General features: G+C 43.7%; 5 protein-coding genes across 5 annotated transcripts in view; 1 reads left to right on the forward strand and 4 right to left on the reverse strand.

Annotated features, from left to right (window-relative positions):
* Positions 1–514: 514 nt before the first annotated feature.
* Positions 515–2,658, reverse strand: LOC118564194 (ral GTPase-activating protein subunit beta-like). The gene is made up of 5 exons (XM_036141461.1): positions 2,653–2,658; positions 2,410–2,538; positions 1,227–1,409; positions 988–1,136; positions 515–594 (listed from the first exon to the last, which is right to left on the reverse strand). Exons 1-5 carry the CDS (start codon positions 2,656–2,658, stop codon positions 531–533), a joined length of 531 nt encoding a protein of 176 aa, XP_035997354.1. The 3' UTR covers positions 515–530.
* Positions 2,524–17,727, reverse strand: LOC118557423 (ral GTPase-activating protein subunit beta-like). Its single transcript, XM_036127432.1, has 17 exons — positions 17,578–17,727; positions 16,475–16,699; positions 14,855–15,057; positions 14,542–14,708; positions 14,264–14,450; positions 13,995–14,126; positions 13,547–13,725; positions 11,622–11,690; positions 10,886–11,037; positions 8,823–9,060; positions 8,205–8,240; positions 7,114–7,315; positions 6,123–6,290; positions 5,874–5,988; positions 4,398–4,545; positions 4,233–4,297; positions 2,524–3,288 (listed from the first exon to the last, which is right to left on the reverse strand). Exons 2-17 carry the CDS (start codon positions 16,649–16,651, stop codon positions 3,049–3,051), a joined length of 2,478 nt encoding a protein of 825 aa, XP_035983325.1. The 5' UTR covers positions 16,652–16,699; positions 17,578–17,727; the 3' UTR covers positions 2,524–3,048.
* Positions 17,728–24,579: 6,852 nt separating this feature from the next.
* Positions 24,580–36,990, reverse strand: vwa1 (von Willebrand factor A domain containing 1). Its single transcript, XM_012861996.3, has 6 exons — positions 36,564–36,990; positions 33,026–33,583; positions 30,662–30,988; positions 30,230–30,505; positions 28,809–29,084; positions 24,580–25,577 (listed from the first exon to the last, which is right to left on the reverse strand). Exons 1-6 carry the CDS (start codon positions 36,655–36,657, stop codon positions 25,549–25,551), a joined length of 1,560 nt encoding a protein of 519 aa, XP_012717450.1. The 5' UTR covers positions 36,658–36,990; the 3' UTR covers positions 24,580–25,548.
* An 18,854-nt stretch (positions 36,991–55,844) lies between these two features.
* On the forward strand, positions 55,845–68,628 carry LOC118556241 (transmembrane and coiled-coil domain-containing protein 4-like). The gene is made up of 14 exons (XM_036127803.1): positions 55,845–55,979; positions 56,880–57,018; positions 57,107–57,281; positions 58,445–58,472; positions 58,563–58,692; positions 58,820–58,917; positions 59,019–59,162; positions 59,277–59,396; positions 60,857–61,021; positions 61,117–61,253; positions 62,966–63,050; positions 63,163–63,280; positions 63,407–63,524; positions 67,593–68,628. Exons 1-14 carry the CDS (start codon positions 55,937–55,939, stop codon positions 68,091–68,093), a joined length of 2,001 nt encoding a protein of 666 aa, XP_035983696.1. The 5' UTR covers positions 55,845–55,936; the 3' UTR covers positions 68,094–68,628.
* A 1,562-nt stretch (positions 68,629–70,190) lies between these two features.
* The window catches only part of htr6 (5-hydroxytryptamine (serotonin) receptor 6), a 7,181-nt gene continuing 6,949 nt past the window's right edge, over positions 70,191–70,422 (reverse strand). Inside the window, exon 3 of the mRNA XM_012861995.3 lies at positions 70,191–70,422. This exon is cut by the window's right edge and continues 167 nt beyond it. Within this exon, the coding sequence (XP_012717449.2) occupies positions 70,233–70,422 (190 nt within the window). The 3' untranslated portion in view covers positions 70,191–70,232.

Here is a 70,422-nt window from a genome sequence, read left to right on the forward strand (position 1 = left end):
CAGAATGCAGACCCTTACCTTTACTCTGGCATTTCTGAAATCCAGCATGTTTCATGACTGAAAGAGGCTGAAAGCTCAAAAGGCCACAACAGACCAGACTGTCCAGGCTTCCTGTTATCTGCTGAGAGTCTCGCTCTCTCTAAGCCTGAACGAATGAACCCCAGACATCTCTCAAAATCAATCAGAAACACATCTGAACGTACACAGACGGTGCATCCTGTTAGTCGGCATGTCTGGTGTGTTTACGCAACGAAAAACACCGGATTACTGAGATTCCGGCACGCTAGAAACCGAACAGGGTGGATCAAGCTGATAATCTGTGAGGCTGCAGCAAAACGTAAAAGTAAAAAACAGACCAAATCATTCTGACGACAACACTGCTACAAAGGGCTAGCGTTTGCACTGACTCTGCTCGTTGCCAAGAGGCTGCTCCAGCATCGCAAGAATCACGGAGTTGTCCAGTCGACAAGTAGCGGAAGTGCTGGCTCCCGTCGCGCTTAGTCTGGCGTAGCGGATCAGCTTGTCTTCGTTCAGCAGGCTGCAGTGGACGCGGGTCCGCTGGGAGAAGGGAAGGCTCCCAACACCTGCATGATGCTGGGGAACACCACAGGCACACATAGGGGAAAAACATGGAGGTCAGGTAAAGCAGCACACAACCACCTCATAGGAATCATAAAAATACTTCTGAAAAACGTCCAAGTTTGCTTTTAAGCTCTCATCAGCTGATCTATGGTCTACCTTCTTTATACAATGAATAAAATCTATTGGTGACCGTTTACCCTAGAAAGAGACGTCACTAATGGATTAACTGATCTCCTTATTTAATGAGGAAAAGAGTCTCTGTTCTGCAGTTTATCTACACCAATCACCTTTTTCTATTAGTTTATTTCTAGGGCAAGATTGAAGGCAAATTAAGGAGACAATGATAGTTTTGAATCACTTGACAGAGAACTGAAAACACAAGACGCGAAGACTGAGAAGGCTCACCAAGACAAAGTGGCCTCGGCGGCATCCTTCACCCTCATCGAAGCTGGATTGTGCTCCTTCTCCGCCTTGTGACGAACTTCCTGCTCATGGCGAGACTTGCTCCCGGAGATTCCCAGCTCCACTATCTCCAAAACCTCCATCAAACAGTCCTGGCAAACAAAACGCGGCTCATTCCAGTCCAGCCAAAGCCCTCAACTATCAGGGTCTGACGAAGCGCCGGAGCTGCTCTCTGAACGCACCTTCTCGTCCAGCATGTCGGGGTGCTCGGTGAGCCACACGCAGAGAAACTGGAAGGCGGCCACGATCATGGAGTGAAGGTCTCTGGACTGGAGAGGAGCCGGCCGGCTACACTGGTACACGATGTAGCTACAGATGGAGCTGACGGCCCGCTTACGGTCCGCGGAGTCGACTCCCACCTTCACCTGATGAAGACACGACGAGGCATGAAGCCACCTGCTCAGTCAGACACACTCTAAATCACTGTCTCTCATTTTAAAGTAATAAAGCCGATGAGGACAACGACGGAGAATTAGCATGTCCTGCACTGTTTAGTAAAACATGACTTTATTCTCAGAATTTCACGACTTAATTCTCGTAATATGACGTTATTCTCACAGAAATAAAAACCTCTGACATGTCACCAGGTTGGAGCATACAGAGAGAGGGATATTTGGCTATTCCCTTTCCCACAACCTCTACAGAATGACCACAGTCCTGAGTCCTCAGTATTTATGGTTCTACTTCAGGTGGTCGATGGGAGATTTAGGACAGCAGTGACGACGGAAGCAGTTTGATTTTGTGCCATTTTCAAATATCAATGCCCCAATATTTCTGAATTCATGAAGCCACTTACGCCAACAGGGTACCCATGCTCCTTTGGAAGAGAAACAAGTCTGGGGGAGGATCTGTGATGCTGTGGGCCTAACATTTGCATTAGTTACCTTCTCACATTCTCCTCCTTTGTTTCTCACCAGACCCATCAATGCATTTTTGCTTAAATCTTAGTATCCTCTGACCAAAGTACTGAATGAATGTTTACTCCACATGATTTTGATGCTAGGATAGAGAACTTCTTCAATTTGTAAGCCTTCCTAACAGGTTGGCAGGTTAAATACTGTCCAATGGTGGCCATTTCATTTATTTTTTTACCATAATGCGGTTGCTGGGCAACCATCTAACCTATTTGTGTCATGCCATTTTTAACTCAGAGATCAGAAAGTTGTGGATCTCTTTCTAAAAGTTCTTAGTTCTGCATACAACATAAAAAAAATCAGTTTTAGGTTTTTACACATTGTTACCAGAGGTGACTTTAGATAAGTCTGGCATGGCAAAACTTTAAAGTTCTCACTGAAAAGGCTGAGAAATGGACAGAAGCAGCTATTCAGCTAGAAGTAAAAACTTCTGCTCATCTGTGGTGCGTACCTTGGCGAGCCCCGCCAGCAGCTCCAGGGCAGCAAGCGAAATGCTCATATCTTGACTCCACTGAGAATTCAGCCTCTGTGTGACCAGGTGGATGCTGCGCACAGCAGGCTGCCGCCGTATCTGTAAGAGCTAGACCATATAACACCCCGAAATACCAAACACCGCGAAAAAGGACAATGCAGGGTTAAAGCCACACAGCTGGAGTGTTAGAAAGCACAAACAGTCTGGGTGCTCATTTAGTACCATCATGCACCCGCAACAACTGAAAACGGCACGGCATTCAGTACAGGCGTACACCGGTGAAGGGATGAAACAACGCACAGAGACACAGGACTGAGCAATGCGAGTAAATTTGTCATCAGTCCCTGTTAAATAAAGCAGTTAATGTCTAAAGTTTGTAATTACATCACGTTCATTTATCAGGTCAAATTTACCACTCAGCCCTGTGAGGGAAAAGAATACATCTCCAGAATCCTTTTAATCAGAGCAAATTACTTCAGACCCTCATTTAGTGGAAAAAAGAGACACTCAGAAATCAGCACCACAGCAAACAAAGGAATCACCTACAAAGACATTTTACCCAGCGCTTCTTAACTCTGCACACCACTTTAACCACGTTGGCTACAAACAACAGACGAGTTAGTTTGCGGCTGCGGGCCCGACGAGCATTGGCTGATGAAAGGGGCGTGTTAGTTCGCCGATCGGCGGGGGGGGCGGCTGGCTGCGTGTCTCACCATAGTCTCGGAGCAGCGCCTGGGCGGGGCGCTCGCAGTCTGGACTGGTGGCCTCCGTGCTGCCGCCGCTGTTGAAGCTGATGCCGCTGTTGGTGCGACTGTGACTCTGACTTCTCAGCGTGGCGTGGCTTCCATCTACGCTGCCCTGAAAACGGGACGACAAGCCGGCGTGACGGGCGGAACGGATGCTGAAGAGCAGGGGCGTCAAACTCATTTTGGTTTAGGGGCCGCATACAGCTTAATGTGATTGCGATGAGTTTACACAAGTAAACTCATTGCAAGATTAAATAGAACTAATAAAAGTGGACTTGTTGTTGATTTTTATATTAAATGAATTTCACTTTTACACAATATATTATGAATAACCTCAGCTTTTTAAAGAAAAGTATGTGGAATTTCAACAATACTTTTACTCAGTTAAACATTTACTTGTGCATTATGCATAAGAACTGATCACAGTGATTTTACAATGTTGAAAAACATTTATTCACATTTTTTGGAACTTAAAAACACTGTCCTTCATGACAAAATACATCAAACAGATAAAAATTAAGAAATGATTTCAAATCAATTTTCCACATCTGAAGCTCAGTGCTACCATCTGATGATTAAAACACAGCGCCCCTCGTGGACAATATAGGAACTGCAAATTTTCAATTAAACCAAGTACATGTTTTTTTTCAATAATTGTATCATTCTCTTCCTTTTATCTCCTCTTTCTTTCACCTTTTCTTTTTTCTTGTTCTTCCTTTCCTCTCCTACTTTCCCATTGTAGTGTCCATATCATTTGAGATATTCCTCGCATGAATCATAATAAAACTATTCACATTCATAAATCAAGCGGAGCACTGTGGCAAAAGCAGTACTGCTTCACTTGTGAAAGTCAAATCTGATGAACTCTTTTTGGCATTAAGACAACAATTCTTATTGCCACATTGCCAGACAGGACACTGCAAAAGATTATTTTTTTTGAATACTGACAATGCATTTAGCCACCGGGCCGAACTAAATTGTTCGGCGGGCCGTTTGTTTGACACCCCTGCTATAGACCGACTGCACAGGAGAAAACGACGGGGATCTGAGCCTTACGGTTTCGGTCTGCGCTCCTATGGCCTCCAACAGCGCCGAGTCTTGAACGATATTTAGCATTGCACCTGAGAGGGGGATGAAAAGAATGAGGAGAACAGAAATACCCGCTGAGGCTGATTGTTTTAGGTTAGCCGGTCACAGAGGGCCGGCAGAGGGAGCGGGTACCGAGGATTAGTTGGGTGTTGGTGGGATCCGTCTCGGTCTGCAGAGCTCCGATGAGGACATTAACGAGACGCAGCCTCAGAGACAAGAAGGACACGGGCTGGTCGTGGGGCCAGCCGTCTTCCTCGTTGAACTTGCCCTCCAACAGAACCTGGAGAACACGAAACCATTAAGACGGAGATTATTTAACACTTTCTGTGAGCTTGAGTCGACTTTAAGATGAAATGAAGACAAGTACTGCATGTTCATCACTAAATCTAACATTCATCCATTTTCTAGATGGAGATGCTTGTGCTTCTATTTAAAGTTGATTTGTTTATCTGTTTAAATGGCAGGATTAGACCATGAGTTCTAACTACTGTAGATAAAATGTGCATTAATTGCAAAGAGGGCTTTCCAGATCCCAAGCGTTGATCCTGATCAACTAATTTCCAAACGATCAGTATCGCGGTCTGAGGGATCTCAACTCCCACCAGCAGGATTTTGTCAGCAACATCCCTGCTGAGTGCTGCAGCTGCACGCTCTGCATCCAGTTTTTAAAAACAGGCCATTTCCACATCAACATCTTACAAAACTGTATTTTGGAAATTCAATTAATAAATAGCATTGTTTTTAGCCATTTTCAAATAGTTTTATTCACTTTGATGAAGCATTAGATTGGGAAATGACCTTAGAAAATACCAAGTCTAAAAGTCTCCTGGATCCCTAGTTGACCCAAGAGCCAACCTGGCGCACATTTTGGTTTTAAACCAAATGACCGAGGCAGGATCCTCCAACTTGGATCCTTCTTGTTAGACTGACAACAAAAAAAGCTAAATATTCTACAACCAATAACCACAAAGTTATAGACATCAAATTCAATGATTTAAGCCCAATGAATCGTCTGCATGAACAGAGAAAATAGTTTTCTCGCTGAGGGCTGCAAGAAGAAAAGGCCATCATGCTGTTCTCGCAGCCCTGGTCCACCTTGTAGTTTATGCACATTCTGAGCAGAACTTTTTTCCTGTACGGCGTCAGAGAAATATGAAGTGGGAAAGACCCATCAGGACATCCTGGGAGTTCTGCACTTTAGTTTTTGAAATATAAAAAAAAGTCCTTTCCAGCATGAACTTTGCTCTTGTTCTTACAGCCTTGAATAAAATAACTAACGTCTCTGTTCTTGCCGAGGATTACGGCAGATGGGCCCAAGTCCAGTCTCCTATCCTGCGTCTTCTAGATGCATTCCCTCTCCAACATACCTGATCAAATACCGGCTGGTTAAGAGGTCTCTGCAGCGCTGAATGACTGAACGCTGATGAGAGAACTCAGCCAGTGGACGCAAAAAACGCTTTAATCAGTCAATAAATGACACTAGTGCCACTGCCTTGCAGCAAGCTGGGTTAAAATCCTGGCCTGGGCCCTTTCTGAATGAAGTTTGCACATTCTCCCTGTGCGCGCGTGTCAAACGAGACAATAAGGTAGAATCTTTAGGCTCTTTACCTCAGATTTAATGTTGCCAAAGTGGTGCGGCAGAGGCAGCATGGCAAGAAGGATATTAATGGAAGCTCTCCTCAAGTCTGTAGAGTTCACGTACATCTTGTATTTGGACAGCTCCCTAACGAACAAAAAAAAAAAAAAAGGAATCAGAAAAAAAAGACAACCCATAACAGCACTGTGAATAACAGAAGGAAGGCATAAGCAGCGGATATTTACTGACATCAAATTTGATTTAGACGTAAACAGTCTCACCTGTCTGGCAAAATAGTCTCCAGAGCAGCAATGAAATAGGGCACAACGACATTGATGCCCTTCAGGTCGGTGCAGAAAAGAGACGAGGAGTTGAGAATGATAGAAGCCAAGACGGGTCTGCAGATGAAATCAGAGATCTGGAGACCCTGAATCAGAACCATGTAGAACCTGCAAAGAGACAAGGAACGGTGCAGAGTTAGCGATTCCTCAGGTTACAGGGCACATCATGTTTTTGGCATCTGGACTTAAATTGATTAGTTTCATATCTAAATCTACGACTTATGGAGCTGTATGGACTTTTAAACAAGGGCTGGACTACCTTAAACTAAATACAGATTTAACATGTTTGTGATCAAGAGGTCTGATGCACCGATACGATCGCCTATCAGCTCCGATATCAGCTGGATCGGATATCGGATGAATGATGCCGATCCAGCGTTCCGATCCAGTCATTTCTTTTTTTTTTATTATCATACACAGCATTAAAGCTACAGCGAGCTGATCACTTCAATCCTATGTTTGCAACGCCGGTTACGTCATCATGCAGAGCACCCTCAGCAGCTAGCAATGCGCAAACACAGAGCAACACGGAACCAGCGGTGGGCCGAGCCTCGTCTGCTATCTGGAAACATTTCAAACTTGATACGCCGACATGTCCAACTAAAACATGCAGCACCTGCAATGTTAAGATTGGGATTATAAAATATGTTCAAATATGCTCAGCCCAGGCATCGGATTGGAAATAAGTGGATCGGTGCATCTCTAAAAAGGAGTGAAGCAGACTTTTTGATTCAATAACCGTCACACTGATGGGTAAAAGGTTAAATTAAAGTATGATGAGGCTGCTTTTGTTAAGCATTAATAGACTTTTGTCCTTTAGGTATGAAAGATGGAAAGAAAAAAAACACTGGAAAACTAAAACTCTTTCCATGAAAATGACTTTTTTTTTCATGGAAATGGGATTGTGGGGGGGGGGGGGGAGGGGTCCTACCTGGACAGGTAAACAGGAAGAATATCCTCTCCGGTTTTTTTGCTACAAAAGATGCGACAGAGTGTGCCGCAGGCCTCGGCCCGTCCTGCCTCGTAGCTCTCGGGGAACTCGTTGATGTCGAAGAGAGGGTTGGGCACCATGGAGTCTGTGGACATCTGGGAGCCCTTCCTTCTGAGCTCCAAACCCATCTGGGTGGCTATCGCTGCAGAGGGCAGGGAGAGAGGGATTGAGAGGACCAGGGGGGGCGGGGGGGGAGGAGACCGGTCACTCTTACGCATGCAGCTACCGGAGACAAGCGAAACTTAAAACACGTCTATGACAGGTGAATATAAAAAGCCATCTACAGAAATCTAGAACGTCAAAAGCAACAAAAAGCAGATATCTATCAAGAGAAGAGAAGAAGAACAGACTAGACTGACTCCAACCAAACACACGCATCCTTTAAAAAGCATTCAGAAAAGGAAAATCTGACACAAAGAGTTTGCCTTACAAGCCCCCAGCCATGGATGTTACAAAACGGGGAGCGTGGCAGCGCTAAAGTGTCATTCGCTTGCATGATGGCGAAGCAAAGTCCCTGTGTCAGCTTCCGTAATGTTGCAGTTACATGGCCGTCGCCTCAAGTACAGATCATTCGCTTCATGCACCGAGGCATCAAACCATTAAAACAAAGAGAGAAATTAAAACTCAAGTAAACTGAGAACAACGACAACAACAAAATAAAAATCACACAAACCAAAAGATTAATGCAGAAGTTGAGGGGGAGGGTCTGAAACGTAATAATACAGATTAGCATGACTCAAACAGAGAGGAAAACAAACTGAAATGGGGAGGGGGGGGTGGCATTGTCAAAAAACTGGCGACATTATGGTTGAGACAAATGGTCAGTTGGTGAAATCCATTTCATCACCTTTGCAGGGGGGGGGGACCCGCTGAACGAACGCCGGTGGTCTTTTTTTTATATATGACAAGGTGTGGGGACATGAAACCATGGTGGTAATGGCAATGATCATGAGAAATTCAAACTGAAAAGCAGGAAGATTGGTCAAGAAACGCAAATCAAGTGAGGAAAAGAAGCTGCCGTTCCTACTTACAAGATTTATAAGAAAGGAGAATTTGGATAAAAGAGGCTGCAAGATAACAGAAATAGTGAAGAGAGACACAAATCAAAGCAGATCCGAGATTTGGGGATCAATTCATATCAGGCAGGAAGTGTATTTTTGACTTTTGACCCACTGAACGTATTCGACAGTAAATCAAGACATGGTAGACACGTGCAGGACATTACACCAAAAAGAAGATATACGGAGAACCAATGATCAGCCAGATTCTTTAGCCAAACTAGGTACTAGGTGCTGCCACTGAATCCTTCAGAGAGGATTTTACAGATATCGGCTCTATCCCAAACGCTCAGAGTCATGATGCGGCTTTGGCCGGGTTTAGACAGCTGTCAGAGGCAAATAGATTAGGATCAAATGGAAATCTCATCCATGGCCGCTTCTAACCAAGCCCTCCACACACAGAAAGGTAAAAGTTTTAGAGAGACGGTGAAAAAAAAGAAAAAAAAGGGTAAAATAAAACATATCCCAACAACTTACAATAAAAACAGAACAGCACCACACATAAAAAACACACACATACTAATGAACAGCGACATAACACCGACTGGTACCATGCATCGACTGAGCCGCCGCCGTCGTCCAGCCTCTTACCCGTCATGCTGGGGTCTCGGCTCAGGCCGCTGTGGAGCTTGCAGTGCACCAGAGCGGCGTCGAAGAGCCACTGGCCGAACAGGTTGAGGATGCTGTTGACCTTGGGCCGCGCCGGCGCCGGCAGGGGCCGCGCCTCCCAGCTGCTCTGGTTGGGGCTGGAAAGCAGCGTCGGGGAAGAAGACGGCTGCTGCTGCTGCTGCTGCTGCTGGGAAGCTTTGGCTGGTTGACTGCTGCCGCTCTGCAAGGCGAGGAGAGGAGATATCTAAGTAGTCAGAGAACAAACCCCAAACTGACTTTATTTTGCTAATAACCTGGATACACGCATGTCTTGCAGTGCCGTTTATTATTTTGACAACTAACTGCACATTTCTTGAGATCCTGCTGGGTGTAAAACCGTCTGTGTGGCGCCCTCCTCATGCTGAGCGGGGGTACTGCATCTGAGTTTTGAATCAGCATTACTATGGGCCACACGCTCATATCTGGATCCTTAAAGTGAACATGTTATGAGCCGAATCACCAATGAGGCATTTTGAAACAGAGAAAACAACAACAACTAATCCTTGACCTCTCTGCGGATCCTCCCCTCAGCACAATCAGACGCGGTTTACTGCCACGTCGGGTAGTCGTTGATGGAGAAATGATAAAACTGCAGCGTTTTAGGAGAACTGTTGCTCCAACAGGAGAGCAGCTTTGTAAAAGCCTCTGAACCTCATGTTGCAGCGATAAAAAACGATTCCTAGCTTCAGCATACACACACACGCACACACACACACAAGAAACCACTCTGGTGGACTGTGTGAGATTTCGCTTCATGTCACTTTTACTCCTAAAGGCTCACATAAAAAAAAAAAAAAAAGTGAGCTTCTCTTTTTTTTTTTTTACTTTAATACTTACAGATAACTAACATTTCTCAGCGCTATTCGACATTTTTACATTTAAAATGAGACAAGACTTTTTTTAGGGTTCAACGATTTTGTAGAAATGTAGAATTTGAAAAAAAAAAAAAAAAAAAAAAAAAAAAAAAAAAAAAAAAAAGGTAGTTGAAGGCAGACGCAGCAGTTGCTGTTTTATGCATCTTTTCTGGTTAATCTGTAAGTTTTACCTCCAGGTCCTTTAACAGTTTAGTGTCCCGCTGCCCTTCCACTTCAGTTTACTGCTGTGTGTAAAAAAAGGCACTTCATCTGTTAAGCATAATTAAAGTCACCCAACATAAAACACAATCTCTTAAAAAAAAAATGAAGTTTGCTCCTTATGCTTTACTGTCAAAATTTAGAGCAGCTTAGTGTTCCAGGTTGCTCCTGCTCTGTTGTTTCAAACCTTTGAGCTTTTCTACAAATCTGAATTGGATCTTTGAACAATAAGTTCCAGTAGCCTCATTATAAACCTATCAAGTGTAACTCTGGTTGTAGTTTTAGGGTTTTATCCCGCTCAAAGGTGAACCTTCTCCTCTCTTTCAAGTCTATTTTTTCCCTGTATTGCACCATATAAAAATCATTTGTCCAAGTAGCAGATTAAGGTTAGAATTGAATTTCTTATTGGAAACAGATCATTAAAGTCATCTCCCAAAAGATCAAATAATGTGAAAGAGATATATTTGAAGCAAAAAAAACGATTTAGCCATTTATCAAATTAGCAGGTCAGAAATGATTTCTCTCCTTCTCAATAACTAATGAAAAGCCTCTTTTTAGCATCATAGCACTCAACTGCGTGTTATAGTCACTGACCAGCGTATTACATGTTTCCAGTGCTATTTTAATAAATCGTCTTTGGTGATGCACTACACCTCCTTTAGGTTGGTAGACCTCCATGCCATCACCCTAATCTTAAGCATCCTTCATAAATTCTCCCGCCACCGTGTTTCATGGTCTAATGCAAATCGTTAGTTTTCTGACCCAACTTCTGACCTCTTTATAAATAAAAACCTTCCCCGGAGTGCTTGAGCGTACGCTTTTTCAACACAACCACATACTAATTAAAACAAATAAAATGTGCTCCCGCATAAGAGGTCCTCCAACTATAACCCCGACCGCACGTCGTGCTCATGCGTGACAGCGGAGACTTACGGTCGAGCTCTTGCTGGCGGTTTTCGTGACGACTGCGTGCCGCTGCTTGCGGCTGTGTGGGGGCGTGGTGTTGGCGATGGAGGGGGGCGGGGACATGCTCAATCTGTTCACCGGGGTGGGCGGGGCACTGTCCGCCCGGGGACGGGATATACCTGCCGATAAGAACGGAACGTCAGCACGGGAGGAAAATCTGGATTCCTCTCAAATCAGCGTGTCAGAAAAATGAGAAGAAAAGAGGTGAAATGATTGGGGGTATAAAAATAAAGGGTTAATCAAGGCCCATCTTCATTGGTAGACATGCATTAGAACGGTTAGATGTAAATCACCAAGATTGGAAATGCGCTGCTCTTGATTGACTAAGACTTGCAGGAGTCCCCTGTGGTTGATTTTGTGGTTTAGTCTAAATATCTGTGAGCTACCGTTTGCTTAAAGGTCCAGTGTGCAACGTTTAGGCCAATCTCATTGCAAAGATGCAACGTATTCATACCATGCATGCATGAAAATACTTTTCAAAAACAATCTTCAAATCACTTTGTTTTTGTGCTACGGTACATAAAGCTATACTGCATTATTGCGGCCACTTTAGATTTATTTTTTTATTTTTAATGACGCACAATTGGTTGAAACAACACATCCTGCGCACTGGACCTTTAACACGACCACCACAATAAAAACCAAAAACAAACCACTATTCCATAACGTCTCATTAAATGATGCGACAAGCTGATGCGTGTACCATGAGAGAGCAGCACGGGGCAAAAAGAGAACGCCCTCTCGCGTACATCTTTCTTTGCAACAGAGACACCTACAGCGTAAAGAGAAAAATACATGCTGACACGTTCCTCCTCAAAAGTGGTTGATAAGGCATCGTTCAGAACCCTCCCCTCTAGCTTTTACTGTGAGGTGGGGGGCGGACATAATCAGAAAGATGACCATCAAAATGATTCGCTGTTTTGGTCCTTCGCCATCATCCCATAATGTCCGCTGCTCTGTTTAACAAAGTGTAGTGTGTGCTTTTCTGTTTATTGCGACTTTAAATGACAGAATATCATGTTCTGAGAAAAGTGCAACAGATTTCTGAAAGCAGCTTTAAAGAAAATGATTGTTTCTGAAAATAAAGTAACTACAGTAACTCCTGGTAAAAAAAAAAAAAGAAGCCAGTGTTTTTAAGGTCTTCCTTTAAATAATGCAGGTGGGCTTCTATTCACTACAACTGTCAAAAAATCAATATCCTAATATAAATCGATACTAAGAACATGTTTTATTCAAAGTAGGGCTGGGCGATATGGACCAAAATCAATACCCATATTTTTAGGCTGAATCCTGATATACGATATTTACGTCTATATGTTTGTCTTTTCATAAAGTTATAAAAAGGTATCTCTGAATCAAAACTTTATCCTAAATGTCTCACACGCACGTTTTTTAACAAACAGCTGTAGAAAAATATGAGAAACTACTGAAAAATAACCTTCTGGAATACATAAAACTATAATGCTAACATAACATAGACCATCTCAATATTAACGATATAGTCTCATCCCATCTCTTTAAAAAAATCTTTTAGCTATTTTTTTAAAATCTCGAAATATTGCCCAGCCCTAATTCAAAGATACTTATTGAACCAAAAATCGACAGAGCAAACACAAAAGCGCTGTTCAGAGGAAACTTCCCTAAGACTAAATTAGCAATGCTAACGCTATGACTGCTGTTTGAGAGCAGCATAGAAAAGGCGAGTAAAGCTCCTGTATATGCAACAGCGAAGCAGTAATCCTCCCGGAGGACATAAGCCAACGCTGACAGCTTTTAATATTAGCTTCATGGACACGGACGTCTCTCGCTGATCATTAAAATGTGATGCAAAGTTGTAGAAAGGCAGAAGTTGTAAAGGGCTGTGCTGCTGCTGAAAACGTTGGCATGGACCAGATCCTTGTCTAAACTGTAAACTGTACACCAGATCCACGTTTGTTTTGATACGCAATTTATTTTCGTATAAAAGGATCCTACATCTGCAGTAACGTTTATTTGCATCAATTGTAAATCTGCAGGCGAATGAATGCATGTTGTGGCACACTGAAAATAAAAAGTGACAATAAAATAAAATAACTGGGAAGGGAAGTGAAGCTTAAATTACATTTCTAAACAAGGGCTCAGTTGCTCCCCACAGTTTAGGTTTTGCCCTAATACAGTTAACATTTTGTCATACTGTAATAATTTATTTTGCTCTTAACCAGAAAGAACCTTTAAAAAATGTTGCTGCGGTTCAGAAAATGGTATTAGTCTCTTAGTAGTGGTGTCAAGGTTGAGTTATTAGTATCATGACAACCCTACGATCCACTACAACTAGCATTAGCATAACCAGGGTATACTAAACATGCTAATGTTCATTTCTAGTCCAATTTGAAATGTGACACTCTGGTTCTAATTAAAGTTCAATCTCACAGCAAGAACGAACACTTTGACACTTTAAACAGCATTGCTTTTTAAAGATCGCTGATAAAAAAGAAAAAAAGAACGTCACCAATGTCTAATAAGTAAATCCCAACTCTAACAGATCGATTCAACCGTTAAAAACTGTTTCTTTAACATTTTACTCTGACAGATCGACGACTTTAATCAATTTCCGTCTCACATGTGAGCCCCGTCTCTGCATCCTCTTACCTAGGAATGCATCCACGAGGAAGCTGATGCCCCTCATGGCCCTGAAGAAGATCTGGGGTAGCTGCTTCAAACATGGATGCAACACTACTTCGTGGGGGATCCCGCTCGAGCTCAGAAACTGCTCTTGAAACTTGGGGGTGGTGCTGACAATGGCGGGGTTGCTCAAGTCCACCGGGTTGCTGGAGACAAAACCAGATATGAAGCATGCTTCTAGATTAGGCAAACTGTTTACGGAGCTTAGTGAAAGACAATGACTGAACGAAGAGGACAGCAGCGGATCACAGGAGAGCTACATCAACTCAGAAAAAAACGGTTACAGTTTAAATGTTTTAGAGGAACTATAATTGCTACAGATAACGTTTGCTTCCCCTTGGAAAAACAGAAACGGACAAATATGCAGATCCAGCGGCGCTACGCCTTTTCCAGGTGAACGAAATTGTATATGCACCCGATCATGTGGAGGAAGCGATACCACGTCTGAGCCACGCAGTCGTTGTCCATCTCCACGGGAATCAGGTTGGCATCTTCATCGGACACTTTAAACGGCGGGAAGGACGGTCCGTGAGTAAACCGCAACAGCCTGGGTTGCAAAACGGAGATCAAAACACAGAAATAATGAAGGAACTGTAGAGATTCATGCTCTTTACTTTCCTTTAGTTGTAAGCACATTAAAGGAGCGAATTCAGTGGTTAGCCTGAGACCTCGCGGAGGCCCTACCTTGAAGTCAGAGCACAGGCTACTCTGCTCCACTGCTCCACCACAGGAGGGTGATGTCTCCAATTGGACAGCATCTCCCTTGCGGTCTTCCAATATGGCGGCGTGGGAAAGCAGCGGGCGCACGCGAGCAGCCACACCTCAAACAGCACCGCCATCAGCTTGTCTGCTAGCTTCTCGGCCACGCCGACTGCAGGAAGGAGCAACGTTGGGTTACTGCTAGCGCTCGGGGGGGGTCGATGAGGAACGCGTGAACGGGTACACAGTGGAGTGCGGCTCACCGCCAACCGACGGCGGCGCAAGCAGGGTGTCGTTGATGCGCAGCAGGAAGAGCAGCAGCACCTCCCAGGTCTCCCTCACCATGGACGCAGACTCCCGCGCCAGCTTCTGGACCGCAGTCAGAACCTGCTGGCAGAGCCTGATGTGGTTCAGGCTGTGCTGCTCAGGCCTGCAGGCGGAAACGCACGGGTCGCAGGAAATTATTCATGAACCAAACCAAAGCACGGTTAAAAAGCAGGAAGTCGTACGTTTTATCAATTATTGTGACGGGATGATGGGGAACATTTAAGCCCACCTGAAACGTTTCTCACAAACCTTGGCACAAACACGTTGTAGAGATGCCGGAGGATGGTCTGGACGTACATGTTGGGCTCCTTCACCACGGGCTGGGGCATGGAGTCCCTGGGCGACACCAGGGCCATCATCCAGTCCGTGTACACGTCCACACACAGCTTGACCGTGTCCCCCTCTAAGGGGAGGGTCAGGCCGTAGCAAAGCACCTCCATGGTCCACTTCACCTGCAACGCAGACGTGAGCCGTTGCTTTGGTTTAGGATTTTGTCAATAAATGTGATTCACTAGCACCGTTTTCCAAAAACAGAAAACAAAAGTCACATTTAAAATTTCCTACAGTTTTTTTGGGTTTTTTGCATCAAATTCTTTAGGAGTAGAGATGGATCAGCTGGGGACCAAAAATCACAGATTTTCAGTTTCCTGTGAACACACTACACTGTGTTGTTGCACAGACAACACTCTTTGGTGTGGAAGTTAATACAGAGTGAAGAGCATGTAAACGTTATTTGAAATCAGTGTGGTTGTCTAGAGAGAAAAAAAATAATACTCATCTCAGTTTCAAATGTGTTCACAAACCATCATCTCCTGAGTGACAAGACATAAAAGCCAAAGCCCTGTCCCAGAAGTGTGTTATTGCCTTGCTAAAGGGAGGCAAACAACTCACAGACAAGGATGGAGTGTCACAATAAAGTGAGTGAAGATGAAAAAACACGAGGAGAAATGAGTTGGACCTCGTTTTTTAAAGTAAAACATTATTTTACTTATGGTATTTATTAACTGCATCCCTGTATCTTGGTTGCTCTAACTGGATCTAAATATAATTAAGTGCAGCAGACAATTAAAAAACAAATCTAGGAATCTAAAAAACAACAACAACGAAATACCTATAATTTTTAACGGCAAAGCTAAGAGATGAACAGATCAAGTCTTTACTGTATTATACGGATTTACGATTTTCTTTGATATCTCATGTTCTAGATCTGATTTTTGGACAAACTCAGAGGTTCTAATTTTTCCTTTAATTCTACAATTCAATGAAACAAATACTGACAGTAAAAAAAATAAAACATGCTTCAGTTTCCTTCATAGCGATATTAGGCTGGAATTAGAAAAAAAAACAAAGGAATTACAAGATTATCCCGATTCCGGCAGAAAACATACCTCCCTAACAATCATCTGACTCTTACTAAGCTCAAGATTATCCACAAAAAAATAATAATAATAATCCTGCCGTTTGATTATATGTTTACACACAGACTGTAGAAAGTGGGAGGTAAGATTTTATTTTTGTATTTGTCAATCAAGGGGCATTTAGTTGATTTCAATCAGACTGATCGAATAGTCGCTAATTATGGAGGTATGACAGAAACATTTTTACTTTTAAGACAACCAATTTTTCTAGTGCGAAAAGTAAGAAATGCTTTGCACAAAAGCAGTGTTTCTTTAATTTAGCTTCAACTTGTAATATTTTATTCATCTCTTCTGGTGACGCTTGAATACGTCCCACTTATTGCACCGTAAAAAACACACACACACACACTAGAGAGAGAGACAGGGGGCTTAAAGGGAGAAAAGATTTTCAGAAACACAAAGCCAGGCGTGACTGCTTGGTGTATTTTGCCATCGCCGCCAACTTTCTCACCTCTTTGTCCGTCTTGAGGATGTTTTCGGTGGCCACGGGGCTCACGGCTGTGCCCAGGGGCCTGACCACCGCATTTGCCACCTCTGTGCCCACACTGGGAGGGTAGGCGTGCAGGACGCTGAGGTGACCCTGGTCGCTCTGTACCACCAACTGCAGCGAGCGCCACTCCGAGTACATGCTGCTGCTGGTGTCTGGTGCTCCTGGCTCACGCCTCCTGCCTCCCACCTGCAAGACACAGATCAGTCAGCCCAACTTTACCAGCGGAAAAAAAAAGAAAAAAGAAGCAAATAACAAGAAAGCAGAATGTTTAAGCATGGGTTTACCACAGCTGAACCGGTTGTTTGGAGGCGTGCTTTCTCCTCAGAGTTGTTTAGATTACTTGGAAAAGAAAACACCCCGTTTCCTGGAGCTAGTTTGAGTTTAGGGTTGCACAAAAACCGAACGCTAGACGCGCGATCAAAGCGTTTCGCACAAGATATTAGGAAAGTGCAGCTTTAAAAGCCAGCCCTTCGGCACGCCCAAGCCGCATGCAAAGCAGAGCTGCCCTATGTAAAAGTCTCTGAGCGCCCATTGACTCTAAACAGGATCCACCAGACAGCCGAGGTGTTGATACCACTGCTTTCCATTCTCACGCTCCACTAAAAGCATTTAAAGCGTCTGCAGAACCCAAACGCGTCTGTTCAGCCTTAAAAAAAAAAAAAAAAAAAAGCGGCAGAGGCCACCAAGCGATCAGTGGCCGAACCCGGGCTGGTTCCCAAGCCCAGGGAACACAACCAGGAAACAGGTCCTGAAGTGGGCAGCTGGTTAGCCTTAGCTAGCATCAACACATCTTCACCCTCTTGTAGATGTCAGGAGCTTGGAGCTATCGCCCGATCTGCTCAAACACCACAAAGCCACTCTGGCGAACATGTCAAGAAAGCCATCGCTCGTTAAAAGCCCAGCCGGCGTGGCTGTAAGGGCGACACTTGTGTCAAACTACGCTGTAGTTGCCCGAAGCTAGCCGCGTTAGCCCTCTTCGTTGACATTAGCTTGGGTCTGCGAGCTAACTTTGCAGAGACGCCAGGCGTCTCAAACGCCAGCCAACGAAGTGTGTTTTCCTTTACCTGGACCAGCTGGGCACGTTGTCATAACAGGCTTCAGAGAACTCGCTGGCTGTGCTTTCCGTGGAGCCTGCTCTAAACCACAACAGCCTCCATCTTCGCAATGTCAGCGCTCGGATAGTGCAGCTTTGTCGGGGCTAACGGGAAGCGGCAGGATCCGGTGTGCGCTCAGCGCCCCCTAACGGTAGTCACCGGTAACAACATCCCTGGACACCGGGGGGAGGAAATGCTAGCTTTATAAATTCAACAATGTTCACCACAGGAATTTAGTATCTTAACGCAACGAAAAAGACACACAAAGCTGCATAAGTTAGGACATGGCAGGTCCACACACCACTGGCTTAAAGCTGACTCTGTGTAGGTCATTTGTTTGTGTTTAGCTACACTCAGCCGTGTGTTGGAGGATAAAAACCGTGGAGTATTTACACATATTCAGAGTTTGATCAGTTAACACAAGTACATAATGAGGCGTTTTAGTGATTGATATATAACTGATGTTGAAACATATATGGTGTACGTAGTGAAGACACTTTTAGATCGGCCTCAGTTTGCTGTAGGAGGCCAAATGAGGCCATAAAAGACCTTCAGAGCCATCTGACTGTAAAACCGCTGAAAGGTCCCATAGCACTGGCCTGTCACTTCTTTATTGGCCATTTGCACTGCTTTTGAGGGGACTACATTTTCTCAGCAAATGTATTCTGTCTCAGGCCCTCTGCCAGCTCCCCCATTCCTGTTTACGCTTTCAATCAGCTGCCTGCATCATCGGTAGCCCAGGTAATAGGATTTTTCATTTCTCGGATGACACCAGTGGAAAGTTTTGCACCAAAGCCGCCCAAAGCAAGTTCCTTCTTCTGCACCTGATGTTCACAATAAAACAATATAAACACAAAGACTCGGTATTCAGTTTTAAGGCCTAGGTCATTTAGATTTTAAACTAGGGTTGTTTAATCCAATCTAGATTCCATGCAAATGTGGCGAATAGCCCTTTAATTTAACACACGAGGGCAGCAGCCGCCAATTGACTAGATAAAAATGAGAAAAAACTGCAAAAAAAAAAACTAGCAAACAAGTGCCCAGGGTGAAGAGCCATATAAAGCCTGTTCCATCACAAGACAGATCCATTATTATATTTTCCTAAATGCAACAAGATTTGAATCAAATTATTCTGATTTTGTTGCACATTATAAAGCGTGTTCTACAGTGACTAACTATTACATTTATAAACGATTTCATGATAAATCGTGAATAATCTTAGTTTCCATTTGAATAATATTTCATACTCCACTTTATTGTGTCCGACTATCATTCAAAGCCTCTAAATGTGTGTTGATTTAGGAACAGAAAATACAAGACCTATTTGTGTGTGCTGAGCATGGGATTTGTGGGTAGCAACAACATGCCCTGGATAGACCCTGACAGAAAAACTTTGCTCAATGAGAAAAAAGAGGGCTTTCAGGTTAGGAAAGAAAGAAAGAAGAACTGAGAGAGGAGCAGAAAGAACTGATGGAAAAGATCAGAGATGGGGGGAAAACAGCTACAAGAGGGAAATGGAAGATCAGCTGCAGAAAACAATGTCAGTGATGTTTGGAAAGGGGCTGAAAACCATTTCAGGTCACAGACAGAATGCCCAGGCTGTAGGTGACTTGAGATGGGGGCGAATAAGATGAACCAGCACTTACTGAGATTTGGCCAGCCACTTGCCCATCCCCCAACCCAGCCTAACATGCTGCAGACACCCTCATCCTGGACGACTGCCCTTTCTCCTGACCCAGAACTGCACATCTCTCACTTCTCAGCAATCTCACATGCCCTCCGCTTCAGATGACCCCACGAGTCAGCCCACATCCCCCATCCCTTCCTTCTCAGCATTCCAGGCGAGGAACGTACCGGGAAAGACCAAAGTGAGGAAGTCTGCAGGGAGTCTGCAGGTCCGGAGGGCTCATGAGTTGCTGTGCCGATCAGCTGTGTGGGATCATGAGACACATCTTCAACACCAGTCTGAAGGTGGGCCAAATACCACAGCTGTGGGAAACCTCCTGTGCTCTGCCAGTGCCTAAGACCACACACACCAAAGACCTCAACAGGTACAGGCCGTAGCACTATAGCATCACACCTGATGACAACCCTTGGGAGGCTGGTCTTCTTCTACGCTCCCTGGTGAAGTATTCACTGAATCCTCTGCAGTTTGCCTACTAGCCTGGTATCGGGGCAGATGATGCCATCATCTATCTGCTCGTTCTGGCCCACTTTGAGAATATTGGGAGCCCTGAGGAGCCTGTTCTTAGATTTCTCCAGCGCTTTCAACACCATCCAACCAGGATTCCTGAAGGACAATGTGGAGCGGTCAGGAGTGGACCACCACCTGTCCCAGTGGACGGTGGATTACCTCACTGGTCGGCTGCAGCATGTGAAGACACGGGGCTGTGTTTGTGACGGGTTGGTCTGCAGGACCTGTCCCCTGGACCCAGTGCAGGTGGTGGGAGGCAAAAGGACTGTGAGAGCAATCACATCACTGATGGACAATGTCTCCCACCCCATGCATGGAGATGCTGCAGAGCTGATTTCTTTCAGTGACAGACTGATGGTCAAAGGAGCTCTTTCACAGGTTCTTCATCCCAGCTGCTGTTAGACTTCATCGTCTCTGCTGCTCACAACAGACTCAAGAAGTGTTTGCACACTGCAAAAAGGGAACTAGAATTGAGTGAAATTATCTTGAAATCAGTGTATTTTTCCTTGATTAGAGCAGGTAAATAAGACTATTTGCCAATGGAATGAGATTTACGCACTTAAAATAAGAACAATTCATCTCCATCATCTTATTTCAAGTGCAGGATGTCTGATTATCTTATTTTAGGGGTAAAAATACTCATTCTATTGGCAAATCATCTTATGTAGTGCCTCAAATCACAGAAAAATACACTCATTTCAAGAAATTTGTACTTACTTTTAGTTAGTTCTCTTTTTGCAGTGCAACATGCTGATGGTTGCATGGATCCTGGATCTGATCGAGAATAATTTACACTTTCTCTCAGATGCTGATGTCTAATTGCACACCCTTCAGCCTCTATGGGAGTGTTTATACAATCATGCATATTACACAGTTGTTTTTACACCGTTCTGCCGTCTTGATTTATTTTAACTTGAAAATTTTTACCTGACTGTGCCTTCGTATCTAATTATAATTGTGCAGTACAGCTTAAATTTAGCTTTTTGTTGTATTCTTTTCATACTATTTAATTGTGTGTAAGTGGTGTCTTCTATCTACATGTTTTTGCCACTGTCACACCCATATATCCCTAGCCTCGTGAGACCATCCTGATCTCGCGAGCTTTCAAGGTTTCACTCGCAGATCAGTCTGGCTACTTTCCGTTAAAGAAAATTTGGAGCCGTTCACCAAACGAACGTCCAATCAGCGTTGGCTTTGAGGCGGGTTGAGGTGTGACACAACCAGGAGCGACAGTTCAGTCTAAAGAACATGGCGGCTTCAGCCGATGAAACTAGCGTTAGCATGGCTATCGAGCAAGTTTTATCGGAATTACAGAATATTTCTTTGCTGAGCTAACGAGCCTTTACCTGCAGCAGCAAGAGTAGCTTGGCTTGTGGTTGTGTTTTCGTCGTCGCTCGTACCAAAGCGACGACGAAGCATGTTGACGAGTACGTCATATGCTTCGTTGATCTGATTGGTTTATTTGGCCCGTCTATCACCAACATAGGCCAATCAGCTAACCAGTATTTTCGCCCCTTCCCAAAATAACTTCAACGGAAGGTTTCCAGATGGATATGCGGAGCAAATTCATCTGGCAGAGTCAGGTTAATATATCCCCACAGTGGGACAATAAAGGTATTTCAATTCTATTCTGTTTTCTATTCTACATTTTTTGCACCTGTCAAATCCTCCAGTCTTCTTGGGTGTGGCTCTACAAGCTTGGTACACCTGTTTTTGGAAGTATTTTCTATTATTCCATTTACATTAACCGGCCACTTTATTAGGTACCCCATGCTAGTAACGGGTTGGGCCCCCTTTTGCCTTCAGAACTGCCTCAATTCTTTGTGGCATAGATTCAACAAGGTGCTGGAAGCATTCCTCAGGGAGTTTGGTCCATACTGACATGATGGCATCACACAGTTGCCGCAGATTTGTCGGCTGCACATCCATGATGCGAATCTCCCGTTCCACCACATCCCAAAGATGCTCTATTGGATTGAGATCTGGTGACTGTGGAGGCCATTTGAGTACAGCGAACTCATTGTCATGTTCAAGAAACCAGTCTGAGATGATTCCAGCTTTATGACATGGCGCATTATCCTGCTGAAAGTAGCCATCAGAAGTTGGGTACATTGTGGTCATAAAGGGATGGACATGGTCAGCAACAATACTCAGGTAGGCTGTGGCGTTGCAACGATGCTCAATTGGTACCAAGGGGCCCAAAGAGTGCCAAGAAAATATTCCCCACACCATGACACCACCACCACCAGCCTGAACCGTTGATACAAGGCAGGATGGATCCATGCTTTCATGTTGTAGACGCCAAATTCTGACCCTACCATCCGACTGTCGCAGCAGAAATCGAGACTCATCAGACCAGGCAACGTTTTTCCAATCTTCTATTGTCCAATTTCGATGAGCTTGTGCAAATTGTAGCCTCAGTTTCCTGTTATTAGCTGAAAGGAGTGGCACCCGATGTGGTCTTCTGCTGCTGTAGCCCATCTGCCTCAAAGTTCGACGTACTGTGCGTTCAGAGATGCTCTTCTGCCCACCTTGGTTGTAACGGGTGGTTATTTGAGTCACTGTTGCCCTTCTATCAGCTCGAACCAGTCTGGCCATTCTCCTCTGACCTCTGGCATCAACAAGGCATTTCCGCCCACAGAACTGCCGCTCACTGGATGTTTTTTCTTTTTCGGACCATTCTCTGTAAACCCTAGAGATGGTTGTGCATGAAAATCCCAGTAGATTAGCAGTTTCTAAAATACTCAGACCAGCCCTTCTGGCACCAACAATCATGCCACGGTCAAAGTCACTCAAATCACCTTTCTTCCCCATACTGATGCTCGGTTTGAACTGCAGGAGATTCTCTTGACCATGTCTACATGCCTAAATGCACTGAGTTGCCGCCATGTGATTGGCTGCTTAGAAATTAAGTGTTAACGAGCAGTTGGACATGTGTACCTAATAAAGTGGCCGGTGAGTGTAGGTTGGTTTGGCAGCATTAGTAGACAAACCTTAGGTCTTCCCAGAGGTGTTACACTGGATTTAAGTCTAAAACTGCTCCTTTAGCCACTCCTTTGTTATCATGGCTGTGTGCTCTGGGCCATTGTACTGTCGGAAGATGAATTGTCACCTTAGTCTGAGGTCAAGAGAACACTGCAGTAAGTTTTTTTCCAAAAACAACAACAACACTAAATTATTTTTTCTGTTGGTGCACAAAAACTTCCTCCTAGCAAGATGCTGCCACTATAATGTTTCACAGTAAAGTTGGAGTTAACTAGGTTTAAGTAGGTTAACTTTTTTCTAGATATGCTTGGAGTTCAGGCAAGACATTTTTTATTTCGGATTCAGTCTGAAAGGAGCTTTTTAGCCAAATTGAAGTGGGCTGCCGTGTAGTTTTAGTGAATAGAGGTTTCCAGCTGGTCATTCTACAATATGGACTTGATTGGTGGAGTGTGTCAGCAACGAGAAGCCTTGTGGATGGTTCCCCTATTGCTGAAATACAGCAGTTAGGCGCCACCTTAGAGAATATAGGGTTGTTGGTCACCTCTCTTACTGATTACTCAGTTCAGTTGAGTGACCAGATATAGCGAGGCTCCATTTCTGAGTAAGAGACAGCCCAGTGCATGTGGGGATGTGCTGGATACTTTCTTTTGCATTTATCCGCCCATTTGTGCTTTGACACAATCCCAGCTAAGGGATCTTCAAACCTGATTGCCAGGCTTCTGCTCAGACACACCAACCAACCCCCAGACAATCATGTTCCGCCAGCTGTGTTTAAGTCAAATTGTGGAAACTTCTGAAGAATAATCAGCGGAAATCATGATGCACCAGAGCTCAATTTTGAGTGTCAAAGCAATTGATGTCTACACTTATGTACCTATTATATTCAAATGCTTACAATTTGTATACATGTTTGATTTTTAGGACAGAAAATGTCTAAAAGCATACTTTCGCTTTTTTATTTTTTTGTGCAGAATTTTCAAAAACTATGCTGTTCAGATTTAGAAAAAGCCAACAATGTGAGAAAAATAGGCTGCATGGTGGTACAATTGCCTTGTACCCTGTCTGGCTCAGAATTGCTTTCTTAGTGCCAAGGATTTACTTTCACAAGTGAAACATTTCTGCTTTCGCTATAGTCCTCCGCTTGATATTCATGCAAAAAAAACCTTATTGGACATCATTTCAAATTCAACAAACACAGAAACAGAAAGGTAAGGGAGAAAAAAGGGAGAACGATGAGGCAAAACGTTAAAAGGGAGGGAAAGTGACAAAAATGGACTATAGGAAAAAGAAGAATTCCCAGCTTGAGGTCCTTCTGCATGGAGTTTGTTTTATTAAGATAGTGGTACTAGTGGCCTATATTTGACAGCAGGCTGACAGGAAACAGGTTTGACAGAGAAGGGAAAAACATGGGTCAACCAAGGTCCACCTGCCAGGATGTGAACCCTGGACAGCTGTATGGAAGACTGAGGCCTCCGAACATGGGCCGCGTGCTCTACCCCTTCTCCTCGTGCATATGAGGGTTCTGTCCAGGTACTCCCGCTACAGTCCAAAAAACGTGACTGGTTGACTGCGTGACCCGACCAGGACGGACACTACGTGTCGCCCATTGACCCCTGGAGATATATTACCTGTCATCACTTCTAGAAGACCGGTTTAGAAAACAGAAGCTCTTCTTTACTTATAAAGCCGTCTTTTTGTGTAAAATCTGAGGAGTTTAAAAAACATAGCCTCCTTGTTTGGTTCCAGTCGGTCAATTTTTTTTACATGACTAAAAATGGACCACAGCAATTAAATACACATGTTAAGTAAGTTTATTGAAACCTTGTATGAGGTTTTTAATTGGAAAAAAAAAAATGGATACAGTGAAAGATCTGCAATAAGCCAGCAGGGGGCAGCAAACTCAAGCTGTAAAACAGTAACAGTCACAGAACATCAAACTGTGGATCCCTAAAAAACATCCAAGTCATTAGTTCTTATAAGGTTCTCGATAAATAAATATGAAATATAGACCAATATCTTGACACCAACTCAATGTGACTTTTAACTTACGCACGTGTGTTTCATATACAGCAACTCTCGGGTTTCGGAGAGCGATCTGTGTTTGAAGCTCAAAGCATTGCTAAATATTCAGTTATCCAGAACTTCCTTTTAATGTAACCCTGCTGCACTCCCCAGAGCCCCTACAAACATTCAATGAAAGTTTTAAAGCACGTGTTGAGAGAGAAGGGATTTAAGGACAGGTTTAAAACATTACTTATATAGCAAATGTGTATCAGATGTTCCCTCAGTGTTAGTGATAAAAAAAAAAAGAAATGCTGATTTGGACACGTGGTGTGCATATGTTGTAAAGCTCTTCTGCAAAACAACTCAGAGAAAACATGAGCATTCCCGGCCTACCCTGCTCTGAATCTGCAAAACAGACCACTGAAATATTCCAGTGAAATACTTGGCTCTTTAGATCCAAGAATTTTAGATCAGCAACAGGCCGCATAAAACCAGACGAGACAGTAAATAAAAACAGATAATACTTTTTTTTTTTTGGTTTCAGATTTTAGCAGTCAGCGTGTGAGCCAGGTTTGTCCCACATCATTCTGAAGTGTCTGTCACTTCCACATGAGCGCTCCGTGAGCCAAACCACATCTCTTCTGGATAATGTCCACAGAGGGGGGAGAGGCATGCAAAAGAATTATGGATGGAAGTCAGCATTCTTTCTCGTTATCCTCCCTCCTTGTTTGGTAAGGTGCGCGCGCAGTCCAAGGCTGCTATGACTGGAAGCCATACACCGATGCGTCTAAAAGGAGAAAGAAAAACACATTTAAGGATTTTGTACAGAAAAGCCTGGGCTCTATTTTTGGGGCATGTAGCAGCGATAATTCAAATCATCATCAACGAAAGAAACCAAATGTCTTGTATATGCTGATGGACTCAGTTTGCATGGGTGTGTATATATGTATAAACGGTCTCTAAGGCCCACTGCTGTAAAATTAAACATCGCATTTAGTTATGCCAAGAAGAGACCTGAAAGAAAAGACTATATTTACAAAGTCATTCAGCCGTATTGTTCAGCCTTTGCAGTGCCATTGGATGGTAAACGTGTGCATAGCTCTGACCATCAGGCCATGAAGTCATACACCTTGCAAACTTTCCTGTGGACCCACATCCAGGAAAGTTTGACTGAAGTGAGTAAAGTCCCTGAAATATTTTTTTGTGTGATTATTAGAGCGTCTATAACATGTAATCACAAAATTATGGTTGAATGCATGCACCACCTTAAACTTTCAGCTTGCTTTGTCTTTGTTGTTGTTTTACACCATTGGGTAAGGAGGGTAGTCAAAATGGCGACCCCTTGCACAATACTTGGAGACATAGCATCTCTCAAATGTTCACATATTTCTTACTACTAGAAATATAATGTAATGGTTAATATTGGTTAACTGAGTACTCTAATTGTTTTTTTGTATTTTTTTGTACATACTTAGAACAGATTTAAGTAATTCTGGATGAAAACTTGATTTATTATTGTGGCATTTCAAGCCCAGATAGTGCAAGTCCAGTAGCACTATTTTACAAATAAATGTGTCTGTTTTATTTGTAAAAAATACATATACAGCTGTTTTTCTGGCCGCTGTTTGCTCAATTAGCTAAAGCCAGACGATGGTTGTTGATATATTAAAGAATAATTTTTGTTCTTTGACAATGTATTTTGGGAAAAACTGGTTAGTTTTAAACTAAGAGCAACATATATGCTCGTGCCTGTTATGTTGCTCACAAAAAACTAAGAACCACATGTGTTATTTTGTTATAACTTGTTTTAACTTTTGGTGGGAACCTATGACAATGTGTTGTGGGAAAGACTGATTCTGTATTCCTTATTTTGCTTATATTTGCGCTATTATCTGAGTTTGTAATATTATTTTGCTTCACACACTGCTGAGATGCTGGGAACGGTTTTGTTTGGGTAACGGGACGAACAGATGGGAGGGAGAAGTGGCCACTCTCGCTCCCATCTGATATTTTGTTTATTGCTATAAAAAAGGAGGGGACCGCCCTCAGTCGTTGAAGTCAGCCATGGGTTGTATGGACGCCCGGCCGCGTGGATTGTGCTCTAACTGGACTGACCGACTTCCCAGTCCTAACCATGGTAAGAGATGGAACAACACGGCTGTTTGAAAGCTTGCCAGGCTTTAAGTGCTTGCTACTTTGCGTGTGCGAAGTGCTTGCTGTTTTGTGTTGCTGTGTTCTGTGGGGAATAATAAATGTGTGCCTTATATTCTAACAGAAACAGTGTTTGAGTCCTTATTTGTGTTTGCCGATCTCTCTCGATCCTGAAATAAACATTTGATAAAACAGTTGTGTAGGATGTGAATATTCTTGACTACGTGGATGTGAGTGGTCGAGGGGGTTCTAAGTCGGGTTCATTGTTCTGGACTCTGTTGATCTAAATGATTTGGGTGAAGAGCACAGCTCAGTTGATGAGATGAGGGTTCAGGGGGCAATCTAGCAGCATAAAGCCATATAAGCGGTGCAAACTCCACCCATGGGGCTTTGAATTATAGAAGAGAACACGGTCCTCTGTGAATTCGATGTGTGCCAAAGCAACATCGATGGAGGACAAGCCAGATCTGAACTCAGAGAATCAGGTGATGTAATGAAGCTTGGCTCCACGCATCCATACAGTCAGAACTATGAAATCTGCGCTGACAACTATTTCACCTCTGTCCCATTAGTAATTCAGCTCCTTGACCGCGGCTCACGTTGTGTGGGAGCAGCAAAGGCAAGTGCGCCTATCCAGCTGTGTCCTCGAAGATGAGCAGAGCTTAAAGAAAAGGGGGAGAGGACGCTTTGATGTCAGGGCAGAGGCAAACCACAACATCTGCGCTGCGAGACAGTACTACAACAGGGCGATCACCCTCGTGTAATCCTTTGCTGGCTCAGAACCTGTTACCAAGAGTCAACACTGGAACAAAGCCACCAAACCCTGTGTGGAGGTTGAGAGGCCTTATTTCAGGGGGGGGCCTACAGTAAATAAATGGGTGGAGGGGATTTGTTGTGCTCATTTGTTGCCAAGAACAAATTCCTGTTGAAATCGCACCACTAGTACATTTGCATCTTCTAGTGCCCCACCATCGCCATTATCTGCCATCATCATGTAAAATCTCTGCATCAGAGGCTTCCTCCTAACGTCAAAAGAGAGGCAAAAAAATGTTGCCCATTTTCTACTATTTATTTAAATAGATATATTTAAATAAACGAAAAAATCTAAATTGAAAATATAAAATGCTTTGCAAAGGTATCTATCTATACATCTTTTCTTATGTTGTCACAGTATAACCACGGTCATCAATGTGTCTAATTGGAGGTTTTCATCATTCACCAGCACAATGTACTGTGTAAATTTAAAGTGATAGGAAAATTATATATTGCTTTCAATTAAAAAAATTGATTAATTAAAAAGGGTGTGGCATGCATTTGTATTCTGCCCTCACTGTTCTCACATCAAACATGAGTATGCTTTGATCTGAACCAATCCTTTGTAGCTCAGTATGAATGTTTGGCTTTTCCTCCAGGACTGCCCCGTATCTAACGTCATCCTTCTCCCCATCCACTCTGACCAGCTTCACTGTCTCCACGGTGTGACGCGACCACCCCGCTTCACTGCGGGGATGGTATGGTCATGTGCGGCGTTAGTTTTCCTCTAAACATGGTATTTGTTGAGCATTTGGTTTTGCTTCCACTTCACAACGCACTGTTCTCTGTTGGTCTACCACATAAACTGCAACTAAAATATATTGAAAGATTTGGTTGTAACGTAACAAAAGGTGAAAATGTTCAATGGGTATGTAGAAAAAGATAAATGATAAAACTAATAAAATCGAAGAATATATTCATGGCACTGCAAAAAGATTTAGGATGCAAAATGGCAAAAAAAAGGCTTTTTTTTTTTTCAATGCATCAATCGAAACTAACGTAATTTTAGCGCAGAAAGTAATTGTTAGTAACTCAATAAGCCAAAATAACTCGCCTGAATGAAACTGTGCAGTGCAGCACAGTCCGTCCCCCCTCGCCGTCCGGTAAATGGGAGACACACACACTCTGGCGGAAGGGGGGAGGTGCGTGAGCCGGGTGGACAGAGAGTCGGGTGGAAGGTAGAGGGAGGAGCGCTGGGCGGGGACCGAGATTTCCTGCGCCTCCCAGGTGAGCCAGTATCCCCTCAGACCATCCGCGCTGCTCTTCCAGTCGACCTGCACGGAGTCGCTTCCCACTGTGGTGAGCTGGAGGTCGGCCAGGGCTGGAGTCACTGGACAAGGAAAGCTTGGTTAGTTAGGGTTTATATGGTGAGACGATTGGAGAAGTTAAAAAACGTCAGAACTAAATAGAAATGTCTTTGATAATATGTGTGGGCGACCCGACCAAAACTCAATCCCAGTACCTGTAAAAAAGAGACCGTATTGGTTGTTGCTACTCCAAGTTTCTCTGTGCCATGTAATGCTGGCTTCACACGGCAGAATCATTTTTCCAACATGCCCTGATTATCGGCGTGGCTCTTAAGATAATCTTAAGAGACATCCCTGCAGTGTGTAGTGTATTAAGAGTGATCTGGTGCGCTCGGTGGAACATCGGGACCTCTCTAACGTCAAACCAGGGATTTTCAACATGTCGGATTGTCTTGACCCAACATCCTAGCGTGTGCGGTGTTCCCCGAGGACAAAGGACCACGCAGCTTGTTGAATGTGACGTGTAGCCAATCAGAAAGCAAGGTGAGAGGAACCCGGAAGAAGAAAGAACCCTGTTCGTTGGGATATCAGTCCCTTAATCCTGGAAATGTTCTTCAGGTGATAGAAAGCTGACTTTCAAACTGTCTTTATGTGTCCTTGATAGTTCAGGTCTGAGTCCATCACTACACCAAGATTTCGGACCTGATCCTCTATAGGTCCAAAGATAAATAACTTCAGTTTTGTTTCTGTTCAGCTGGAGAAAGCCATTGCCAAGTTCTACACAATGTAGCCAACGGATTTACGATAAGTGCCTGCCATAAAAATAAAAATAAAAATAAAACGTCTGGCAGAGAAGATGGGTTGAGGACAAGCTCCAAGCCTCAAAGTAAGAGAGTTACATCCCCCCCTTGACGGCCAAGTGACAAGGTCCACCGGCTTTACAGCTTGAAGGTGTGACAAGGACAGCTGATCTCTACGACCAACTAGCCAGCCATTCTACAGCGTAAACACATGGCAGTGTGTCACATAATTAGCTGCCATTAACACCCATTGGACCGACCACGATTACAGGACTTCTGCAAGTTGGTGTTTTCTTCAATAGTAGCACTCCAAATCGGACAGTGGGGGGTTATGCTGATTGGGACAACCCTAATCTGTATTTCAGGATTGGGGCAAGTGTGTGAGAACAAACACATCATTTGGGGAGCAAATTCGTTTCAACCCTTACCTTCTTGGGTGCAAACTTTGACCGACATTGCTTTGTCCTTCCCTGAGGCATGCCGGGCAGTAACTGTGACCAGGTAAGTCGTGCCCGGCTGCAGGTTTCTAAGCAGAGTGGAGTTCTGTGTTCGGTCCACTGTGACGGTCTGGAGGCTGCCTCCGGGCAGGGCGGAGTACTCGATGTAGTAACTCGTGACAGTCTGTGGCTGCAGAGGACCCCAGCTCACGCGCACGCTGCTCTGCCCCGAGTCGGAGACTGTTACAACAGCTGGACTCACAACCTCTAGAGAAATAAAAAGAAAGAAATGACAGAAGAACGGTAGATTTTTTTCACTGAAGAAAAAACAAAAAAGGCGTCCTAAGATCTTGGCTCAACTGTTTTTATCCAGTAATAAGTGGATGTTTCTGCACACAGTCCATGGAAGGTGGCTAATCTAACCTGGCTTTGTTGTGAAGGTGGTAGAGAGGGTGTTGAACGTTAGTCCTGTGGACTCTGGAAACAGGCTGACAGAGTAGGTGGTGTCTGGCTTTAGGCCAGTCAGTCTGATGCTGTTCGACTCCGCCGGCTGAACCAGCCTCTGGTACGGATTTCCACCAGTACTCGGGCTGGTCCCGGTTCCACCGCCGCTGCCACCTCCTCCAGTTGAAACCTCACCCAGGTGAATCTTGTAGGAGCCCTCGAGACCAGACAGGACGGCTCTCCAGTGGAGATTGGCAGAGTTGGTGGAGACCTCTCGGACGTGAAGGCGCTCGGCTCGGATTATCTCTGTTTGGGACAGGACAATGAGCTTGGATGCATCAAAAATGTATGGAAAAAAATAGATGGAATGTCCCAATTTAGCAGCTAGAATGCATTTGGCTAAACCTAATGAGTCTCAATGAGGAGGATGGCAGAACAGGCAGCTAAATATGTATGTCCTGACTTCAGACAGCCTCCCGCAGCCAGACTTGTCTTACTAAACTGCATTCTTAACTCCTGCAATAAGACAACTTGAAATAGCCAACCCTGTAACAGTCTGCAATAAAAAAACTACCTAATACCTCAGAGACACTGCTATCTGCGATTACATCTCTGGGTGCTAACTAAGGACTACTGCATTTCTCCTACTTATGCACGGGCTTTATATATGCTGTGCATCATGTCCTCTACATGCAACATAAACTGTTATGAAGTGGCCCTGCAAAATAATATGGCAGTTACCTAATCCGGTCTGAGAAATGGGCAAACTCCCCAGTCTGTATTTATAAATATATGTATATATATGTGTGTGTGTGTATCATGTCTGACATAGCATTGGAGGATGTAGAACAAGACGCTGAATCATTAATCCACTAATAGATCGGCGTGTCACATTTCAGAGAGTCTCACACAGAGTCTCATAGTCTCCTGCCATCCTATCTAGACTTCAGGGGAGGGAAATCAGGGAAGGAACCGTGCCTTATTGGCAAACCCGCTGGAGTTGTTTCCATTCTATATGGAAAGGCCTGCTACAGCAATAAGATGGTCTCCAATTTTGTTTAAAGGGTACTCTGGGAAAACATTGTACGAGCAAATTCCTCTAGATGTTTTTCTGGGGAATTTTGATCAATATTTTATTGGAGTCTGAGTACACTTAAATGGTGATTTGTTTTACATAACTTCTTGAACATTTTAGTATCTATACCTTGATAATAACTAGAGAATATATTCCAACGAAAAGTGTCCTCTGTTGCCAGAGGAGCTGCCACTGCGCAGTGCCTGGGGAGCATTCTGGCAGTCTCTAGGAGTTGAACCCAGAACCTCCAGGACACAAGCACAACACCTTAACCACTAGGCCACCACTGTCTGTCTGGTCATTTGTCAGCCGGTGAATACAGGTAAGTCAGATATTTTCCGCATTCTTTAAAAGCATCAAAACCAAAAAGCAAACATTTCAGCTGACGTCAACTTGATGCACTTCTTTTAGTCCGACAAAAAGGAAAAAGAGATATGTAAATATGTTTTAATGCATAAAAGCGGAATGATCTTCTAGATATCTCATTTTCTGTTAAATCCGAAAACACTACCCCGGTCAAAAAACACACGGCACTATTTTTCCCAAACACCTCAAATAAAACAGGGAAATGCTTGATCAGTGCATCGCTATTCAAAAACACTTTACAAAAGACAGGAAACTTTCCAAATACTACAGTTTAAATTTAAAAGTGGCTGTAAATGAGAAGTTGGTTGTAAATATTTAGCTTCTCAAGTTTTAAATCCTGTAAAAGTTTTTTTACGTTCAACCTAACGCAGGCAGTTTAGCAAATACGTTTATAAAAGGTTTAAGGAAAGATTTTTTTATTTGATTATTGTTTAGTCCTTGTTGGAGACTTTCACTTTCACGTTTCACTGACATTCCAGAGGAAAAAAATGGGTACAGCTAAAAGAACTGCTCAACGATGAAGCGTTGACATCCCGCATTACTGCTAACGGCCAGCAGGGGGCGACACGTACGTTTGCAAACAGAACATTTGTACAAATGTTGACAACTGAGTGGCTTTATTCATCCTTCATATGAAGGGGAGTGGCGGCTTAGTGGTTAGAGTAGGGCACTTGCGTCCTGGAAAAAGCACAAGTTTGCTGGTTCAAATTCCACAGACTGCCGCTCTGGGTCCCTGAGCAAGAACCTTAGCACCAGAACGCTCCCGGGGCGCCGCACAGTGGACGCCCACTGCTCTAAAAAAGGGATGGGTTAAATGCAGAGGCCAGATTTAATTGAAATGAATGTTGCAGTTGCAATGACAAAGAGGATTATTATACTACACAGCATGTAGCAAAACTCACCAATGATAGCATCGCGCAGGTCCTTCGTGATGATGCTCATGTCATCGATGTGCACGAAGTGCAGGTGGTTTTCCACAGGAGGACTCACCACCTCCCTCAGCACCTTGTAGTTGCTGTGCCCCGTGGAGACCACCAGCACCGCCACGCCCTCCTCCCGCAGCTCAGCCATCGGTCCAATCACATCCCCCGGTTTTATCCCATCCGTCAACCATACCAGCACTCTCGGGAGACTTTCCTGAGCCCCGTCAGGTATTCTGGGTCGCAAAACCCAATCCTTAGCCATTTTGAGAGCCTCCACGGTGTTGGTGTCCCCCCTGAGGGGTCTAATGGTTTTCAAGGCCCCCTGGAGGCCACTTTGGGTACTGTATCTGTCGAAGCCAAACTCCAGGCGGGGATTGGTACCCACCTGCAGCAGTCCTACTCTCACTTGATCCTTTCCCAGGGAGAAGGGAAGCAGGAGCTCCGACAAGAAGGAGAGTATGCGGGCGTGCTCGTAGTATGTCACGCTCCCTGAGGAGTCCACCAAAAAGAGGACGTCACCCTCGCAGCAGTTCAGCACTGTGGAGGGGGGGGGGGGGGGGAAACATATATGTATAGTCATAAAACTCCTCTGTGATTCCTTCTCACTTAAGCAATTTTTTCCACAAGTCTCTGCCATAGAACACGCTCCCTTTCACACCCACCTTCTTGGGGAAAAAACCCCACTTTACAGTGATCACAGCTTACATAGATCATTGTCAGCAGCAACACAACAGCAGCACATAGCCGGGAGCAAATCTGGCCAATTAACGTGGCGATAAGCAGCAATCAAAACAAACAAAGAAACCCGTTATGATAACTTCAGAGGCGGCGATGGAGAAAAAAAAAAAGCATTCAAGAACTGAGCAAAAGGGGGCATGCACACAACCCCACCCCTTTTCAATTCTTTCTGGGTTTTAAAAAAAAAAAAAAAAGTAGCATAAACAGTGGACAAAACAGAAGTTTTTGGATAGATTCGGGAAAGGGAGTGAAGAGAAAACTGGTCTGTGGGGAAATGCGAGGCACCAAATGGAGTGAAGTTCAGGGGGAAAGGGGAGAGCGGGCAGTTCCATACGAGAGACGGGGAGGAATGCTGGATCCTCATGCATGCGGCGTGAAAGAGGGGAGATATATGGCTGGTGATGTGCAGAAAGTTCACTCGTCCATAGGAAAACTGCCAGACCAGTAGATAAGAAAAACAAACTCTGTGAGAGACAGCAATAGGAAGAAATGACATGACTTTACAAGAAAGTTCACTCAGTCACGGATTTGGACACGGCCTTGAAAGCTCTCGTTTTCTTTGGATTCCTGTTGAGTGCTGAAAGCCGAGAAGCAGCACACACCGATAAATCATGCATTTACTCGCACACATGCCAACCTCCATGCCCACACCTTTTTTTTTCTCTCCATACATCCCAGGAATTCTTTACAGCTCTCCTGTTGTTTGGACTTTGGAGTTAGTGGAGTTAGTGGGCTGTTCCTTATCTACACCCTCCAGCCCCCTCACAGCCACCACCTTTGTGCAGGTGAGGCTTTGTCTACAAACGCTAGTGCTGTCTAGACACTTTACTGTCTGCGGCGGATGCAGGTAAAAGTTAGCACGCAAATATGGGAGTTATTGGGCGTTTAGTGCCTGATCAATGTGGTGGTGGGAAAGCCTCACGTGGCTTGTTGTAAAACAGGCACGAAATGCTTGTATGTAGGCGCACAGCTGTTCTAAAAAGATATCATCTGAAAACGGTACCGGCGTTCAACGTTAACAGCATTTAACCCGGCGGTAGCATAAATCCAGCTGTTCTGGGAAGGCTTCAGAGGTTTGTTAGAGAACATTGGGGAACACACGGCATCATGAAGACCGGGGGACAGAGCGGACGGGTCGGAGACAAAGCTGTGGAGAAGTTTAAAGCAGGGTTAGATGATTAAAAAAAAAAAAAAAAAAAAACAGCATCCAAAGCTTTGAACGTCTCATAAACATCCCTGTGTGTAAGTCATCGTCGGAAAATGCGAAGCTCGGCCGCAAACCTGCCAAGGCATGGCTGTCCGCCTGAAGCAGAACGCAGGGCAAGGAGTCTGTTAGTCAGAGGAGGAGCTAAGAGCCCCATGGGTTCACCGGGGGAGCTGCAGCGATCCACAACTCAGGTGGAAGAAACTGAAGAAAGAAAAGGGAGATAACTGCTATCTGGCCTCCGTGGAAGAGTGGCAGGGGGAAAAAAAACAAGCCATTGTTGAAAGGCAACTATAAGAAGTTACATTCGCAGTTTTTTGGGGAATTTGGGAGAGGGCGTTTTGGTCCCGTGAAAACAAAAGTTTTGCATTCGGGCCTCGAGTCAAAACGCTACGGTGTGGCAGAAAACTAAGCCTCACCCCACAGGGAAGCATGGTGGTGGCAGCAACATGCTGTGGGCATGTGTTTCTCAAATTTGTCAGACGTGGTGGGACCATGGAAGGAGCTAAATACAGGGGCGATGCTGGAGGAGAACATGCCAGAGGCTGTCTCACACCAAATGCACTTATGCCATCTAATTACAGCAGGCTTAGTTGTCTCATCTGGTCCCTATTAATGGTAACAGCAAAGTAACAGATCCCCACTCACTAATAGGATAGTTATAAAAATACGGTCTCGTTAGGAAAGCCGCAAGTGTCATAGCCACTAAGTTTAGCCTCTGATATATACAGCATGACAGCATAGCCTTTACCAGCTAATTATATTTGTTTTGATGTTGTTGTGTAAAATTCAAAGCAGCCAGTCTGTGGTCACTTAGCACAGCTGGCAAAGAGAGGGGAAGACGTGCTTAAAAACAGGCGGAAAAACCAAAGCAGAGAGTCTCCGTGTTTCCTAACAGTTAGAAAACCTTGAGGAATGGGATGGAAACAGTTTCTTTCGCTTATTACAGGGATTTCATAAATCCTATGAAAATGAAAGTCTCCTTATTTGTCTCAGAGGACAGCTCTATCCTCCCCCTATCATAAAGCCGATGAGATAACATCAGATTATTATGTGGGGGCCCCCTTTTTGCTCAGAGAAGCACCAGAGGCCATGCAATGCGTGCCTGTGTGGTCCCTGGATGCCCTCTGGTTTGGGAACTCCCTCCTGCCCGAGGCAGTGGGATTTCATCAACTTACAATCTTATACCTGGACTCCTGCCATTTCTCTAGAACACTGGTCTGATATCAACCCCACCCTTATCCACACAGAGAGCAGACAGTGTCTCCATTTACCATAGCAGCACTTTCTTCCTAATGGCAGGAGTTTGGGCATTCCTTTGCCTACAATGTTTCATCAATTAATTTAAACTCACTTTATGGTCAGCAGCTAAAAAAAAAATAAAAAAAATGTGATCGCTTTTATTTTTTATTACGCAGATAAATAAGAAAGTGAAATATAAATATGTCACTGGAGACATTATTTATTATTCTTTCGTTCAAGAACAGTAAAGCCCAAATCCAAAAATGAAACTTATAAATATATTAGAAAGAAGAAAATAAAAACAATCCAAGCATTTGGGTTCAGAGCGGTTACCTCCTTCAGGTGCGGGGTTCTGCGGAGCCGAGAGGCGCAGGAGCGACCACACCACCGCCGCCTTCATCATCCATGTTAACATGCGGCTGTCCATCACAGTGCCTGTCAATTAGTCCCGCTGGAGCAGAATAGATCACCGATCGTATGGCTTCCAGGCGCAACCATACATTCACCGCAGCCCGGAGGAGCGCACTCCCTGTCAGTAAATCACTGCCAGGCGCATAATTCACATGAGTTACATCCAGCAAGCCTTTTTATTTTTAACCGAGCCTCTTATCTTTCCTCTTCGCTGAGCATGATCAGACACCCTCCGCAGGTTCAATCAAAAAACTGAAGGCAGATTCTCAAAACCCTACGTGTGCGCAAAAAAAGTTTGGACCCAGACGCACCGCTCTCCCTCTCTCTCCCTCTTGCTCAAGACTCAACAGCAGAGCCTGACAAGATCCCCGGAAACACATTTCAAAATAAGACTTAGCGTAAAGCGCACTACTGTAAGCTGTTTGCCATTCCTTACAATAAATTAAATGACAACGCAACAGAAGGAGAAGCGGAATCTAAGCGAAACATTAAAGCCTTAGTATATTTTAAAATGTGTGACAGAAATGATCAGAATGTGATTTGAAAACTGCTGAGTTAAAAAATAATTGGGGGGTTGCCAACTGAGCCCCGGTTCAAATATGGACCAATCCAACTCAGGGTTGATTTCAGGATGTGGGTTTAAATCATTAAATTCCAGAAGAAGCGTGCTTTAAGACTGTAGGAGGAAATCACAAGTGGCAACTTAGCGACATGGCCACCATATTTAGTGAGTTTAATGACCAGTATAGCGACACAATAATTAAGTAACAACAAATGTAGCATTTTTTTGTGTCTTCATTTTATTGGAGTCTTTTGGAAACTCTTGAAACACATATTGTTTTCACTCTTTTCAACATGCGGTGGGTCTCTCAACCATTGCAATGCCCTCATATGTGACCCAGTTCTTCTTGTAGCAGTCCCTCCAAGCTGCGTTTAGAGCCCCACCCTCCACATCCAGACAGTTACTGAACGGCACCAGCAAGAAGAAGGATGTAAATATAACGTTTTATTTGCCTAAAATAAATCACTGCTTTTCTGTCATTGTTGTTGAACATAAAGATTTTAGGGGAGGCAAAGATGTTTTACTGTGACGTCTTGTAGTTTTCTAGGTGGACTATGAGGTTACAAACCAAATCTGACTTACGAAAACAAACAAACAAATAATAAAAAAAATGCAATTATTAATAAATATGAAAAAATACAGCATACTATAGAAACCCTGGTACTGACAGAAGTCACGTGTCAGTCCCAGGACAGCATTCATCTCCCCTACTATACAGCACCAAATAAATTTAGATACAAATGGTCAATTTAATAAACCCAGTGATGACGTTATTCTTGCACCTCAAGCAACTTTTACAACAAGAAATAGCTACTTTCCTTACTTAGAAGCTGGAAGCAGTGAGGGGAGTGCTCAAAGAGAACCCACCTATCCTCAGGGACAACATGCAATCTCCACACAGATATGAACTGAGGTGCTAATGATGCAAGGCATTCCAAAACTAAGTTTTAATTTTTGTTTTTTCCCACCAATGTGCTTTATAAAACATTTATTAAACAAAATTCGCATTTGAATTTAAAAAAACCTCTTACTCAGTATTTAGAGCTGTATAAAATATTGCCAGTCTACATGCGTGAAAGCTAACTTGCACTATCGAGGCAACTTAGCAGCTAGGAGACTAAAGGAACCCGCTCGTTTCTAGTGTGAACTAAAGCCACTAAAACAACCCACTGACATAATCTTTATTTTTAGCATTGTTTTACCATCGAATGATTTTTTTTTTTCATCCTGTGGAGCAGATTCAATAAAGTCTGATCAGGTGGTCATAAAGTTTAAAAATGGTGGCGTGGGAAGACTAGAGAAATGATCCTTCTTCTGGTCTGTTCCTTAACCAGCATTCAAAGTCACAATTACTGAGTCAAAGAGTTAAATCTCAAATAAATAAATAAATAAAAACAACCACACACACAAAAAAAGACAAAAACGAGAACTTTCTGATCAGGCACTGCACCAAAAGAAAATCAGTAGAGACAAATACTTGTGCCACCACTGAACTGAAACCTCCTTTTATTTTGAAAGTTAGATTGTTTTGCCTTCCTGCCGGTTTCTTGTACCTGACCAAACAGGCTGGGTTGAGCAGCTTCTCCCTCCTCCCCCAGTGGCCCAGTCTCCCCAGTAACTCAGAACAGTAAATAGGTTCACCAGCCAGGCGACAACCCTGTCAATCTGAACAGGGGTTATCTTTTACTCCTCACCACCTTAGCAGCCATCGAAAATGTGGTGGAGGCACAAAAAACAATGAAAGAATGCAAAAAAAAAACTTGTTCTTAAAAGAATCTAGGAAATGAAAGGAAGTTGGGAACTGATGTGTTTTCTAAAGCAATAAGTTCCTAATTAAATGATTGATTTGTTGTGTGATCAGACATTCTTCTCAAATCTGTGCACAGAACTATGCGAGTTGGTCAGGTCCAGGTCACTATTCCTGCACAAAAGTTTCAGCACACAAACTAACACTTTTTCTTGCAATATTTCTGCAGCATTTTTCCACCATATGCATGCATTAATCACATTCAACACATTAACAAAACATTACATAAATGCAAAGGCTCAATATTTACAACAGTGAGCCTCCTTTTTAATACTGTATATCTAGCAATTCATTCTAACAAGCTGCATAATAACATCAAACTTAAAATGGACTGATGGGAATTACTGATGGCTTTTTTCTAACTGACCAGCGGTTCTGACTTGGGTCAGGCTTCGGGAAGTTTCCTGGCCAAAAATCAAAAAACTGTCCATGCTCTTATCCTTTTGCAACTTCATTATGTTTGCAATTAAACACAGCGCTCTGCCACGCACAAAAGTACATAGATTGTCACCAGATTTCGAAAAAAGACTGTTGAAAGAAGTTGCTCCTGGTTTTCATTTTGAGCTAACTCTGTTCAGGGGAGAATTCTCGGGCACGTTTGCGAGAAATCCCAAATTCCTGGATGAGAAGCAAGCCCCGGAAAAGCAGTCCAAGTTGGACTGTATCAGGATTGGCATTGACACTGGACAGCTCTCAAATTTTCTCTCAAGGGATTAACATCATTTTATCCATTGAGAGAAAGTTTCAGCTGAAACGGCACGCTTTTCTTTGTGGAGAGAAAGGAAAACACACGTGTGGGGTGGGGCGGAGAGGGGGGGGGGTGTTTTTCAACCACCAACATATACAAAACATCACAAGGCATTCAGTCAGGATGATTCAACATGGAAACTATTAATACTGTTTTAGGGTGTGCGCATGGGGTGGGGTGGGGGGGTTTGCATGCAGAAAGTTTAGTGGAAAGGGATAGATGGCTGGAAGGGGATCTGAGAATCCACGTGGGACGAGACAAAGCCTGGACTCCTTCTCTGATGCGTCTTATCCAAATACTCCCATTATTCCTGCGAGACGCCGACAGTAAACACACCCACTGCAAAAACACAGAGCCTGCAACAAACAGAAGAGCCCACTCGGTGATTTGGAGGCTTTGTCTAAACTATATCTGATCCTAATCATCTACAGTGGGATACCACGGGAGGCAAGCACAAGCATGTAATTACACTGGTTGGTGGTGACTCACCATTTGTTCAGTTTTTTTTTTTTTTGTACTGACAAAAGAGGGATTTTGGTCGCCCGTGTAAAACGTATGCAGTCACTGAAAGTCTTAGTTTGGTGCTGCACTGCTCGCACTGAATCCTCCCAAAGCTCCCTGCCCCATTAGGACCCATTCACGCGCTGCTGCTAATACACAACGGGCATGCAGCAGGAATTATTCTCTCGTTTCTTTGTTGTTTCTGCGCTTTAGCTGAGCCAAACAGCTCATACGCTTTGTTCTGTACCCTCTTGGAGCACGTGGCTCCTGTCTGGGACAGTCCTGCATACGGGAGTTATCTTCTGTTTTTGCGCCTCTCTGCCAGCCTGCGGGCCAGCTAGTCACAGAGCGCACAGCCCGACCTGGAACACGTGGCGTCAGAGCAGATGGACGGCGTTAAAAAGCCCAAACCTGCCTGCACCGCGTGGGTCACGGCGCCTCGCCAAAAACATCCGTGCAGTTTTATCACGTTTTCACCTTACGACAGGCTTCGATGTATTTTAACAGGGTTTTATGCGGCAGACACATACCAATGGCTTTAATAATTTTTTTACTATTAAAAATAAAAAAAGGGACGCGTGTTTGTGTTCCGCCTCCTTGACTCTGACACCCCTAAATAAAATCTAGTATCTGAACAGAGCTGTCTCTGCTGGAGATTTTAGATTGCAAAATCTAAAATCTCCAATTGAATAAAAACAAAACTGAAGTAATAATCTTTGGACCAATAGAGGAAAGATCAAAAGTTAGCACACAGCTTCAGTCACTTCAACTAAAAACCACCAATCAGGCCCGAAATCTGGGTGTAGTGATGGACTCAGACCTGAATCTCCAAAAGCATCTAAAGACAGTTACAAGGTCGGCTTTCTATCACCTGAAGAACATTTCCAGGATTAAAGGACTAATGACTCAGCAGGATCTGGAAAAACTAATCCATGCGTTTATTTTTAGTCGAATTGATTACTGCAACGGTGTTTTCACAGGCCTGCCTAAAAAGTGGATCAGACAGCTGCAGCTGATCCAGAACGCTGCTGCCCGCGTCCTCACTAAGACTAAGAAAGTAGAGCACATTACCCCAGTTCTAAAGTCCTTACACCGGCTCCCTGTATCTCAGAGAACAGACTTTAAAATACTTCTGTTAGTCTATAAATCCTTAAATGGCTTAGCAACTAAATACATTGCAGACTTGTTATCAGTGTATCAACCCTCCAGACCACTAAGGTCTTCTGGCTCCAGCCTACTCTGCATACCTAGAACCAGAACTAAACAAGGAGAAGCAGCATTTAGTTCCTATGCTCCGTTTATCTGGAACAAACTTCCAGAAAACTGTAAAAGTGCGGAAAGCCTGAGTTCTTTTAAATCAAGATTAAAAACACATCTGTTTAAAATTGCCTTTGACTGTTCAAGTTAAACAGTTTTACTGTTTTTAATGTTCTTTTTTGTTACTACATTCTATCCCTACTTGCTTTTATTCTATTTTCTATCTACATTTTATTATTTTGGTATATCTTAATCATGTAAAGCACTTTGTATTGTCTTGTACTGAATTGTGCTATATAAATAAATTTGCCTTGCCTTGCCTTGCCTAGTACCACCGATTGCCTTCAGAGATCACCTAACAGGGCCCAAGTATGTGTATTTTAACCTCAGGATCGATCCAGCTGTTCTGTAAAGGCTTCTGAGGTTCTTTAGAGAACGTCCCTGATCGAAACACATCTTGAAGATAAAGGGACACATCACGCAGGTCAGGGTGACAAAAAAGTCCAAAGATGAAAAACTAAAAGGAGGGTTGGATTATAAAACAATATCCACGTCTTTACCATCTCTGGGAGTGCTCTTTAATTGATCAATCAATTAAAAAAACGTAATTTAAAAAGTTTAAAAAAAATGGTATTGCCATTCAAATATATTGGCAGGCCGCTAAAGGAGGTCATTATTCTGGGAATCAGCCAAGAGTCCCATGGTAGCTCTGGAAGAGCTGCCGTGATCCACAGCTCAGGTGGGATCTGTGAACAGGTTCAACTATATGTAGTTCGCTCCAAAAATCTGGACCTTATGGGGGAATGGGTAGAAGAAAGCCATTGTTGAAAGAAAGCCACAACAAATCTTTTATGCAGTTTGCCAAAAGTAATGCAGGGCATTCAGCAAACATGTGAACTGACATGAGGTACTCTGAGAGCAAAATGTTCGTTTGTGGTCTACATGCAGAAAGCTATGAGAGGGGGGAAACTGACACTGGATATTACCCTGAACTAAGCATGCCCAGACTGAAACATGGTGCTGGCAGCATCAGGCTGGAGGGAGGCTTTTCTTCAGCCGGGATGGAGGAGCTGGTCAGAGTTGCTGCGTTTGTTTGAGGGATGATTCTTCAGTTTAAAGACTGGAGCAGAGGTCGATCGTCTACCAAGGCAAAGATCTGAAACGTACAGGCACAGCTAGACTGGATTATTTTAGGTCAAAGCATATCCATGTGTTAGAATGGCCTAGTTAAAGTCCAGACTAAAATCCATTTGAGAATCGGATAGACTTGAAAACTGATGTTTACAGACACTCTCCAACCTATCTGACTGAGCCGTGGCTGTTTTGCAAAGAAAAATGTGCACAAGGTGTTTTAATAAAGTCTAGATAAAAGTTGAACACAAATACACACAATTGTTTGATTGTCTTTTATTTAAAAAAAACAACATGTATCCTAAGTCTCTTACTTCACAACTAGTACCTGTCTTGTGTTGGTCTCTCCCATAAAATCCTACTAAAACAGTTTGTGGCTGAACGTGGAAAGCTTCAAGGATGTGAATGCCTTCCCAAGGCACACTCTGAGCTCCATGTTCCTCTCTGCCAGGCATTGCATTAGCTGTGCAACGACCGACCGATTGATCGACTGACTTGCTGCAAGTAGCTGAACTGCAGCTCTTCATCTTATCATCTGACACAGCGCTGAAATCCACAGACATTTCCAGCTGTTTCCACCAGGCACAGCCTCATGTCAGCAAGATGCCTCCACTGTTACGAAAACTAAGAGGGCTTATGCAACCGGGCGGTGATCTGCTGCAGCTCGTTTCTGCACACCATGGTGCTCTCGCAAGGATGGAAACTAAAACTCCTAGAACAGCGGGGGTTAAAAAAAACAAAACAACAACTTAGCTGGCAAAGTAAACAGAGAGGGAAGAGAGGCGAAAACAATAAGATGTCACTGAGGAAATGGAAGAGCTTACAACATTTTACCCATCATAACATTTAAGATGAGATCACACGGACGGTGAAAATCAAACACACCCTTTGGAAGAGTGAAACTGTGAAACGGTCCTCAAAGCAGACCGATTTACGGCCTGGTATACAAGCTCTTGTAACTTGGGCCCATAATAGCAGCCCTGTTGTAATTACCGATTTAAACTTTGGCTGCACAATGGCATGCCGCTGTTGGTAGTTGAGTGAATTCCTCAGACCTATATTTGCCAGTGATTCGCTCCTTTCTGCCAGTCTGCGGTATTTAAGGTTGTCCGTATGCGGTGATCTTAGAAAGAGCAGCGCAAAGACAGAAAGTGCATTGAAAAAGTACTCATCCGCCCCTAAACTTTACTTTTTCCCCCATTACAACAACAAACTTCAGTTTATTTTACTGGGCTTTTATAGAACAAACTAACACAAATCAGTAGATATTAAGGTGATGAAAGAAAACGATTTTCAAACTCTTTACAATAAAATACCAAAATGTGTGCCATACTTTTGCATTCAGCCCTGTTTTAATCTGACATCCCTAAATAAAATCCAGTGAAAATATTTCAGTCAAATCACCTCATTAGTAAATTAAGATCAATTGTATGCCACAGGCCCACAGGCCCAGACACCATTAACCAGAGAAGCAGCAGCTGGTTTACGGTCCCTCTGGAGGAGCTGCAGAGTTCCACAGCTCAGGTGGGAGAGGAAGTAACAAAGAGAAATCCAGAATTGAAGAAAAAGGCATCAATTGTCCTATTTGTAGTTTTCCCATAAGGCATATAGTCCAGGCCAGGCAAGTTTATTAATATAGCATCATTTAAAATCAGGGTAACACAAAATGGTTTGAAGGAAAAACTGAAAAAAGAAAGACAAAAAAAAAAGATGCTCTGATCAGACGCGATCGATATTCTGTTTCCTGTCCCATATGCAGAGGCGACCAAACACTACATGATGGTGGCAGCATTATGCTGTGGGGAGGCTTTTCTTCAGCAGGGACAATAGATATGGTTAGAGTTGATGAAAATCTGGATGAAGCTAAATACAGGGCAGTACTGGAAGGACGCCTGTCAGAGGCTGCAAAGGACTCGATAGGACAAGGGGCATAATCATAGAGCCAGGGGCCCAATGGTTTAGATCAAACTAAATTCATGTGCTAAAATGGCCCAGTCACAAAGTCCAGGCATAAATACAAGAGATGATCTGTGATAGAAAATCACAAATGCTCTACATTTCTCCTAACTGAGCTGGAACTATTTATCAAAGTAGAATGAGCTTAACTTTTAGTCTATATGTAAACCTGATAGAGACGTACCTCACCGCCACACCAAAAGTGTTGATAAATGCACGTCGCCCTTCTCAGATTTGTATTTGTAAAAAGATCTGTAAAACCATGGATCCTGTTCCTCTCCTTTCAACAAGCACGCTTTATATTGTGTTGGGCCCATGACTGAAGACTGAAGCTTGCAACGTGACGAACTGTGTAGAAGTTCAAGGGGTGTGGATACTTTTGTGAGCCGCTGTGAACCACGAGGAGACACCAGAGGAAAGACTGAATGTAAAGAGAGAGCTCAGGCAGAGGAAGAAGAGCGCTGAAAGCGGGAGACGGATGGGTAACTGAGCCAGGTCCAAGTTATGCTGAACAGGAGCCAAGGGGACCGGCACATTTTACGTACGGCCCTCTCAAGCAAATGGAAGCGGATCAAGTGTGCTGCGGAGCTGGGGAGGATTCCTCGCCTTCTTGCACGGTGGGCTCTGACACATCCAGTAGAGCTAAAAATATACCCTGCGAGGGAAATCCCATCCTTAGGATGTGCAGAGGACCATAAATACAGAAAAGTACCCACGGCTTTCCTGAGCAGCACGCATCTCCCGTCCTGCGTCATGGGTACTTTCCTGTCTGCTCTTCAACATCCTGTCTGTGGTGGCTCCTCTCCTTTAAGCAGGACTAGGCCTTTCCTAAAGCTCCTAAATCTGTGATTCCCTTTTATTTTTTCAAACGCTACACAAACCTGGTTGCTAATTTTTCTGAGTATCCAAGTCCTAACTGCCTTTGGGAAATCTCTATCTCCGTTTTTCCTGAACAAATATGACAAGTTTCATGAAACACGATGGAATGGGCCCGGGCTCAAGGCAGCGCTAAACAGTTTATCAGAAAAAAAAACCAGAGGCTGTCTCTCAGCTTGGACAGAAGCTCCTGTGTGTGCGCTCCATATCTCGGAGCAGAACCGCATGCGGCTGGAGCAATCTCTCCGGGTCGAGCATCTGTTTTGGAATATTCGACAGCCAGAGACTCTCCGCGCTGGCGAGGCCAACACCCACAGCAAGTTTCCACAGTAAAATGTCACAGGCCGCCTCTGGTTCTGCCAAGTTGGATCAATGGAGGGTTTTCATTGTGTCGCTGACTCTATTCCACTTGAGAGATCTGCTCAAACAATGCAGGTACTGTCCTGGAAATGGGAAAAGAGGGTTTTATTTACGGATGGAGGATAAATGTAGTCAGGACGGGAGATTAGACTAAGGGAGGAGGAGGCCCGACCCTAAGATGCTTGTATAGAGTACGTTATACCGACCATTTCAGGTAAAACGAGATTAAGTCTAACGAGCTGGAAGAAAATTGTAAGTTAAAAAGCCGAAAAGAGTCTGAATAAAGAGCCTCAAATGGGCCCGAGGGCCGGAAGAGCTTGAGAACTTTTAAAGAGTGGGACCGGGAGCCAAAACTGGGCTTTGTTGTCTAAAGTTCAGCATACCATTCCTTTCAGAGCCTCAGCAGGCCCCCCGTGTGTGCCCTTCTGCTGTCGTGAAGGACCCTCAGTCCAGCGGCACAAAATACTCCAAAGAGCCTGGGCCGCCCGCTGCTGTAAAGCAAGAAACACTGAAACTCCACTTATTCAGAAACCACATGAGAAAGGTCAGCGGCAGTGACTCATCGTAGTCCTCCGCTCATGCAGCCTGTGGGAAGCAGAAAGCCTGGATGCAGCGGGCCATTCTCACACATATTCAAGCGCGACCCCTGAGGACCGTCAGACCTCCAGCTCCAGCCTCGTCCTCTTCCACCTCTGAGGGTCCGCGTCACACTGCACGCGTTCCACCGCCGCTTTTCCCCCCATATTTCTTTGAATGAGTTCACCGAAGTCCTTTGGCCGCGGTGCGCAGCAGCTGGGTATTCGTTTCCCCCCCCTCCTTTAAATGATTTCTCGCTTTTGTTTTTTTTTCACTGCTTCTCTTTCTCTTTAGCAATCCCAGCTGCCTTCCACGCTTAGTAACGCGTCTGTACACAACACAAACACGCAAGGCGCTCACACTCGCACCGGCAAACATCGGCTCAGAGGAGTATCTGGAGTCCCTTTTTTTTTTTGGTATGTCTGGGAGGTTTAGAGGAAGCAGAGACGTGTTAATTACAAGCGCGTCGGCACCAGAATCTGTTAGGGCAGGTTGGGCTCAGGGAGGAGCTGGCAGCCTATCAAATGAGAAAAACCTAAGCTGCTCTCTTGTAGGTGCTTGTTCTGAGGGAGGGCATAGACTAAAAGACAGAAACGCAAAGGCTTTAATGCTCAGGGTATTTTGTTCTGTGCTTATACAGCTTCCGTCACACTTAAGTAAAGATGTGTAAAAAGCCTTGAAATAAATACACTGCAGAAGCCTAAAGAAAAATTCTCAGTTTGATTGTTCTAGCACATTTACTGTAAAAATTATTTATTTTAATTTTATTGTTGACTTTTAACTCGATCAGTGCCAAGGAACTTTTAATAAGTAGTCAACACTTCCTATTTCAATGGAATATAAACATAGAAGGACACAGAAACCCATTTCTATTCACTGCTCAAAACGGGAAAGACATGAAACATGACATTCAGCTAAAGCAACTGTAGTTAAGATGCGCTGTTCACAAATGAGCTCTAAGAGCGACCAATTTTCAGTCCTGCTCAGTTCTGCTCTTTGGTGGTGGGAATTTATTTTAGTGACACACCGAGGGGCCAATCATATGAAAAGGCAGACTCTGGCTCCCTATGCTCCAAAGACAGTGGATGTGCTGGTACGGGCCAGATTCACAGAGCGGCAGAGAGGGGAGATTTAAATTAAAGTATGTTAAGAAGAGGTGAAAAAATTATCAAAAAAAAAAAAAGGAAGGGAAGTAGCATCTGGCTGTATTTCAATGATATTAAAAAACTGAGTGAAGAATTTGTAGAAACATTAGTCAGTGCTGAATAATTTTTTTGGAAAGTTGTTAAACAACAGTGACTGTTTATTCTTTTAAACAAGCATGAATACAATAAGGATTTTCTCAAATAGTCCCCCTCCCCCCCCCCCCTGAATTTCCCCATTGTGGGACAATTTATCTAATCCCATCTTAAAAAAAATGTCTTACATACTACTAATAATTAAAGGGGCCTCGACGGGTCGTTTGACCATAAAAAGAAAAGAAAAAAACAGCCATATATTCAACTTCAAATAAAACAATATACGGCAAGCTGATAGTGTTTACTTTGTCCTTTTTGAGCCTAAAAATTTGGTTTGCACTGGGCGCGATCAGCAAATATAAACGGCATAACCCGTGGCAAACAAGGCCGGATGTAAAACCCATGTTTATCTTGCCACAGAAGAGAAAGGAGTGTTAAATTTTTTTTCTAACCTCTGAATTGCAACATTTGTGTGTGTTAGATTATGCTGACGAAACCAGTGACGGGTTTTTTTCCATAACCTGGGGAGTTTGCTCTTTTGCATGTTGTAGCAACGGGAATTACTACAACTCTCGAGTTTATCCATGCTTGCATAAACCAGCATTGCATTTATACTACATAAGGAATCGGCTAAGAACCAGTTTTAAACTGAATAATTGTGCAGTTTGTGACCAGCAGCCTGACTCACTTTGTTCCTACTTCTGTAGCTAAATAATCTTTAGTTGAATATATAAATAATACCAAAGAGAACACAGTTGGACAGACAGAAAATAGGAACCTTGAAGGGCTAATAGCTGAAAATGATTGGGAAACATTCATCGTGATAAACTGAAGGGTCATGCCTCTTTGTGTTATCTCTTTGATGGACTTCTTCTTTAAAGACATCTATATTCTTTTTCTTCACTCTGAGAATGCAGCTCCAACTTAAATGAATTGCTTCGACTGGTAACAAGTAATTGAATTAAGTTTGCCAAAACTGATTTGTTTCTGATGGTTTGACTCGACAGCTTATCTAAAAAAAATAAAAAAATAAATAAAAAAGTTGGATCAACTGATTTCAATTACTTGTTACCAATTGAAGCAATTCATTCAATCTGAAGCCGCATTCAGGTTTTAGAGTATAGGTAACCTTTGAAGCAGGACATTTCTCCTTTTGTCCTCCATTGGTCCAGTTTTCACATTTTAAAAAGAACCCAACGTCCCAAGACAGGTTCTGAAGAACCCGCAGAGATGTCAGAACAATTTAAACGAGTGTAAGAAGGTCTGGCTTCTCAAACACTCCTCCAGGTGTGGTGACCAACCCACATGTGCAGACAGAAAGATGACAGCCTTGCAGCCCGGCCCATCCTGCCTGTAAACACAGTCGCCTGTCATCTCCATCCGCGGCCCTCCTCCCCGCTTTACCCCCTGCCTTTCACTTACAGGCATGCTCTCTGCAGCAGCTTGAAGCTTCCTCTGTTACCTACCTACCAACTTCCTGCTTCGCCACGTTCAAGGTAAACACACGCCCTCCGAAGGGGTCATCCAGTCCACTCGGGTTTCACTCAGCTCCGCTGCCGGGGCAGAGAGGAGAAGCCTGACATCGTCTGTTAGCGACGTGCTATCAGAGCAGACATCGGCGGAGGTGTGTTTGAACTTGTCTGGCTCGGAGTTTGTCTTGTTGGTTTTTTTCTTTCAATGAGTAATCCGTTGTATGACTTAACACACAGACACACCCACGCATGGCTCTGGCCCAGCAGGGACGCGGGATTCTTAGCCCAGGGGTGATGGATGGGTGACAGGGTAGACGTGGAGGCTGTTGGTGAGGTTGGAGAAGTTTGCCTTGTCAAAGTGGCAAAGACTACTCAGGTGGAGAAAAGGTGTCAATATTGGTAGAACCCTCAAAGGCTGAAAATCTGCTATTTCCTTTATTTAGTCTCTCTTGTTGAAAACTGTAGCGGAGTTCAGCTTGTCGCTTTGCTCAGAAGGAGGTATTCAGTGAAGCTGAACGCAGCGATGCAGAGAATCCAGAGCCTCGCAGACGTAGCGCCGCAGGAACGTTTTCACATCGTGTCACGTAGCAAACGTCAGCGTGTTTTATACGGTAAATGGTACAAGGTTTTCAAATGAAAGAAATCCAATCTCAAGGGCGTATTCGGCCCTCTTTACTCCAATACCCCAAAATAAAATGTGATGCAACCAGTTCAGAGGTCACCTAGCAGCAGGCCCCTATTAAGACAATGTGGTGCCCCTGGGCACTATACTTCAAAGCCCCCCCCCCCTTACCCGTGCTGTCCTCCGGTCAAAAACATCAGACATAGTCAAGGGGATTTCTGTAATCTAATTTACTATTTCCTAACTTATACAACTACATGTAGGCATATGAGCAGTGAGCAATATTCAAATATTTCATTTTAAAATGTTGAAATCAAAAAAATCTTGATTTATTTATCATTTATTATTATTGTGACATTAGTGTTCACAAAACGAATGATGCATGGTCTTTCAACAATTTCAAGTAAATAATATAACAATTTATGAAAAATATATTTTTAAAGCATGTGTCATGTGGTGCCCCCCCATGGTTGGTGCCCCTGGGCACTGGCCCACTGGCCCTTATGGATAATCCGGCCCTGCCTAGCAGGTAAACAGATCTCTCTGTGAGAGACTTTTTGTCTAAATAATATATATTGTGCTAATGTAATCTGACAAAATGCGGAAAGATTTAAGGGGTATTATTTTTTCCAATATAGAAATCTTTTGACTGTTTTTTTTGGGCCGATGCTTGTTTTTCTGAGCAAAAACCAAAGCCCGTCCTTTGGAAAGGTCAGATTTACACGCATGATGAATAGGTACCATCGCCTACAGCCATCATGATGTCAGCCGGGAGGATTGGTGCCCTATTGACATTTTGCGCCTCCCCCCACTGCTAATATAAACCTGCAACCACATTTACTGTCACTCAAAACATTTACATTTTCCAAGAATTTCATCTTAGCCTTAAACTCGGTTTCACACTGAGGCGGTTCCTAAAACTCACCATTTGACAGATTTAACGTAGTCGAATTTTCCTTCGTCTCTGAAATGACGAAACGCGCCATAATTCTTTGACAGCAGCGTTGCAAAGTCTGGAGCAATCTAAATGATTGGTGAGGCTAATTGTGTCATAATGCCTTATTTTGCGTCGTAGCTCATGGTCACATGCAGCGCTGTCTTTCCACTTCTCCGTGTAAAGACTCATGCACCACGGCAGGCTGCTGCCGCTGGTTTCTGGCCACTTGCAGGATAATGTTTTTACGACCGCCGGGAGGACGTGCTCTCAGTCTAACTCCCAGACTGAATGCTGCGTGCACTCGGAGGTGACACCCGCTGTACGTGTTTAACCCAGGGTTTTAGCAAACAGTGTTACATCAATGGCTAATCCAGAAATGACAGAGATGCCACCAAAATATACAAAAAAAACACCAGTGGCAAGCCATTAGCATAACTCTTGTTATTTGCACCCCCGTCTTTGGAATCAAAGTTTGCGTGAATGTGTAAAACTCTTGCAGCGATGGATTTTTAAATGCACCCTACAGCACTTTCACATACTATAGGTAGATAATTTAGAGTTTGGCTTTAGAAAAAAGGGCAGCTAGCATTTCTGCAGACCCCACACACCCCGCTCTCAGATTTCTGAGACTTCCACCTTCAGGTCAGCGCTACAGAGAGCCATTAGCTAAACCCAGCTGCTACGGAGACGGTTTGGACGCTGACAGGCTGCCTCTCTGATGAGCGATTGACAGTCAGGAGTACCCAGGGTGCTGCGGTGGCACAGGGGTAGAGCACGTGGCCCATGTTTGAAACCCTCAGTCCATGATGTGGCCAACCTGGGTTCAGGTCCCGGCCTGTGGACCTTTACCAAATGTCTCCCCCCCGTCTCTCAACCCCCTTTCATGTCGGCTAACCGTCAACTAGTAGAAAGAAAACAGATAGAGTACCTAGATCAATGCCATGCTTATTTGCCCCAGTCCAACCATTTGTAGTTTGTTGAAAATGTATATATTCATATTTACAAGAACACTATTTCTGTGTCAGGGTTCAGTTTTGGTAGCCTCGTGAGACCATCCTGATCTCGCGAGCTTTCAAGGTTTCACTCGCAGATCAGTCTGGCTACTTTCCGTTAAAGAAAAGTTGGAGCCGTTCACCAAACGAACGTCCAATCAGCGTTGGCTTTGAGGTGGGTGGAGGTGTGACGCAACGAGAAGCGCGACAGTTCAGTCTAAACAACATGGCGGCTTCAGCCGATGAAACTAGCGTTAGCGTGGCTATCGAGCAAGTTTTATCGGAATTACAGAGTATTTCTTTGCTGAGCTAACGAGCCTTTACCTGCAGCAGCAAGAGTAGCTTGGCTTGTTGACGAGTACGTCATATGCTTCATTGATCTGATTGGTTTATTTGGCCCGTCTATCACCAACATAGGCCAATCAGCTAACCAGTATTTTCGCCCCTTCCCAAAATTACTTCAACGGAAGGTTTCCAGATGGATATGCGGAGCAAATCTATCTGGCGGAGTCAGGTTAGAACCTTCCACCTCTCACCCAGATCACCCTGATCACTGCCACCTGCCACTGTTAATTAAGACAATTACCTGTCAATCAGCCTTCATAAACCCTCCTGTCTGCTCTTCCTCGTCACATCGTCTGCCTCTTCACCAGACTCCCTCCTGCCTGCATGTCGTCCCTCGTCACCTGTGCCTCTTCAGGTCCACCTGCTCCAGCTTCAGTCGTCTCAATCCACCTGCCTCAGTCCGCTACCGTTTCCCGGTCACCTTCTCCACCATCCAACCCTTTCAATAAAGGCTCTTAAACGAAGCTCTGTGAGTGGCTGAGTTCGGATTCATCGGAACAATCCCTGACATTCTGTTTACCTTTTTTTTCACATTTTACTTAAACTGTCAAACTCCCTGTTGCATGAAGCAACTCAGCGATTAATGCCCATTCTGAAACTTCGCTAGTTTCAAATCCCAACCCTCAAAGCGACCTGGCCCAGTAATCTGACAGGAGCAGAAACGTAGCGCGCCACGCCGCTCTGCGTACAGGGGTGCAGATAAACATGAATTATGAACAGTGCAGTAAGAGTTCACTTCATATCGACCTTTTCCAACACCGTTTTTTCAACAGCAGATGTTTTCTTCTTTTTCTCCCCAATGTGGCTGTCCCTTTTTGTTTCTGACTACATGAGGTGAAACGGATAAGTCTGCCAGAGCAGAACCGAGCGGCTAACTCTTTATAATCCACACTCTCCTACCTGCATGCCGCAGAGTACACGTTCAACTCATTTTTAACGTGTTATTGTTTTTAAATACAACAAATAAATTCTGACGCACAAAGACGAACGGTACTCCTTTCAGGGAGCTGTTGTTTTGGCACTCATACGGACGCGTTTGGGAACCTCTTGAAGCTGTCCGCAGACAGCATAAACAGGATGCGTCTCAGAGACGGACACGGCCCGCGCAGGTCCGCATGGCTCCTCAGAGACACATCCAGGATATTGTTTTGACCGAGCTCCAGCATTGTGATGGACCCACTCCTCCCCGCCGAGACCCGGCTGGAAGTCGAACCCAGGCTCGCGCTTTTCCGCTGTTGGCCTTTTTGTCTCCTGGTCGCTGCTCGGAATCCAGCCTGGAAAACACGAAACATGCTGAGCACGTTAGAGACGATGAAGTGTGAAGGGAGAGAGGAAGAGGAGCAGTCCCGCAACGCCCGAAGAGGAAATGTCCTCTCCAGCAGCATCCACGCAGCAAATGCATGTCATTATAATCATATTATGGTATTTTAGCAAAAGTCATCCTGAGTTGTCTCGAATTTCCTCAGAGCATTTCATATTATGACGTCTGGGTGAGTCGGCTGGGGCTTTAACTCTGGGGAAGACTGTCAGGTCCCAGTAATGTTTTCTGTCTGTGAAAAAGCTAAGATCATTGCTGAGGCCATCCAGCCTTGGCATGTGTTAACGAAGACTCCTGGTTTCATGGAGGTGGACACGCTAACGGTGATCTTTTAATCAAGTGCATTTAATTAACCGGCCCTGGCTACTTCCTTGTTACAGTTTCTTATGGAAATTTTATCCACATCTATTCTCCTGTGATTTTCCTTCCACTTCACAATTATGACCTACTTTGTATCAGTCTGTTAAAGGGGTCTGCAAGCTTTACAATCCAGAGAGCCCTTTTTTCCCCTTATTTGCTCATTTAGAGCTGCAAATATTACATGACCTTTTGACAAAGGACAAGTTATAATTTTTTGATAAACATCTACTGTAGGAAACCTGCTGTCAGTTTTTAAGGAGGCACCACGTTATTTCTGTATTCAGGAAAAGACTTTCTGTGAAAAGAGGATGTATATTTTGTCTAAGGGACTTTTCTAAATGTAGAGAATGAAGTAAGAATAAAGGTCATAGTTTTTAATGTAATGACAAGAAAAATGTAACAAAATATTATTAAATCTGCACTTTTAGATTCATTTTGTTGTGAGATTTCACTGCAGTTTTTTAATGACCCCCCCCCCCACACACACACACACACACACATAAAAACAGCATTTTTTTTATTATATCTATACTTAAAAATATCAGCTGATTCTTCATCATTTTCAGTTAAAATTATTAGGAGTAGTTGATGAAGGTCTGTGTGTTCCTCCTGTGTTTAAATCGTGAATGTTGAGCATCCTGTAAAACTATGTTTCGGTATCAGTTTTATAAATAAGAAAGTACAAAATCTTTTCAGCACATCGCCATTAAATTATTATTATTAGTATCTGGACTTTAAAACGATTGTGTAAACGACTGTCTCGCAATATTACGATTTTATTGTTGTAATGTTATTTATTCTTGTACACCCAATATTATGAGTTTATTCTCATTACTTACACATACAAAACAAAAAAAGTCACATTAAGGCAGTCGGTATTAAAGAAATAAATTTTTGACTACAGAGGAGTAGTTTTCCATCAGAAAACTAATATAAATTTTAAGATTCATTTCACATGTTTCCAAGAAAAAAAGCTGGACGTTTTCTGATGTCAAAAAACTAAGATATAAACTTAGGATATTCTCTGACATCTCACCTCATCTGGTGACCCCACACTTTGGGAACCCCTGGTCTAAAGAGCCACTTGCATCTCAGGAGCCTCGACCTCGGGTCTGTTACTTAAAATCCTTATAAACCACTTTGAGGTTTGTGACTCTAAAGTGGGGAAAATGTAAAAAGTTAAATGGTTATGAATATTTAAGCCTGAAATTGTGCAAAAACACATACTCATTAAAAATTCCTGATTTATTATTCCAGCTAAATATGTAGGCCAATACTAAATAATTCTCTACCATTTTTCACGTTTAACAGGATGGCCTTGCCTTGACATAAAAATCCCCCGCCCTGCTTTCTTCTGTGACACCCAGACCCTGTTTTTGAATCCCTCTATTATTAAACATGCACAAAATAAGCAGTGCTGCATAAATATCCAAAAGGCTGCATGTATTCCACTGACACCAATGTGCTCTTTAAAAAAAAGTGTCCTTAACTAAGGTTGCTTGGCAGGCAGCCCTCTGCCTGATGCATTGCCACCCAGGTCCATCTTATGCAGAGCATTCAGCTGCTGGCAGCCTTTACACACTCTGAACTAAACACACGCTCACATCCTCAATGCCACGATGACTGAGAACGCAGTCTGAAAGAAGACGTGTGACGAGAAAACAGAAGCTACACTTACACCTGCTGGCCACAGATGCACAACACTGAATCAGCAGACTTTTAGTTTTACTAGTTTCCAGCGGCGTTAACCTCTCAGGAGCGTCTGGCTGCTTTACGCTCCTGGAAGCGGTGGGGAAAACCAGCAACTCCCCTCTGCAACACTGTTTTATGACAGAAACTTTATTAATGAGTCATTTATAATGACGCTTTAACAGATGACACTGTAAGAAAACCTCTGCACCGTGGTGGGAGTACGTGGAAGTGACGTCACTCCCAAGTTGGCAAGCTGTTGATGCATGCCAGGACAGTGGGAAATATTTCCCCTGCAGACCACAACAACGCTGTTTCCACCAGGCTGCCACAAACTATTACTTATTAGTTGTGATTTGAATTCTTCTCTTTTACGATTGAGCTCACAATAGCACTTAACTAGAATGAAGCAAAAGTCAGTAGATTTTTCTGTCGTCTGTCTGCATGCTGGTCTGGGTGAGTGTCACGGAATGCTGTAATGTCGGAGCTCGGAGTGACGCCGTGAACGCACCAAAAGTTCAGTCTTCAGAGTTGTGACAGCAACAATCATGGAGGAGAAACCAAGCGATACCGACACCGACTTCTCACCGGGTACGGCTTCATTCCTTTGCTCTTTACGTAAAGAAATAAAGAAATAAAGCGGTGCGCGTTGAAATGAGTCAGCAAACTGGTTGTTAGTTCTTAGTTTCACAAAGCACCGTTAGCTTGTTCACCGACGCAAACACGGCGGCCACTAATCAGGATCAGACAGCTGCTTCGGCTAAAGCTCTGTTACTCTGCTTTAAGTCCATTAGCCCCGAGTACCGCTCACCGGAAATCAGATAATAAAAAAAAGGACAAAGATGTAGCGAAGCTGAATATGTGTGTCGCGTTTCAGCCGCCAGAGTCTGCTGAAAATCAGGTCAGCTCATCAGAGAGATGATGAGAAGGGCAAAGTTAGACTGCAATCTTGCTTTGTGAGGAATAAAAGCCCCCCAGAATAAAATGGGCTGCATTCACAGCTCAGACACTCCAAAGCTTTATTCCTTCCGCACGCAACGCTCACCATTGTAATGATAATTAGACTCAATCAGCACAAAATCTCACAAACCAAACTGCATAGGAGTATGTTTCTGTCTAGTGCTCTGAAAAGTGTGGCATGCATTTATCTTCAGCCCTCTTTCCCCCGATACCCCGGAAATAAATCCTTTATATGCCACCTAATTAGTAAACAGAGCCTACCTGTCTGCAGTTTAATCTCATTATAAATTCAGCCGCTGCTACGGGAAGGCCTCAGGGGTTTGCTGCCAAGAATTACGTTCATCCAGAGCTCTGGAGGAGCTGCAGTGATCCACAGCTCGGGTAGAGTCATGGGTCGGCAGCTCTGTAAATCAGGGTTCGTGCCCAGCGCCGATGAGAGCTCGGCGTGGCACAGCCGCCAGTCTGCCTTTGCTCTCTCCCGTCACGTGTCTGTTTCTAGTTATTTCGCTAATCGCCGTCCTGTCGCCCCAGACCCCGGAGGGCCAGGACCCGCGGATCACGGCGCAGCAGAGACGATCAGCAGCCGACAGCTGACCGAGCAGAGCCGGTTTGCGTTTGCCGCCCTGTGCAGCGTCTCCCTGGGCCAGCTGTTCGCCGGACCTGAAGACAGGTGGGTAGGCCGTCCATAGCCGACCATGACACTCTGGGTCCAGTTTACTGGACGTAAAGAGGTTCTTCTTCTCTTATCTATTCCTCAGTGGCTTCAGGGAGCAGTACCTGCGGGACTTGGTGCGGTGCCTGGATCTGGACGAGTCGGTGATGCCCGTCATGGGGGCCTTTCTGTCAGGTCTGGGCTTCGAGGGCACCGATACCTTTCTCTCCATCCTACAGGCCGATCCACTGGTGGCTGCAGGAGCCACACCCATCATACAGGTGTTTGACGCTCAAATAACAGTGAAGCCATTCATAACGTTTATTAACTGTTTTTCTTTTGTAATTTAACTAGTAGCTTACAGCAGATTATTGTGCGGAACACTCAACCTCCTTACTGGTCTGCTCTCTGTGCACACGGTGCTGATAATAACGTGTTGATCAGTCATTCTAGCTGCACCAGAGAAGATTCCATTCTCTCTGACATCACCTTAAAACGTCTTTAAACTGTAGGAACGGTATGAAAAAAAAAGTTTGCAGTTTAGATTAGATTAGATTCAACTTTATTGTCATTACACAGGTACAGGTACAAGGCAACCCTGAATAATAAAGCCTCGGTGTAGCTGGACACTGGAGACGGGCCCGTCCTTGGCTCTTGATGTAGACATGGGGAAGTTTACCAGAGTGTTGTTTTTTTTGTTTTGTTTTGTTGCCATTTCTTTAACGCTTCTCTTTTCTTGCGTATGATCCAAACAGATCTGCGTTAATTTAACAAGATGTTCTCCTTTCTTTCCCATTTTGAAGAGTGGCTAGACACGGGCTGGTGTGTCACAACACATTTATAGCCAAGGGGAAAAATGGAGTCATGGATTACTAATTAAAATGCACAGTTATCTGGATCGGCTTAAAAAATTAAGTGCAAATGTAAAAAATAGATAAATAAATAAAACACTTTAGGTACATTTATTTCTAGGAATCATAGCAGGTGCCAATAACCGTGGAGCCGCGTTTACCCCTGTCAATTTAGTAAATATACTTTTTGGCGGGACATTATTCCACTAGTACTACAGTTAAAGATGAATTGTTTTTAGGAGCTTGGGACACATCTTTAGCGCTGAAGCTCATAAGTGTGGAGGGTGGTGTTTAACCCTGTGTGTGAGAAACTGGGTGTTTCAAAAACCAGATGTTTCTGAAATAGTGTTTAGAATTGAGGGAAGAGACCAGATAGGTTTGTGATCATTAGCAGAAACACAAGGTTAGATCATCATGGATGTGATAAAACCATTGCGTAAACAGTAGACAGCGATGGACTCCATAAAACCTATTTAGGACTAGAGGCGGAGGTCTCCGGGGTGTTAATGATGGAAATGGCAGTTGTGTAAATGTCTGCACCCCACCCACCCCCACCCCCACCTCTTCTAAGCGGCTCTGCGTTTCCTTTCCAGGATCTGGTGACTTTGTCTGTCAAACATGGTAAGGATCAAACAACGTCACGCATTTCCACGCAGACGTGCTTCTGAAAGCAGAATCTCAACGCGCCGACCGTTTGTTCTGCCTGCCCAGGTCAGTACGACGCCAGAGCGAGAGTCCTGATCCGTCACGTTAGCTGTCTGCTACGGGTGTCCCCGCGGCAGCTGGAGGAGTTTGAGGAGACGCTCGGAGAGAGGCTGAGGGAAGCGGGAGAGGAGAGCGAGTAAGCCCGGATAGATGACCGCTTTACATGAAGTTCGCAGCGTTGATCTTTATTTTATCCCACAGACAGGATGTACAGGAGTTCCTATGCCTCATGCAGATCATCTGTCCCCCTCTGTTTTCACTAGAGAGGAGTCCTCTCGGCGACGGAGGAGAGAAAGAGGGCGAAAGCTGAGACGCTACCTCCTCATCGGCTTGGCCACTGTGGGAGGAGGAACTGTGATCGGTGATTATCTGCGTCTCTTAACGAGTCTCTTAACGAGGGCGCGTGTGAAGACCAGGGTTGGCGTTTCTGTATTCCGTAACCGCTGCCATCTTTTCTGCCAGGTGTGACAGGTGGCCTGGCCGCTCCTCTGGTGGCAGCCGGAGCTGGCGCTGTGCTGGGGGCCGGGGGGGCCGCCGCTCTGGGCTCAGCTGCTGGCATCGCAATAATGGCCTCTCTGTTCGGGGCCGCCGGAGCTGGACTGACCGGTAGGAACCCTGAATGAGTCGTCAGGATGTGAAACGAGGCCTCGTCTCGTCCGTTTCAGTCCTGAACGCGCTTTGTGTTTTATTTCTATTGATTTTCCTGCATCCTCTCCGTAGGCTATAAGATGAATAAGTGCGTCGGGGCCATAGAAGAGTTTGAATTTCGACCAATGAGCTCTGGGAAGCATCTTCACCTGACCATCGCAGTGACGGGTTGGCTCTGCAGTGGTAAATACAGTGAGTGCTCCTCCTGTTTCCTGTTTCAATTCAAATTCAATTCAAAGATACTTTATTTATCCCAAAGGGAAATTTTATGTTGTTGTAGCTCATTTTGTCAAGGAGTTATTATCGATGGCGTTGGCCAAGCCGAAAAAACCTTTTACTGAAGAGACTCTGATTTCCAGTGACAGTGTCATGAAGAGGATCTTCAGGATTGTCCATCATTTTTTAGATTTTTGTGCTAAATCCCTCTTTGAATCATCATCATCATCTCCAGAGGTTCCACGGTCGTCCCCAGAACAGAACCAGCCTTCTTTATTGGGTTGTTGAGCCTTTTTTAGGTCCCTGGCTCTGACGCCGCTGCCCCAACAGGAGAGGACGCTCTCATCAACAGGCTTCTAGAAGATACGCAGCATCGTGTTGCAAACCTTGAAGGATCTAAGCTTCCTAAACGAAGTGTGACTCTCAGGACTCATCCGTCTTGGCTGCTTAGGCAAACAGCCTGGTGGGTCTGGTTGCTTTGCGGTGTCAGGGCACATCTGGATCTACTAAAGGAGGATGATTGAGATATTCTTCCAGCTGTAATTTAATTACAATGTGTTTGTTTCAGGCACCGAAGTGGAACGAATTCCTTGATAATAAAGAGATAAAGATGAGAAAGATGGTGAAAAGAATAATGAGGGGAGCCCGGAGTAGACAATTACAACATCAATGACGAACAAAAGGACACATCCCTACTAAACTCCCAAGCAGACCTGAGCATCTTCACAATTAATCACAGACCGCAGCCAAAGCCAAACCTCAGACCCGGCCTGCAGCCAACAGGACCACCCACCACGCCCCATTATTCAAACGTTTGTAATACAATATGTGATCAGAAACCAAGTCATTCACAAATGTATGAATGTGGTTCATTATTCTCATTACATCCATCCATCCATTTTAAAACTCGCTTGTCCCTCATGGGGTCGCGACGGGTGCTGGTGCCTATCTCCAGTGTTTATTCTCATTACATTGTAAATTTAATAACATGAATCCATCCATCATATTTAAGCTTTTTTACACAGAAAAAAAAAGTCCAAGCAATAATTACAACGACCGAACAAAGGAGCCAGCAAAAATGCTTTCACTTTGACAGTTCCCTGATCCGTTTTTACCTTGAACTTAAGCGGTCCTCTTTGTTGGCTACGTTGTTTTTTAGCAATTCATAGGAAGAAATTAGCACAAACACAGAGACATCAAATCCACAAAACGCTTTTGAGCTTCGTCAACAACGATTTCTATGTGTAATTAAAAAAGAAAAGGTTGTTTAGATGCTGCTTTTACACAAAACAGCGCATCTCCCCTCCACTAAAACAGTCACAAGCTTATCGCCCCCCTTCACACACAATGGCTGCAAAAACACTCGACATTCAAGGGCCACTTAGATGTTCCCCTAAAAATAAAACAAAAAATAAAACTCTAACCGCTGTGTCCAGATTCGTTTCAGGCCCCGTGGTGCAGCTTGGGCGAGTGTGGAGAGCAGTACTGTCTGGTGTGGGAGTCACGTTTCCTCAGGGACCTGGGCTCCGCCATGACCTCCCTGTTGGACGGCCTGGTCAGCATGGTGGCTCAGGAAGCCCTCAAGTACACCGTGCTCTCAGGTGCTTTGCATCTCTACTCGCTAAAAATGTATTACGAGAAAAAGCTGTTGTGTCCCTGATTTGGGATTGGAGCTGTTTGTGTCTGCCGTCTCCAGGAATCGTGACGGCGCTGACGTGGCCTGCATCTCTGCTGGCGGCAGCCAGCGTCATCGACAACCCCTGGTGTGTTTGCCTGAACCGCTCAGCTGAGGTGGGCAAACACCTGGCTCAGGTGTTGAGAAGCAGGCGGCAGGTATGCTTGACACCCTTGTCGCATATATAGGTTCATTTTCTGAACACTTGGTGGTTCTTATAGTTGGTGAATTCTCCCTTCATGCTTCTGTTTTTATGCTTATACACTGAAAAGGGGACGATGGAATTAAGCTGTTCACTTTGTTCGCGAGCAAATTGCTATTTTACTCAAGGCAGTTAGTCTTTGTACTATATGCTGCGTTCACAGTTCTTAGGCAGAATGTATTTTTTTCATTAATGAACTACAGTGGCATCCAAAATGTTAGTTAACCTCAGACATAAATATTTCATAAATATGCGCGCACAATTATTAATCATTGTCTTCTTTGTAGAGTTGTGGGGGGGGGGGGGGGGGGGGGGGCTCGTGCTTATCCACCACAGACCAAACTTATTCAAATTTACAAGTAAACATTTCTGACAGTGATCAACTTTTTTATAACAGTCGTTTTTTTTTTATCTGGTGATGAACATGTACAATGCACATGAAGCCATGTACAATGCAGATGACTCTTCCTGTGGCTCTACGGTTCTCCAGGAGTGAATGCTGCTTGTCGGGACTTTGATGCAATCAACTGGTTTCCTTATATAGGAAATTTTTGACCAATCTGTATAATCTGACCCAATCTGTATAATATGATTGAACTTGACTTTGTAAAGTGCCTTGAGATGACATGTTTCATGATTTGGCGCTATATAAATAAAATTGAATTGAATTGAATTGAATTGAACCTTTTATGGAGCAGCAACCACAGCCTTCTGAGAGCTGCACTGTTTTCCGTCCTGGTAGTTAACCAGCGCAGCGGAGAACTTCGATGCACGCCGTAGGATTATTGTCCTGCACAAAATACGTGGTCGTCTTGAAAGAAGCGGACGTTTTCCAGAACCACGTCTTGAAGAAAGCCTTTTCTAAAAGCATGTCAGTAGGTTGAGGATCTGGTTTGGAGTCCGTCTTCAACCCGGAAAGGGTCAACTTGCTCATCTTTAATCAAACCAGCCTATTGCCAGCGCCCCAGCTGCACCGTGCTGCCGCCTGGAAGTGGAGATCTCTGTCGCTCACTTTCATCTCATCGGTCCATGAAACCTTTAAATGATTGTTGGCCCAGCCTCGATGTTTCATGTTCAGTCTTGCTCCGGTTTCAGTCATCTGCGCTTTGGTTATATCTCTGAGCACCTTGTACTTCTGGCCAGCTAGCTAGGGTCATTCCAGTTCTGAACTATGAAAGGACTGGAGGAGACTTCATGTTTGATGCTTCTTACTTCCAGTTCCTTTGGCACTTTGGTCTTATTTTTGCTCAACATAGTCCTTGCATTTGTTTAGCATTTGCAGCAAAACCATTCGATATGTGTGTGACCACACTACAATGTCTTGCCAGTTTCAGTGCTGCATCCCTCTGAAAGGCTTTTTGCAATTTATTACGTCCCTTAAATCTTTTTTTTTTCGGTGGGAGGGCATTTTGCCTGAGGAACAGAAGCTGCTCAACAATTATGCAGACCTTCTCAAAGGGTGTTGATGTCCTTGGGCCACACCCTCCCTTGTTGAACACACACACACCACCTGCTATGCTTAAATTAAATATGCCCTTAAGTTTATGCAGAAGGGATTCGGAAAATATGCATAAAAATGAAGATATAGTAAAAAAGCTAATTTGCATGATAATTTTGCACACAGTGGGATTACTTAGTGAAAAACTCTTTTTCTGCCTGTGTTTAAAGGGGAAGCGACCTGTCAGCCTCATAGGTTTTAGTCTGGGAGCCCGAGTCATCTACTACTGTCTGCAGGAGCTTGCCAAGGATAAAGGTACTGTATGATTTGATGTGATGGCTTTCAACTGCGTGGCTAAAACACTAATGTTGCAGGTGAAGCAGGGTTAGATAGAGATGGACCAAGAGCAAATGTTTTAAATCCTCAGGTAGTGAAGGCGTGGTGGAGGACGTGGTCCTTCTGGGAGCCCCTGTAGACGGCTCTGAGAAGTCCTGGGAGAGAATGGTGGGGGTGGTGGCAGGCAAAATAGTGAATGGCTACTGCAGGTAAAGCATCTCTTCTTATCAAACGTTTATAATTTATACAGTTCGTTTAAAAGAAGACTGTTGTCGCCCTATGAAAACCTCTGGCAGTGCTTCAGTAAATGACTTTCTGAATTATCCCTCTGTCAGAGGGGACTGGCTCCTGGGGTACCTGTACCGAAGCTCATCCGCACAGCTGTCTGTTGCTGGGCTGCAGCCAATCAACATCCAGGATCGACGGATAATTAATGTGGATCTTTCGTCGGTGGTGAGTCTTCCTACATTTACAGTAGAATAAAGGTGAAGACGCCTGAGTTTGGCTTGATAAACAAAATCAAAGGGAAATAAAAAGGACCTTGTGGTGTAGTTTTAAGGCACTAGTAACAAAATACGTTCAGATATTTTATCACGGTCATAATGATAGCAAGAGGCTGAGTCTGATCTTATGCTTTAACTCAAATTACTGTCACCGTCTTATGGTTCTCCATTATTTAAGCTTTGGAAACCGGCTCCCTTCCACATGGAACGTCTTCAAATCATTGATTCAACACAACATCCTGACATTTGACATTTCCCTTCATACCATCCAGCACACACTAAAGATCATTTAGTCAGATCTGCGGTCTTCTGCTGTATGTCAACATTTCAAACACTGAAGGTTACATAGATGTCAAACACTTATAGGTGGAATGATGTTGATGAAGTAGTCTCTTCCTTTAGATGTAGGAGGTTAAACGGGATTTGTGAGAACTGCAGCATCTGTGGTATCTCCTCACTGTCAAGCAGCAGAGGGAGGGGCCTAGAGAATCTGATGAGTCTCCTGTCCTGAGTTGTTTTAACTTGGATATCCTGCACGGCATTAGGATGCAGGGTTTGGAGCAGACTCACAGTCTTATTGCCTAGAAGATAGGGGGTTAGCTGTCAGCGCTGCTAGTGGTACGCCCAGAAGGGTTCAGTGGCACTGAAAGAAGAAAGTCCTTTATTACTTGTGGGTGTAAATAATTAATCCTGTGATCAAAGGCTCGAACATTATCAGGAAATGCAGCAGGTGAGGTTTTTCTTGCAGGTTAGCTCTTAGCGGTTCTTGGTCAACTGGAATCGGCCGTTCCCCTCTATAACAGGGATCCTAATCCTTATTGAAAACTGAAAATAAACCAAAAACCTTACCTTCCCTGGTTCAAGAGAGGCTGCAGCAAATAAACATGCATCCAATTTTTGAACTTCTTTGCCTAGAGTATTTCAACTTCTTATGTAATTCAATATGCATAAATCTCTATGTATCTTTATTGTTATGGTAGCAGAAAAGCGCTGCTGCATTATGGGTAAATATGCCGCTGAGACTGACGCATCGTAAAGTCCCCCCTTGCACTTAGTCTGGGGTCCATGATTTTCTGGTGCCAGTAGGGGTTCTTCTCAGACATGTTGGTGCATCAAAGCCTAATAATTTGTGGTGCTGCTACGGACAAAACATTCAACTGGAACACAAAAGCTTTGTTATTCAGCTACAGGACTGTCTTCAAATCTGACTTCAAAGCCGTCTGTTGCCTGTGTCCACCTCTTTTTATACACACTACATGTCTAGCTAGTTTTAGTAACCTCATACCATTTTCCAGTGTCAAATGGAAATAGGACTGTCTGAGAAATAACATTTAATAAAAACTGTAGATGTTTTTTAGTGTAAATACAAGTTCCAACACTTTTTCATGGCAAAGCTTTGCAACAAGCTTTTCAGCAAAAGACAAATATTTGACTGAAAACTGTCAAATTTTGCCATTTAGCTTCAATCTTGGCTGCTTAGTTTAGGTCTGTGTTGACTCTAAAAGGAAGCAGCTCTAGTATGCTGCTGTAAAGTCTTGTTTATCCGCAATTTATGCAGTGCAGGTCACTCACTCACTAAATCGCTACAGATTTTGTAAGCGCTATCTCTGAGCACAACTGCCTGCGGCTCCTAGAAAACAAGGAATTACACAACGGGTTTGTCATAACCAATAGATTTTTTTTTTTTTTTACTTTAGGAAAGGCAGCTGTGTTATTTTAATAAAGTAAAACATTATTACCTATACAGGTCTGTGCTAACTACTTTAGCCACTGTTTTAAGCACTCTTTAAACCATTACAATTCCACACATTTTATTTTGGGCTCAGTATAGCTGTTTGTCATAATTAGGAAAAGTAACAAAAATAAAAAATAATCTCTGATCTTAAAATTTAGACAGGACGAGTAAGAAGAAACAACAGTTTTGGTACTATAGCAAATGTAGTTTTGTTTTTTAAAAAGACTTTTATGATATACTGAAGGCCAATTAAAAAATTCACGAGTTTGAACGAGTTTGCTTTTGATTACTCAGGACATTAATCTAAAAATAGAAAGAATTGTTGCTACAGAATTTGCAAAACACTTAAAAAATATTTAAATCTCTAGTCCTGATTTGTTAACAGATTGCACCGTTCCCTGTTTTTGAGTGAGCTTCAATAAATATAGTGTTAATACCACCTGTCACATGCATTAGATATGACTTCTTTGAGTTGCCTACAACAATTCCCTCTTTCAAGTAGATTGTAATTTAGCATTGCCTTCCTACACATCTCATACTGCATCATAGATCAATAGCGCACCAGCTTAAAATGTATTTATTATTTTGGCCACAAAACTCAAGTAATCTATACCACACATATATGTCACTACAATGGGGTTCACACAAGTGTGACTCAAATGTTGCAGCAATGCCCCAATAATTATGCTGCCTTATCTCATCCTATACTATGCATACACTCTGTCTGGAATGATGAAGACTCACTAGCTATGGCATGATGAATGCTTAGTGTCTCAAACTAGAAACAGTCTGGCCTAGTTTCTCAGTAATTTAGCCTATTTTAGACTACTTGGGAGACCTCATAGATTGTGAATAGAGCATTGAACCTTTATTCTCAGGTTATTAGCCATTTAAAATTCACTTTATTTTTTGCCACTTTTAGACTTACGTCACAGGTGATTTTAGATAAAGCAACTTACATGCTGGTTTATACCCAACATGACACAAAAAGTACAAGAAATTTAACATCAGAGCTGTTTTCTGATTAGTAAACTAATAGTTTTGGCCTCTTATTGGCTGAGCGTAGAGAATTGAATTTTCATCCACAAATGGTTAGGCAATGATTAAAAGTATGGACAGACAACAACAAGACAGTGATATTTAATGCCAAAAGTAACTTACTCTTCGTTTATGCAACACAACACTGAATTTTAAGCCATTCATCCCAATACAAACACAGTATACAAAACAGGATAACATCCAAACTGACACATACTTCATGAACAGGACTGATGTTCCACAAAAAGCCCTTCTTTTCAAACTTTTCCATATCCCAACATACATGGCAAGATAAGAAACAGTGTGGCCGCAGCTTTATTAAGAGTAGTATGGACACACACAGTTTGAACACTAGTCTGCTGGTCTGAACCCAGTATAACACATTTGATTAACTTTATAAGTTATATAAATAACAAATATTTTTACAAAATGACAAATGTTCAAATATACAGTTGAAACCACATATTTACGTACAGTGTATAAAAATACACAGAACCTTCTGACAAAAAATATTGTTTGAGATGTACCTGTAGAACCAAGTATAAAAGCATGGAAACAGCCATCCTGCTGTTTTAGAAAGGAAACAAGTCCCGTGTCCCAGAAATGAGCGTGTTTTGGTGCGAAATGTGCGAGTCAACCACAGAATAAAAGCAAAACGCCTCGTAAAGGTGATGGCTGAAGCCGGAAAGGGAGTCATTATCCACAGTAAAACAAGTCCTGTGCTGACATGAGCTTTAAAGGCCTTCAAAGAAAGAAGTGATTACTCCAAAAGCAACACGATAACCCAGGTTTCAGACTTTTTCTGTAGTCCGAAGGTAAAATTGAAATGTTTGACCGTAAGGACTATTGTTGGGTCCTGAAGGAAAAGCAAAGGGTACAAACACCATCCTCACTGTGACGTACGGGAGTGGCAGCATCATAGAAAACAAAACTGATAGATTCATGAGGACAGAACAAAATGTGGATAAAATATTAAAACATCATCTTGAGATATCAGTCAGAAAGATAGGGGTGGCTAGGTCTTCCAAACAGACAATGACCCTGAGCATAACCACAAGATCAGAGCAATACGCCAGTTCTATCTGGACCTGAAACAACTGGACCGAAATTCCAGCAAACCGGGGTAAAATAAAACGTATTTTGGCATTTATAAAAGTAGAAATAATTTTGGTATTGCTTGGTTGAAAATTGTGACCAATGCCTGAATCATAAGTAAAACAGAAAGGTCTTAATCCTGTCTCTCAGGTGAAAGGCCACTTGGACTACATGCGTCAGATGGACACCATCTTGGTGGCAGTCGGAGTTCCCACCAAAGAAGTGCCGGGAGCCTCGTTCGTCCTTCCGCAGTCCGCGAAAGCCGCCGAGAAGACCACGGACAATCTGGCCCAAAGCAACACGGAGCAGCGAGTGAGCGTACCGCAAAACCCTGCTGGGAAAGAAGAGAGCAGAGACTGGAGAGAGGTGGCAGAGACAGAAGCTATGGGGGATGGCTGGGATATTCCTGACATTACAGATCTGCTGGACTCGCTGAATGAGACAGAATCAACCCATCAAGTCTCAACTCGGAGCAAAGTATCGGCTAATAGCGAGGAGGCGGCCACTGATAACGCCACGTCCTCGGATTTCAATGCACGAAACAACAGTTTAGAGGAGGCTGACCTTAATGATGATGATGATGATGATGATAAGCGCATATCATGGAGCTGGGATGATGCACACTGGACTACAGCACGCTCACACAAATAAAAACCTTCAAAGAGCATGTTCCAGGACCAGCTGCTTTCTCAACAGCTCTCATGGTCTCAAGTTATTTTTTGCAACACAGAAGCTCCTTTGATAGAAAAAAACAAAAAAAACATGTTATTTTATTCCTGGCACAATGACTTGCCAGGGATGGCACAAGTGTAGGCTCATACATATGGCAGCTTTTAGGGAAAGAAGAAAAAAAAAAACAGCCCTCTGAATTAACCGCCTTGTTTCACTGCTTGATGAACTGATAATTTAATTACAATTTAGAATGTTGAAGAAATGGTTGTTTGTTTTAGGAACTGTAAAGGGGATATATATATATTTTTTAAATCATGTGTGATTTAAAATTGCAGGTAAACTGGATGCTAAATGAGCGGTAAAAACTCATCCTCTCATCTTACTCACCAGTCTCTGCGTGGCTGAGGGCAGTTCAGTCAGTTGTTGTCGTTTTCGTGGCCTGTTTATCTCTTCCTCCCAGATTGAATGTGACGCCTCATTTCTTACAAAGTGAAGTTAGAGTCTTGCATAAGTATTCACGACTCTTAATTTTTTTTCTTACGTTATAACTAAGCTATATTGTATGCGATACTCAACAAAAAAAATACCGCATGTTTGTAAATTGGTACCACTTTACAATAAGGCTCCCCTCATACATGGCAAATAGTTTATAGATATGTTATTAACAAGTCTGTAAACACTTCATAACTCATTTATAAGTCTTTATTGTGCAGTCATTTGTGGTGAGCAGGGTGGACTTAGTCTGAAATGTGTAATATAAGCAGCTCTAGATGAAGTATATAGTTGAACCATTAGGCTCATTATATGGCAAGAAACCGGTCCATTAAACTGACAGAAAAGTACACATAGTTTTCAAATATGTGAGGTGCCTTTTGTATTTAGCACCCCTTGGTTAGCACTTGGAAGAAGCACTTTTTGTTGCAGTTCCAGCCTCTGGTCGTTTAGAATATGTCTCTACCAGGTCTGCGCTGTATCTAAGGAGTGAAATTTGCTCTCACCTGATTTTTGAATCTTTACAGCTCCCCTTGTAGCAGTGAATAAGCCTCTTGGCTTCTTTACTGCTTAATGCTGTCTTTTCCTCCAATGTCAATTTAGGTTGAAGGCCATGTGTTGGGAGGTCTGCAGTTGTGTTTGTTATTCGCATTTTCAGATTGAATTGAACAGCGGTCTGAGAGTTTGGGATTTTTTTTTTTTATAAAACAATCTAAGCATTCTTCAGACTTCTCCATCACTCTGTCACTGACCAGTCGGCTGTGTTCCTTGTAGTGCCTTCACTAAACTAGACTAAATTTACCAGGATGACCAGGTTGGGCCCAGTGTTTTTGTTCATGGGGGGCACAGAACAAAAGAATCAAACAAACAGGACAATATTTCATCGCTTAGTATATTCAGTGAGCCAAAGAGCCACATGCGGGCTCTGGAACTGCAGGTTGCAGACGGCTGGAGCTAAAAGTGCAACATCTTAATTTTAATAAGTCATTTTTAAAGTAAAACTGTAAGCGTAAAATAAGAAAACTGGTCCAGGACCAGTTCTACGGGGGCACTGGCCCCTGCCTTTACAGAACAGCTGCATTTGTACTGAGACTAAATTATGCAAAGGTGGACCTGATTTACTAATTGAGTTTTGAGAGCAGTTGGTTGCGTAAGATTTTATTTCTGGGTGTCAGCATAAAGGGTGATGAATACATTTGTAGAGCAAACCAGTTGGATTTTTATTCAGTAAAAATGTTGAAAGTTATTTTATTACTTTCACTACTGCCATTGCAACTTTGCGTCGGTGCATCACATAAAATCTCAGTGAAATATGCGGAAGCATGTGGTTGTAACGTTACAAAGGGGTGTGAATACTTTTGCAAGCCGCTGTACGTTGCCTGCTGGCGCTGCTAACTAAAGTCTGTGATTATACAAAAATGTTAAACTCGCTGTTTTGTGTTTCTGCCTCTCCACCGCACAGTTGAAGGAAGTCGTGCTCGTTTGTTAGAAATCCGATTTCTTCGGTTGCGTCTTTGGGGAAAACTCAAATGTGGAGTAAAGAGTGAACCGTTATCAGCACTCACCAGCGAACCATTGTCTCTCTATGACCCTCCAGTCACTGACCGGCTGTGCTTCCTCCGTAGCTCAGTCCAGGTTGTCCACCTGGTTGGGAAGAAGCAGAGGGAGCTCGATCCCGGCGTGCTCAGCGTCCAGCAAGTTGACGGCGTCCGTGGCCGTGGCAGGCGCGTGGGTCGGGTCGGAGGCCAGAGGCGAGGTAGGGTTGCTGGCGATGTTGGGCTCCCCCGAGTTGCGCAGGGAGATGGAGAGCGCTGGC

The sequence above is a fragment of the Fundulus heteroclitus genome, chromosome 1, assembly GCF_011125445.2.
Source record: "Fundulus heteroclitus isolate FHET01 chromosome 1, MU-UCD_Fhet_4.1, whole genome shotgun sequence".
Taxonomy (NCBI): domain Eukaryota; kingdom Metazoa; phylum Chordata; class Actinopteri; order Cyprinodontiformes; family Fundulidae; genus Fundulus; species Fundulus heteroclitus.

Bases quoted from the DNA above. Each gene is read 5' to 3' on its own strand.
- LOC118556241 (XM_036127803.1), top strand. From the start codon at position 55,937: ATGGAGGAGAAACCAAGCGATACCGACACCGACTTCTCACCGG. The intron at 55,980-56,879 runs GTACGGCTTCAT...CTGTCGCCCCAG, and splicing joins CGACACCGACTTCTCACCGG to ACCCCGGAGGGCCAGGACCC. The intron at 61,254-62,965 runs GTATGCTTGACA...CTGTGTTTAAAG, and splicing joins TGTTGAGAAGCAGGCGGCAG to GGGAAGCGACCTGTCAGCCT.
- vwa1 (XM_012861996.3), bottom strand. From the start codon at position 36,657: ATGGACAGCCGCATGTTAACATGGATGATGAAGGCGGCGGTGGTGTGG. The intron at 33,584-36,563 runs GTAACCGCTCTG...CCCCCTCCACAG, and splicing joins GAACCCCGCACCTGAAGGAG to TGCTGAACTGCTGCGAGGGT. The intron at 25,578-28,808 runs GCGAGTTATTTT...TTCTCCTTTTAG, and splicing joins CACTGCACAGTTTCATTCAG to ACGCATCGGTGTATGGCTTC.
- LOC118564194 (XM_036141461.1), bottom strand. The intron at 1,410-2,409 runs GTACGCACCACA...TGTCTTCATCAG, and splicing joins TGCTGGCGGGGCTCGCCAAG to GTGAAGGTGGGAGTCGACTC. The intron at 595-987 runs GTGAGCCTTCTC...GGTGTTCCCCAG, and splicing joins GCCGAGGCCACTTTGTCTTG to CATCATGCAGGTGTTGGGAG.
- LOC118557423 (XM_036127432.1), bottom strand. From the start codon at position 16,651: ATGTACTCGGAGTGGCGCTCGCTGCAGTTGGTGGTACAGAGCGACCAG. The intron at 11,691-13,546 runs GTAAGAGGATGC...TTTACGCTGTAG, and splicing joins CCTCGTGGATGCATTCCTAG to GTGTCTCTGTTGCAAAGAAA. The intron at 3,289-4,232 runs GTAAGGCTCAGA...TCCCGTTTTCAG, and splicing joins TAGGAGCGCAGACCGAAACC to GGCAGCGTAGATGGAAGCCA.